The sequence below is a fragment of the Cornus florida genome, unplaced genomic scaffold (genome assembly GCF_030987335.1).
Source record: "Cornus florida cultivar Cherokee Brave unplaced genomic scaffold, ASM3098733v1 CherokeeBrave_3.0.0_Hap2_Chr11, whole genome shotgun sequence".
NCBI classification, from domain to species: Eukaryota; Viridiplantae; Streptophyta; class Magnoliopsida; order Cornales; family Cornaceae; genus Cornus; species Cornus florida.
In genome coordinates, this window is record NW_026775581.1 from 83105400 (window position 1) to 83171195 (window position 65796).

The 65796-nt window shown below is 34.1% G+C and overlaps 2 protein-coding genes across 4 annotated transcripts; one reads left to right on the forward strand and one right to left on the reverse strand.

Annotated features, from left to right (window-relative positions):
• Window positions 1–13111: 13111 nt before the first annotated feature.
• LOC132284259 (tryptophan--tRNA ligase, chloroplastic/mitochondrial) lies at window positions 13112–36093 on the forward strand. Of its 2 annotated transcripts, XR_009472229.1 has the most exons (16): window positions 13112–13320; window positions 13464–13616; window positions 18462–18549; window positions 19881–19922; window positions 21397–21486; window positions 21570–21692; window positions 25341–25412; window positions 25708–25820; window positions 25959–25980; window positions 26083–26148; window positions 28785–28841; window positions 29137–29183; window positions 29362–29443; window positions 32482–32571; window positions 34173–34445; window positions 35614–36093. XR_009472229.1 is itself a non-coding variant. In XM_059786347.1 (15 exons), the coding sequence occupies exons 1-15, from the start codon at window positions 13253–13255 to the stop codon at window positions 34305–34307; spliced, it is 1248 nt and encodes a 415-aa protein (XP_059642330.1). In that variant the 5' UTR covers window positions 13112–13252; the 3' UTR covers window positions 34308–34819. The 2 variants fall into 2 exon arrangements, 1 of the variants encoding a protein (XP_059642330.1); XM_059786347.1 differs by lacking the exon at window positions 35614–36093 and having other exon boundaries at window positions 34173–34819.
• Window positions 36094–36677: 584 nt separating this feature from the next.
• Window positions 36678–45744, reverse strand: LOC132284261 (cell division control protein 2 homolog A-like). Of its 2 annotated transcripts, XM_059786348.1 has the most exons (9): window positions 45541–45744; window positions 44206–44258; window positions 43934–44118; window positions 40993–41113; window positions 40323–40496; window positions 39145–39308; window positions 37788–37875; window positions 37630–37683; window positions 36678–37093 (listed from the first exon to the last, which is right to left on the reverse strand). In XM_059786348.1, the coding sequence occupies exons 2-9, from the start codon at window positions 44212–44214 to the stop codon at window positions 37001–37003; spliced, it is 888 nt and encodes a 295-aa protein (XP_059642331.1). In that variant the 5' UTR covers window positions 44215–44258; window positions 45541–45744; the 3' UTR covers window positions 36678–37000. The 2 variants fall into 2 exon arrangements, with proteins under 2 accessions (XP_059642331.1, XP_059642332.1); XM_059786349.1 differs by lacking the exon at window positions 44206–44258 and having other exon boundaries at window positions 45541–45741.
• Window positions 45745–65796: the final 20052 nt, after the last annotated feature.

Consider the following 65796-nt stretch of genomic DNA (forward strand, 5'->3'; position numbering starts at 1 on the left):
TATCAAGCACACATGTGCAAGACTACCCCATATGTGCATGTGTTTCAAAATAAGATTTAGTAAAAAACACAGCTCAAAATATATTATCGAGACAGACTAAAATGGAATGCAATTCACAATGTGCATCGATATCGTTTAGGCTAAACTCTAAAATGAAAGAGACAATGAAGTATAATTGATTATAGATCTAACCATGTTAAACATAATTCTGTTATTCCTATTTACACCTCAATTCATTGAGCGTCAATTGCGGAAAAATAGGTACACAACACCCTCATTGACCATGTAGTCTTTGTACTATCCCAAGAAATACTCATATCCACGATCAGATCGAAATGTTTTGATAAGTTTACCTAATCTGTGTTCCACGTCAATATTGACACTTTCGAAATACACCAAAAGTTTAAGACTTGTGTCGCATCGGGTAAATTTATCCAAAACAAGAGTAATCTTGTTTGGATGTTTAAAAAACTACGCGACTCTGTGTGTACCAACTCTAATTGTTCTTTATGTCTATTTCATTTGGCTGATTAAAATCCTTAGAGTTATCTATCATTCAATACAAGATTCACAAGTTAGTTTAGGCTCCCCTGCCTCTCTAGGTAATAAACCTTATTTAACCAATCTTTGAATCTCATTTTGGCTGATTATAACCCAATAATAGACACTAAAAATACAATGAGTCAGGAGTAACAAATATTCTCTTAACATTCAATCCAGAAAATGCAACATTAGTTTTTACATCATGCAAATATTAAGAGCTTGTGGTTATAGTATATTAACCATCTTCAATGCACTAGAAGCAATCACACATCTATTCAATTTTATAAAAGCAGTTTTACCAAAAGTAACAGTACAATTTTTATGAACCAAAAGTGAAACAAAAATGTAATACTCTAACAAAAATGTAACATCTGTTACCAAAAGTAACAGATGTTAGATTACATCTAGCATCTGTGCATAAAGATGGTTCTTTAATACTAATATCCTTACACTCTCTAATATCAGATGTAATACTCTCACTGACTTAGCTACAACCTTGGCATCAGATAAAAAGATAAATATATATCCATATTATTGAGGCTACTGGATTCCTGAAATCCTTGTAATGAATTACAAACATGTTTAGTGGCTCCAGAATCTATCAATCAGGAATTAATAGATACAACCACATAACATGACTCAATGATTAAATATATATTTTCCTATGCCACGTCGTTGCTTAGACAGTTCGTCCTTTAGTGTCTTAGTTAGCCACAAAAGAAACAATTTCCTTCGCCCTCAACTTACATTGCCTTACTTCCTTTAACCTTTTGGATACACAGGTTTTGTGCTAGCCTAGTCCTATTATCATTATTCTCCTTTCATCTGCCTTTCCACTTGGGCCTAGAAGAAGATGGTATAGACTAGATTAGATTGATAGGAACGCTCATACTTTTGATTATCCCTTCATATGTTACCAATTCTATAAGAATATCAGTGAATGTGAACTCAAACTGGTTCCTTATTTAGTTCACTCTAAAAGAGTCGAACGAGTTTGGTAACAAGGCAATAATCATGTTAACTTGAAACTTACCACACAAGTCAGCCCTATTGACCTCCAGTTAATTTTTAAATAATAAACAATCATTTTCAAAATATGATCTCATACTGGAGTTCCTTAGGCTATCTCAATGGTATTCAAGTCTGACATAGTACTTAGGCATACATTCTATCTAATCTCACCAAAGCATCTCATTGAGATATAACATGGTACTTAAAATAAATAAAATAATACAAATGTTAGCTTTGGAGCGTATTCGAGATAAACTCTAGAATGTTGCACCGAGCTATATCATTTATCTTATTCCACTTATTAAAAGCATTAATGTTATCTTGAGTATCTTAAAGTAAAAGGATTAGATTTATGTAATACCCCTAATTCTTAAAAGGATAATCCTGGTATTTATTTAATTGTTTAATTGCATTTTTATTGGTTTAATTGTTTATTTGCTTATTTTTTGAATTAATTAAATTTTTATTTGTTTAATTGAATATAATTGCTTGGTTATTTGAATTATTTGCATTAATTAAATTTATGGGTTTAAATTGTTTATTATGTGTCTTTAATTGATTTATTATACTTGTTTAATTATGTAAATAAGTTAATGGGATTAATTAGGGTTTTCTTTTGTTTTTCTTCACGTTGTAACCGACTTAGTTCTCCGTCTCATTTTACACTTCGGCTTAGGTTTAAGTGTGGCCTATAAATATAAGTATTAAGTTCTGTCTAGGGTTTTAGAACTCTATTTACGACTGTGGAGGCAGAGAGAGAACAGAGGAGGGTTTACAGTAATTGGTTTTCGCCGGAGAATCTAAGAAGACGGCTTAGAGATTTTAATTAAAAATCTCGCAGGCAAGTTTTATTCCTAACTCTCTCCCTTTGACTCGCGTTCTTTACATGCCTAAAGCAATTCCAGGAGTATATAAACGTAAAATTAATCTTACATGCATGTGAAATTTTATATAATATAGTATGTGTTTACATGTTCTAGTTTTGCTTGATTTTACGTTTGTTTGCATAAATACTTGTTTGAATTGATTTAAATGGAGGCATATGGAATTTTATAATCCCTGGAACACACTGAGACATAGAATTGACCAGTAGAAACCCTAACAATGGAGGACAGAAAGAACGGAAGTCGCCGGAGGTGAAACGGGTGAAGGAAACGAGCAAAGTTGGTCACTCGGGGCAAAGAGGCGGCTCCCCACAAGGGGGAGCCGGCTCCATAGGGTGTGGAGGCGGCTCCACTCAAGGGGGAGGCGGCTCTTCCCCCTTTCTCTTGATTTTTGATGATTTGTTGATTCTGGGCTGGGTTTTTTTTTACATTCCAAAGATAGTTAGGGGCTGTGGATGGGAAGTTAAATGATGTCTAAGGACATTTTAGAGTTTCAGAGGGTTGGATAATACATAATAAATAATATAGAGAATTAGTATATAGAACCGTATGAAGTTCGTAAGTAAACTGGCATATTGATCTTGGATGCGGATGATTCCATTTGTTTATCTCTAAGTTAGCAATTGAATTTATGGCTGTTACAGTTTAAATCATGCCACAGTGATATAAATAAATAAATAAGCATGTGAAGTTATATATTCTATTATGTTTATTTGGAATTAATTGGTTTGCTGCTTCTGGATGAAAAGGATTTTAAATTGCTTAATCTTAGGATAACAATTCTCATGAATGAATTTTCAGTTAATCATGTTCAAGTGTTATAAAATAAGCATGTGAAGATATATATTCTGTTATGCTTACTTAGAATTAATTGGTTTACGTGTATGATCTGTATTATCAATCAATGGACTCTGCGGAGTAGCATCAAATAAGGCTGTTAATTTACAAAATTTTATCATGCTTAATATGGAACAATTGATGTTTATATTTAATATTTTAGTTATCAATTGTTATATGTTGGATTAGTTGATATTTACTTTCATTATCTGTATTATCAACTATTGGATGGATGGATTGTATGCACCGGTATGGGACGGTGGCATACTAGAGACGGATTAGTTTCAAAATACTAAATCCTACATTTACGGAATAAGGGAATGGATTATAAAATAAATCCTATTTATATTTAAGTCAGATCAGTTGAAACAAAGTTGAATGACTAACTGGATTACTTGCAATGGATATGTAAGTCAGTGCATGTAATACCCCCGGATTTCCGGATGCGGGTTGGCCAGGCCCACGCCCGACTACCCGAGGATATCAAACAAATTAGTAATAATCGAACACAGAATAATTATATCAAAAGAGATAAATAAAATTTGCTGAACTGAAAACTAAAAGAGTAATCCAATATTTGAAAACCTCAGAATAAATAACTCCATTGATAAATAAGATATTTCAGATACAACTGATTCACCACGAAGACATATCATTCTCCAACTTATACAACTTGGGAATCCATCCAGTGGACCCCTAAAATAACCCACTGAACTCAAAAGACTGGAAACAAAACCCAAGTCTAAACATAAAATATATTCCAATGTCATCGGTGGAGTGAACAACTATATCTGCTCAGCACGATTAAGCTCTGCAGCCTGGAACTGACGAACACCTGTAAAGAATAATAGAAGAGTGGGTCAGGCCCACGAGCAAGTTCTAATCTAGCTGCAATCCATACAGTGACCCGATACGCAGATACACCGTAGATATCTCACAATATCTATCTAGTCCATACATATATATATCCACACTATGGGACATTCACTGAACTACAATAGGGGTCTCAACCTGAATAGAAGGCAACATGCGAAAACGCACTTAAAGGTGGGCATGAGTACCTAGACCTAACAGGGTACACCTCAACTTACTATAGCTAGCTACGCATCCACTGCATATACGCGTCCTAACTAACGAGTCTGAGACTCAAGCTCATCTCGTGGTACCATAACCACATATTTAAAGTCCATTCAAATCCATCCGTAGGAACTCCAATAAATCGTTCAGCTTATTCAGCTGCACAGACTTATATAAAGGATCCAATAAGTCGTTCAGTTTATTCAACTGCACAGACTTAAATATAAGGAGAATTATGTTTTTATAATTCGTACCCTTCTTCCCAAAATAGGTAGGACTGAGTATTTTGAATCAGTCTGTCCCCAGTATGCCACCGTCCCATACCGGTGCATACAATCCACAAAATCCATATAATTGATAGAACATGTAAAATTGTTCACCAATTTAAAATCCATAAGGCAAGAATTAGCATTTTAAGTTAAACCATACCTAGTATGCTACCGTCCCATACCGGTGCATACAATCCTCCATATCCAGGTAAATTACAAGGCATAAATAATAAGCGCATAATTTATAGTCCAAAACCAACCATCCACATCGTTGTAGAATAGTATTTAGTATTTCAACAACTTAAAACCAAAACCATGTAAATTACAGACTATGAATGATAGTACAACAACTTAAAATCCAAAACCAATATCCAATTAATTACAGAAGATTTTTAAATGTTTCAGCAATTTAAATCCAAACAATTAACCATATAGTTGCAGGAGATGATTTAATAAATCAACAACTAAAATCCAGAGCCTGCATAGATCACATCTAACACATCAATGACCCTATAATATATTTAAAACCATTTTATAAATATATTAAATCCCACTGGAAAGCCTAAAAATAAGCTTAAGTATTTAAAACTTCATCTATCCACTAACCGTATACAATGCACATAAGTGTTATACAGTTTGATCCGTTAATTTAGAATTAACCTTAAATCAATTTAGGGTCTTAATAACACCCAAAAAATTAACTATTTAATCCCTCCGTGAAGTCTCATTAAATTTCTAAAATTTAATCAAGCCATTTAGTTCATTTCTTTTGTTAGTAGCATACACCGTTGTATATTTTTACACTGCTACATCCTTTGTCTTAGAGACTTAAACTATGCAACAATAAGTTTAATAACACTTAGAATTAACTACTTAGATCCTCTGTTAAGTCCCTACAGTTCATTAGAATCACTCAAAAGCTCAAACAGTGCTCAAAACACCAAACAGAGCCCTAGAAAACACTTTCTGGACGTAAAACAAATTGGAGCCGGCTCCAATTCCCTAGGAGCCGGCTCTTGCTGAAGGGGAGCTGGCTCTTGACTTTCTAGAGCCGGCTCTCTCCCTCTTGAGAGCCTCCAGTTCATCTCTGCTCCGTTTCCGTCAATCTGCTCCTTCTCCGATCAATTCCTACCCCTCAGCTTGTTTCTTAAACTGATCTAAAGGATCTAACACCCTCCTGATAGCATCCCTAAGGTTTGATTATAGCAATTTAAATCAATTAAAAGAAGTAAACTTGTGCAAAAACTAAAACCTCATGCATGGATTACAACGAAGCAAAATGCAACAGAGATCTAAAACAGAAATAGCAACCTTCCTATGAGATTTACATAACTCCCGTAGTCTTTCCATACTTAGTTTACAGTAGTTGCAATAAAAAAACAGAGACAAAAACTACGACAAAAGCCCTCATGCTTAAAGGACATAAAACTGAACCAACTTGCATGCACTGTAACAGATATTGCAGAAATCATCACAGAAATAATTCAAAGCATACATATGATTAATTTGATGTATAACATACATGAATGATTTAGTTGTTAATTTCCTTAAAACCCTAGAGCATATCTAGGTGCACAGAACACGGCTCAAAGGGAAAGAGGAAGATAGAACTTGTCTGAATAGGTTTGCAAACAAACCCTTGTTGCCGTTGGTCTCAGTTTTTTCGACATTCACTGAAACTTGTCTAACCTCCTAGAACCTCTGCTCCTTCCTTCTCCATGGTTAAACCTTGGAACCCCAGTCGAAATTCTCACAAACTGCTCTGTTCTCACCAAAACTCCCTCTGTAACTCTCTCTATTTGGCAGACTTTTCCGTGTAAAAGCTACGACAATATGTAACCCTAGGTTTAACATATATTGAGGTATTTATAATTGCAAGATTAAAACCCTAATCCATAGAGCCCTAACTTTGTCGGCCCACAAAGTAACCCAGTTTAGTTACATATCAGATGCTTATGAGACGGCTCCAAAAACCCTAACTAAAACGTATCTAAAACCCCAGTTAATGGGAATTACATAATTACCCTGTTCAAAAATTAAATACTTAATAAATAATTAATTTAATAAATCCCATTAATTAAATCAAATAAGCAAGCAACGAATCACTTAAAACACATAAAATAAATAAAATAATTAATTAAAATAAACAAACAAATAAAGAATTACACCCTTGATTAAAATAAACAAACAATTAAAAAAAATAACAAAATGAATTAAAATAAATAAACAATTGGACACATAAGCATATAGATACAAAATCAATTTAAAATGCACAAAAATAAAATTTAAATTCCATTTTTATCCCTTTTGAAATTAGGGGTATTACAGTGCAGCTGAAAAAGCTAGACGACTTACTGAATTTTTTATGGATTAATAGGATAGGACTTTAAATATATTTTTATGGTACCGCGATATGAGCTTGAGTTTCAGAGTCGACGGTTAGGGAGCGTATATGCAGTAGGATGCGTAGCTGGCTATGTGGGTTGAGGTATACCATGTTACGCTTAGTTAGTCATGCCCACTCAGATGCGTTTTGCATGTTGCCTTCTATTCAGGTTGAGACCCTTTGTATAGTCCAGTGAGAGTCCTGTAGTGTGGATATATACATATGTATGGACTATATAGCTATTGTTGAGTTGGTTATGATGTATATGCGTATCGAGTCTCTGCTTTGATTGTTGTAGGATAGAACTTGTTCGTAGGCCTAACCCATTTCTATTTTTCAGGTGTTCATCAATTCTAGGCGTAGAGGTTGTTCGTGCTGAGCAGAGACAGTCACTCATTCTTTCGACGACGTATGATCTCTTTTCATAATTTAGTTATGGATTTCTTTTAGTTTTACAGTTCAGTTGGGATTTTGTTATTAGGGGTTCACTTAATGGATTCCTGAGTTGTTAAACTATTGGAGGTTTTGGATTTCAAGTATTTAATTTTTAAAGGATTATATTTAGATTTCTTTCAGCTTTTAATTATTTATTTCTTAATTCATTTTGTAATCTGTGTTCGTTTAAATATTAATTGTTTGATATTTTCCTCGGGTTTGGGCTTGGGCCTGATCAACCCATGACTTGGATCCGAGGGGTATCACAGTTTAAGAGTAGTAAAAACATTTTGTACCATTACGTTGTGAATAAAATATCTAAGTTCATTTTCCAGTTAATATAAATGATGTCCAAATACATTGAATATATTAGCAAGCAGATTAAATAGATTAGACATAAAATCTGAAGATAAATGCATTCATATAATAAACAAGGTAAATTATTAATACTATCATGCATGTTTAAAATTAAAATGAGTTTGTCAACCACGTAGTATAATAAGTCTTATATGAATATGAGTTCATTATCACTATTGGTGAATCATTCATTTTAATTAATGTAGGTCCCTCAACTTCGTAGTATAATAAATCACACAATCAATACGTCAATAACTTATCTTGACGGAGGAGTTCATTATTACTATTGTTGAGATTCATTTGCTATTAGGTGAGCACTTTCATTAAAATAATATATGAGTCCCTTAACCACTGCATGAATAATCGGATAACCAATACGCCAATAACTTATTCGGTTGGCGAAATTAATTATTGCTATTGACAGGAAAATCCCATTATTTCCATATCTCTTAAGACAATGCCTTGTCTATATATGAAATGATTCCCGATTATGTTTAACTTTTCTAAAATCACCTAATATAGACCACTCCGTTGGGGGCTAACACTATTAATTTTAAATTGAGTGTATAATGTTATTAATGCTCTAACGAAAAATAAAACATTAAATATCTTGTCATTATAATTTAGACTCTTTAAATCATGCGTAGAGCCTTATTTTTAAATATCTAATTACAATAGACATTTAATATTTTTATTTTTATGAGATAACCATTCATGTAATTTTTAAACTCTTCAAATCATACGTAGGGCCTTATTTTTTAAAATCTAATTACAATGGTTATAATAACGAAGGCCATGGGTATAAAAATCCCCGCTCTCATTCAATTTTTAATTATTTATAATTAGGATTTTCAATTCATGATTTAATACATGCAAAACGTCTTGATTTTAATCCAATTAAATTTAGAAAATATTTGGACTTTTAAATGATTCACTAATATTTAATTTGAGGCACACTTTAAAAATAATTTACAAAATAATTTTTTTTTCCCAATAAGTGCACTATAATTAATTGGTAATTAAATCCAATTAATTTTCATAATTTAATTAATACAAATCAAGTCATTTAGATAAAAATCATGGATCAAATGTATGAAAAATAATAATTAGCAATTAATTATTTCATGCATCACATAAATAATTAAATAATAGACAAAAACAAATAAAATGACCAATGGATTTAGCTTTTAACATTTAATTGCTTTAATAATTTCGCAAGGGTCCATTATAGACTTGTGTACACCTGCAGAAGGTTGTAAGCCGACCCCACGCGCCACCAGACACAATTGGATGCCTCAAAACACATCTGACGCGCCTGCACGCGCTGGTGGGGCCTTGCAACGCGTGTCACGGGCGTCTAGAAATGGCCGGCAAGTTTTACACGCCAGCATGCACCTTTTGGTTCCAGTTGCATCAGCATGTAAGTAGCACACGCCAATTGATTATGTGCGCCCAAGGCGCACTGTAGGCGCGCTGCACTGGATCTAATCTTTAGCCGCCATCTTTATCCAACGGTTAACGATCCGGGAGCACCGTATACAGGTTCACCGTGCCGCACCGGATCGGCCGGCCAAACTCCGGCGCCTCCTTCGCCGCCTGCGGTACTCCGGTCACAGGAAAATTGCCGAAAAAATTACAGAAAAATAATAAAAATTCCTAGAAAATATTATTTGGCCCAAAAAATTCCAGAAAAATTCTAAATAATTCCAGAAAATTCCTGAAGCCAAAATAAACCTTTTGGATCTTCTAGAAACTTCAGAGCATCCTTTAATGAAGATTACATGGCTTTAAATAAATTTTACAATTTGAAATACAATGAAAAAAAATTAAATTACATCATTGAACTTTCTAATGGCTAAATCAAATCCTTAATTACATTCATCAAAAGATAAAATTACATTAAACCTATAAGCTTCATACATGGCCCATAAAAACATCATCATCCATTCACAATTATGCATACATTATCATCATGTATCAATATATATCAACATATTAAATCATACATCAACATACATCAATAAATATATATATATATATATATATATATATATATATATATGCATATATAATTTGGATCCATGAATGATGATTTTTATAAAAACATGATCTCCAGTAATGAATTAAACCATACTCTGATACCACTATTTGGAAATGTGCAAGTTTTAAAAACTTTTTAAGGGATTTTTATACATAGATCTTGATTCATCACATAGAGACAAGTTTTATGCAAAAATAAAATATGATGTATCATTCAATTAATAGATTGAATACTTACATCAAGGTTTGAGTAAATCTTTGATCTCTCATCTAAAGTGAATGTTCTCACTTATTGTATATCTCTTTGCTAAATGTTTTTTCTTTGGATCTCTATCTTCTTGATAATGGTCTTGCCTTTAGGAATTACTCATAAGCCTCCATGAACGACCTTAGAAAAATAGGCTTGTGGGAGCCTCCATTAGATGAGAACATTAACTCTAAAATTATAGAGAGAGAAAAATATATTCATTTTTCTTCCAAAAATCACCCACAAAATATACATGGACCATGTATATATAGGCACATAAAGATAAGGAAATAAAACAATAAATCCTTCTCAATTTCTAATTCACATATCTCAAATCTAATATGATTCCAATATCAAGTTGGGCTGTGAGTGAGAATCCTTTGGGTTTATTATTTTCTTGGTTATAATGAATTAATAATTAGCTCGATCCATGGACCCAATTCAATTAATTCATAAATTAATTTCTACTCCACTAAAAAAAATTAATTGAACTCCAATTAAATAATAAATAATCTCTAAGTTGATGTTGCACTTTGACCCCTCTATGCATAATTAGTTATCGGATAAATAAAGCCATCAATTCGACTACTTAATTAATATATTCATCTTGGTACCTTTGATTATCTCCGGCTTGATCACAATAAAATATTTATTTGACAAAAATAATAATTTAAATAAATAAATATATAATAAATCATTTTGTCTAAAAACACGTGAAGGCCTTCGAATTTACTTTGTGATCAACCATGATCATTACAAAATAAATACAAGTAGCAATGATGCAAATATTGAAAATATAACCTTCTGACTATTAATTACATAATTACCCAAAGTGCCGGTCTAAGGATTCCGAAGATTCCGCTGAATAAATCAAAGTAATTACTAATTAATAAAAGAGTCTATACTTCTCTCATATTTAAGAGTCAAATGCCATGACGGTGATAGGGAACAATTGCATACGACGGCTCTCGCAATTTATTTTAACTTAACGCGGATCCAGTTCAAGTCTCAGTTAATAATTAGTCCATCCATAATTACCGACTATGAACTATTTATGATTACTATTTATATTCATGTATTGATCGCCATCACATATATATATAAATATCTCTTGTAATCAAGTGGACACTATCAATTCCACAACGAATTGAAACATAATATATTGAATTCATCAATTGTATAAAGTATAAATATTTCAGATTTCTTAGGAACATATGTCACTTTAATTCAATTAAAAATTTGCTATGCCAGGGCATATAAATCCCAACAGTTTGATTCAAATGGAAAAAAAAAAAAAAGAAAAAAAAAGGGGGCTTATAGAAAGAAATGGTTATAAAATCTTCTAATGATTTAGCTTTTCTCTTTGTATTCCAACTTTGTAATACCATTTTTTATTGGTTTAGATTATAAAGAGTGTATCATGTAAAAAAGACTTTGAAAATGAAATATATGTGTTCCATATTAAATTAATGTACACTTTAAGTAACCTCCAAAATAAAACAAAACTATTGATGTAGAAAAGTGATAAAAAAAAATAATAAATAATAATAAATTACGTTTAAGAATATCATGGAAAGTACATTTGCCCCAAATCCATACTATTATGTCACTATTGATTGAAAATTAAATGCTTCCTTGATCATAAGTTTTTGGAATAATTTATTTATTTATTTTATTTTATTTTTTTAAATTTTAAGGCACAGAATTGTACCCAACCAGCGTTGACCTACAGCTTACCTGCTAAAAATATTAAGTGTACCAAAAATTAATCCTTCAATATTCTCCCACGCCTTGTGACCAAATTCTACACATCCTACACATCCTACGCATTATTTTTATTTTATTTTTACAAAGAAGGGAGAGGATGACTCGAACATGAGTAAACTGAGCTGGATGTTTTACTAATTAAGTCATTAGATAATGCCCTAATTTATTGCATTTTCATGAAATATTATTTTTAAAGTTTCCTTCCTAATTATTTCATATTTTAACTTAAAAAATGATTATTTTCCAACTAGAAACAAATTTTGCCTTCCCAAATTAACATTCACAACTTAAATTGTGATGTATATTATCATCATCATTCATACTTTATCCCATATAAATGAATTGAGCCACGCGATTATCTTATTTCTTATATTTACTCGTATCAAATATCATAACATCCACATTTTTGCTACTATGGAAAGGGATGGTGATACTAGATATGCGGTTCAATTCCATTAGAGGCAATGTGTCGTATGAGTGAATTTTTGCAGAAAAATAAAATAAAAAAATAAATAATCTACTACATGAATGAATTGTATTTGTATCTTTTCAAGGCTCAATGTCCCACTCCAAACAATATTACTGGCTACTAATCGTTTTATATAAAATTTCTTTTAATTTATTTAGCATTTTACTGTTTATTTATCACAAACCATATTTATAGTTTGCTTCCATTTTGTCCCAATTCTTCTTACCACCATCATAAATTGTTATTTTGAGTTGACGTTTGGAAAGCCAGGAGCATATATGTACATGACTCGAGACAATTGTTAGCTACCTGTTTTTTATTTGATCACTTGGAATCCTATAAATTTATGATGATTTTTTATTTTTATTTTATCATAGCACGAAACTCAAGAGAACAAATGTTCTAAAGGTTGGTAGCTAATTTTACTGTTAAATAAATAATTAATTTTATAAAACTATAAGTTTCAACCAAAAAAGAAGAAAGAAAGAAAGCATATTAACATTTGTAGAGACTAAATTAAATTTTTTTTTAGACAAAATTGACTGTAGATATTCTATAAAATTAAAATTAATGGCAAAGTTAAATGTTCAAGAGATTTAGAACTAATATTAAAACATTTATTAAAAATGTAGGACTCAATTATGAAAATTGATAGGACTTATAAAATTGTGAGAAAAGAGAAGATAGGACTTATAAATATTTATTTATTTTTAAATTTTCTCATGGATTAAAAAAAAATATATTTATTTTTAAATTTTCTCATAGATTAAAAAAAAAAAAAACAAATACTTTGAAAAACCTAATCAAATCAAACGGCCACAAATACAATTCCGTATTTCAGTGACGCGCAAGTAAAATACCACTTCGTCGCTCACTTCAGCATAATATCCGTTCTGAAGCCCTGTGAAGGCCGAAAAGAGAAAAACAAGAATGGGCCGCTCGGTTCTCTCTCACTTCCTCATCCTCTCCAATACTTCCCCACGCTTCACCTCTTCAATGTACTCTATCTATCACTTTCTCTCTCTATATATACATATACTTATATATATGTGTGTGTGTATATATATATATGTATAGTTTATTACTTCTTGTAAACCACAAGCTATGTATTATGTTGATGTTTTAGTATGAATTCAAGCAGGTCATATGGAATTCCGAGTAAATTCTTGAAAAGGCATGCATCGATTTGTCGTCCCCAACTTCCCAGTAGTCTCAGCATTGCAGGTTTCCGATGCAATTGCAGCGTCTCAGTCTCGCAGCCGGCCGCGCCGGAGACTTCTTCAAGCTCCTTAAAGTAATCCACGCCATCAATTGATCACTATTTCACATTTTCTTTCAGTTGTTTATTGGTTAAATTATGCTTTAAAAAGAAAGCTATTATTTTGATTCTAGATTATTTAATTTTGTTGGCTTATTTATGTTATTCTTATTTCGACTTAATTGAAATTTAACGTCTTGGAGCAGGACACTTTTTAACTTTTGTTTAATTTTTAAAATCATTTCTTAAAAGCTCATTTAGTTGGCCAGTTTCTTGCTATGAAGCACAAATAATTCTAGGGGACGTACTTGTATGTGTTTATGTCTCTTCCAATGCTTTTTAAACATACCCATAATTTTAAAATAATATTTTTTTCATTTTTGACATTTATCTGACACCTTTTCCAATATCATAATATAATTGTTAAGAAATATTTAGAATTTCTTCAAAAAAATGTATTGAGATACATATCATGAGTAATTTTAGTCCAAAATTTATTCATACTGTTTTTCATATTTTTTATAAATAAATAATTATTTTGGTAATTGAATAATTGTTAGTAACAACATTATACCATAAAGAGGAGAATTTATTGTCTGGGGTGCTTTCTAAATTGTTTTTTCCTTCTTCTCAATTATTTAAATTTATCCATAGATACATACACATATTAATTTTTATGTGTATCGACATTAGTATTATTATATAATATATTGATGTGTCCTTGTTGTATCTATACCTAGTTGTTCAAGAATTTGCTGAATCGCCGTGTTCTTATCTCATATCCTTGTCCATGCTTCATAGGTTTCTTCATTCTCATACTGTTAATATGATGCTATTATCAGGAGTAATGTCTGTCTTCATCCCTCCCCCCCACCCAGAAATTGTGTACACGGTGTTAACATAGCTATAGAAAATTCATCAACATGTATCTATAAACTAAAAAACTAAAAATAAAAAATCTTCATATGGTTTTTAATACAGAATATCTATATAATAAAATACTTAAGAGATCTAACATGGAAGGTTTAAAAAATGTAAAGAAGATAAAAGACACGTATGACGAAAATGCGACTATAGTTAGAACCACTGTGGGGGAAACAAGTGAATTTCCAATTACTATAGACTTGGTCAACATTAAGCCTAGGCTTTTTTGCTTTTTTGCTTTAGGGATTGATGACCTAACAAGATGACATTCCATGGTGTATATTATTTGTTGATGATATTGTTTTAACTGATGAAACTAGAGAAGATTAAGTGCTAAATTAGAGGTTTGAAGGGCATTTCTAGATTTAGAAGGGTTTAAGATAAGTGGGAATAAAATAAATATATAAAGTGTCATATTAGTAAATCTAGATGTACAAATAGGGATGTAGTGAAAACTAAGGATGAATAGAGGCTAAAAAGTGAATATTTTCGTTCTCTAGGTCTAGTCATTCACGATGAAGGAAAAATTGGAGATAAGTTAAACGGAGGTGTGTGTTTAGCATATTATGTGATCGTAATATCCCTCAAAGATTGAAATTTTTATTTTACTATTGGGCTGACATTCTTTATGCGACAAACTGTTGGGCAACTTAGAAACATCATATGCATAAAGTGAGTGTGGCAGAAGCCAAGTGCTGAGATGAATGTGTGGTAAGATAAGAAAGGATAAAATTAGAAATGAACACATTCATGATATGTTGAAGTAGCGCCAATTTAAAATAAATCGTGAGAAAATAGATTAAGATGCTTTGAACATGTGCAAAGAAGACCATTAAATGAACCAATTAGGAAGGACGGCATGGTCCACATTGCAGGTAATGCTAGTGGAAAGGAAAGAACAAAATTAACATGTTTAGAGTTAATGAAAAAATATATTATGACATGTGGTTTGATTGATGTTATGCCTTAGATAAGCATAATGGGGAAAAAAAGAAAAAAGAAAAAAAAAGGGTTCATATATCTGACCAAAGTAGTTGGAGAAAAAGCTTTGTTGAGGGGGGTTAAGTTTTATATATGTAAGACCATGTTTACAACTTTACATCCTACACAATATTTAAAAACTAATCGGTATTTATTAAGAAAAAATAGTAGTAGCCTCTACGCATTTTAATGAGAAGCCTGTCCTAGAATTTCTCATGGTTAGCTTTCAACAACAACAGTAACCAAGTGTTGGGATGTCTTTTAAGGATTGAGACCACAGTACTTAAAAAAAAAAAAGAGACAAGATTGAGACCATAGTACTTATAAAAAGAAAAGAGAAAATGATTGAGACCATAGTCAAAACAGTCATCTTAAGATCAAGTTGGCATAAAATTCTATCAGAAGTAATAATGACTGGAAGTCATAATTCTATTTTCATAGCCTTTGGCATTCAGGAAGAGATTATTAGAATTGAAAATTTTCAAGGACCATGCCTATTATATGAAGGGATGTAGAAATGTTAATAAATTAGTTATAGGTGATGCCATGGCACTATGAACTTGGTAGGATTAGTAGTTAGGAGGCACAAAAACTTAATTATGTAACTTTTACAGTCAGATGAACTTAAGGGCCATTAGGTTTTCTTTTTTGAGTCTCATCTGGATTCTATTATGATATAAAAATTATTATAATTTTCAATGCAAGGGGCGAGCTAGAATATTTACTAGTAGTACATTTTATATCTGTTATATGAACACGTTTCAGGTTTTAAGATAAGATGTGAAAAGAGAAGTGTGCACTATACTGAGGTACCCTGATCCCTTTGGACTCCAAAGATGGGTTTTTTTATGGATTGTATCAACCTCCAATTTGGTTCCAACAGTTGGTCTAAAGCTTTTAAGAGTCGTTTTTTTTGAGAAAAGTGAAAAAGATTATATCCAGTGAGTTAAAAAAATAAACTACCCATCAATCTTACCACATTGTTTTGTCCATTCACGTGGACTGTGTAACACATACTTGCTATAAGTTTGCAAGTCTGTTGCCTTGCATGTATGTTTGCTTGATCCTAAGTCTTAACTTAGATTATGGATATTTTCAGGATCTCTGACAATGACACTGCAATCCTTTCGGTTGGGCCATATACCCTATGGAATTAAATATTGTTGCATCGCGACGTTGAAAGATTCTTTATGCATAGTGGTTATTGCAAACATCAATGTGTATACTGGTAGAAATATGAGTCGTGTTGGCAAATGTGAACTGGTAGTTACTGAAAGCATAAATGTGAACTGTTTACCTGCAAACTAATTGTCTATGAATGGAAACTGGTAGGAATATGAGTCGTGTAAGCAATTTTTTTTTAATTTTTTTAAATTTTTATGAGTAATGATTTGTAAAAAAAGCGTTCAAAAGGGAAACGCATCCCTCAAAAGGCATGTGTAGGCAATTTCCTACACAAAATGGGGTTGTAGTGTGTGTCAAAGTGTCACTAGTCACGAGTCATTCATCTACAATCACGGAAGATAATGGAGATGAAGATCAATGAAGAACACATTGCAAATCTCTCAAGCTCAATCAAATATATAGGTTAAGGTAACTTGAGATTATAGAGACCAATTATGACATAGATTTGATCTTTAAAAGGTTCAAAATTATGTTTTAATCATGTTTAACAAAATTGGAGTTTTTGATAAAATAATTTCAAAACAGGATTTTTATAAAACAGTAAGCGTCCATCATTTGAGAAGTTTGAAAGAAAAATGGTTCAAAATTCAAAATGTCTCGATCAATGTGTCAAGTGATTGAATTTGTCTAGTGGTGCTCAATTGAAGGGTTGACCAATCTAACCTTATGGACACACTTTTATGAAACTCTTTCAAATCTGAATTCTATAAGGATTTTAGTTACCATATAGCATGGGTCACCTATACTGGCTATAAATATGGGGTTATAGTCAATTTAGTGTATCTTTCATAGGAGCTTTTAAATCTCTAAATATAATTGAGAGAATTTATATATTTAGAGAGAGAGAGCTTTGAGAATCAATCTATAAGGTTTCTTCATAGACTACTATACTATATGTGATTGAGAGAACCAAAGCAAGTAGTAGAATTGAAATTATCCATTAGAGCATCAACTGGGTGGTTTACAAAGAACAAGTTGATCGGGTGTCAGTAGTTGTGTTTGAGTCCATGAAGTAGCAGATTGCGTGAGGAGCGAGTCTGTCGATGGATCAATGGCCACAGGATGTGGAGAAATCTTACATGAGTTTTAGTCGGGAGGGACTTGGTGATTCTTGGGTCAGGGTAACTTAGCACGGAACCTTTTTCTCATGTAGTAAATTTTGATCTGCCTAGACTAGGTCCCGTCATTTTTTCTTGTTTAGGGTTTTCCATGTAAAATTAATATTTCGTCTCTGCTTTATTTTATTTATTACTTTATGCGTTTGTGTGGTTGCAATTGAGACATTTGACTGACTAATTAATTGAAATTCAAAAATTAACGGTAATTTTAAAAGTTAGTGAATTGTGAAATAATATTCATATGATCTATACTGTCCCCTCTAGGTCTAATTGAATTCGCACACTCTGATGTATTAGAGTCTCGGGGAATGGTCCCTACAATCTAACAATCAGAGCATATCGATTGTTGAATTAACAATAACCATTCTTAATACATATTTTGCATTTGTCTTGTCTATGTTATAGTTGGAAGGAGAGTCTTTGTTTTACCCACTAATTCACAAACATGGAAAAGATATTTATGGTGATCAGCTTACTTTATCACTCATTTCTAACTTATAATTTTAAGTTGACAATAGTCAGATGTAGGGATGAGTTCATTGTCATCCAATTTTCTTTAGGTTAAAAGGTTGACACTTTACAGTTACTCTTTCCTTTTCAATTTCAAAGGGAACTGTTCTTCCTTTACTCCATGATGCTTGTTCTTTCATCTTTTTTAGTTTTTAATTTACAGGAAGAGGATAGTGTCTGGAGTTCAGCCAACAGGATCTTTACACCTTGGGAATTATCTTGGTGCGATAAAGAATTGGATCTCACTGCAGGTTGGGTATTTTTTTATGCCAAACACGAAGCAATTTTTGCTATGAACATCGATTCTGTTTTCTATATATGTAATGATTATATTTTATTTTATTTCATTTTTTATTTTTTATGTCAATGTTTTTTTGTCTCCCTTTTAAAACATTAATGTTTTTGTATCCCTTTAAAATATTATTTGGACCATCCTTTTTTGAATATATTTTACAATCTGTGAACACACTTTTGTTCTGGCTTGCCCCAAGTTATGAATTATTACATTATTGTACTTGAGGACTGCGGTAGGGGCTATTTCTTGGTGTAGTGGTAAGAGTCGCTTGACAAGTGCGAAGGCGTGAGTTTGAGTTTGAGAGCAAGGATTATTTGCAAAAATAATGCCAAATATTAGGTTTGTCTTCATTCTTTCCTTCCTAATAGGTGCGGCCAGTACGGGCTAATGACATTTATTTGTTCCAACTTGACGAGTACACTTGTTGTTTGAGTGGTGGTTAGTCACTACCTTGAAACAGTGTTTTAATGACCCTTCTGAATTGATTGGTTTCATTGGCTGGATGATCAGCTAGACTTCTAAATGAATTTCTGATTTAAATCAGTGTCAGTTAGAGACTCATTTGACCCATGTGCCCTAAATTATTCTGGTAGTTACTTATATATTTTTAAAGTTCATATTTTATGCTCTAGTAGTGAGCTGGCAGTTAAATCGGCTTGTACAAGCCCATTGCTTTTCAGTGTTCGTTCTCTGGTCAGGTTTTTTTACAAGATTGTGGTTTCAATTTGCAAACTTCAGTGTATATTTTTTTTCAGCTTCTGCTCCATCTGACCATTTGGGTTTCCATTTTTTTTATCTCAAGGATAACTGGTTATACAAGATGCCTTGGGTTAAAATATCTGTTTGGAGTTGATTAGAAATTTCACTTACATGTGTTCAATCAATGGCATATGGTTTCTTCTGAGGTGCCACATTGTGAAATTGGCTCACATAGTTTTTTTTTTTTTTTTTGTCTCTCCTAATATGAAAAGGTCAACTGATCTCATTCACATGTATGAGATCAGCTTATTGTAAGACATAGCAGTACATCAAATGGACAAGTCTAGCATACATGGACAAAGAAATTTCCAGTTCAGGAATATTAGCTTTGTTTCATAATCCAGTGGAATTCATCTGTCACACTTTGTTTCAAAGGAATTGCAGGTTCAGGAATATTAACTTTAGCAGCCTTGTAAATCCACGGGGAAAACATATCATTTTTTTATTTTATTTTCTTATGTAGCATAGATTCTGGCTTTCAATATTTATATCCGATTTGGTCTTTCATGCTCTGGTTTCTCCTTGCAGAATACATATGATACTCTCTTCTTCATTGTGGACCTACATGCGGTATGTCCAAAATACCCTTTGAATTTCAAATTAAGTTTTTTCGAGTAATTTTCTCTTGCTACATGTGATGTCACTTGGCAGAGTACATATAGAACTGTTTATCACTTTATCACATATATAATACATGAAAAATGTCATCCACTTTGGTGCTTTGGCTTCCTCTCAACTTGTGGGACATTATCGAATCAATTTCCAGATCCATATGTCCTTTGTCTATCTCTTCATTGTTTTGATGTCTTTTTTTCTCTAAAATATTACACTTTTGAAAACATTGCTAGCTGTGTCTTATTGATATATTTAGAACATTTTATCACTGTCTTAAATTTAATGGTACAATTACAACATGCTGTTTATTTTCCACATGGCATCATAATGATCGGTTCTCGGGAGGTATACCATTAGTTTGATATTAATTTAGCATCAGGTGTGATGTGAATGAGGTTGAGAAGTGAAAGATAAGAAGGGAGATAAGGCAAAGGTGTTCTAGCCTTCAAGTAGAGAGTTAAGTGAAGGCCCCTAGTATGGAGGGTTTGATTTTCCTGACATCTATTGACACTGTCCTAAACCCTTATAGTAGAAAAGTTTAATGGTTACTTGTTAGGATGATGCCTCAATTCCTTTTTGTACCTAAACATATTCTTTATAAAATCTATGTAACTAGGCCGCTGTAGGATACTGGAAGAACTTAAGAAAGAAAATTTTCTCCAGCCTGTTGAAAATCAGCTAAAATCTGAAGGTTCATTTTTAAGGTAATGTAAAAGAATGTGGAATTATTTGTATACGTATCTTAATAAGAATACCATATAAGAAGTGGTATCGCGATTTGCCATCAATAATATTTGGCTAATAACTTCAAAACATATCAGCATTGAACTATCAATGAGTAAGGTAATACTTTATTAGCAAAGTTCTTACAGTATTACGATCGAGGTAGGCCAACTATTGATAAAGAATATTGGGTAAAACATTGTAAAAACATATTTATACATGTGATTTAATTTGAATGGTATTTCCTATCATTAATTGGTAAATGGTAATTCACCCATTAACTAAATTACAGTAGGACAGAGGAGCTATTATTACAACTATAAAAAGCTTTTGTTTGGGGTTGGTTTTGGGGGGTGGGAGGGGGCAGGGCCCCTCTTACCAGTTTCGTCCCTGTTTAATTGTATGGAACACAAGGTAAATCAAAGATGTACGGGTAAGGAAAGAGAACTTAAATCCTCTTCTCACCTCCCACAAAACCCAACAATACACATGAAAGCTGGTAAATGAGAATCTCCTCATGTGAGAGAAATCTATCTTTCATCCTGTTTCCTTTTTCTTTGAATAATTTCTTCTTTGGTGAAAATAGTATCAGTCGAGAAAGTTTTTTATTTTAGTTTCACTCCAACATGATACTTTATTGCAGGTTATTATTATTTTTTTCATTTTTGTTCAAGTTTTTTAACCACTTCTGTTTTGTCACTCACAGATAACTCTACCATATGACACGCGGCAACTATCTAGAGCAACAAAAGATACAGCAGCCATCTACTTGGCATGTGGTGTGGACACATCCAAGGTCTGGCTCATCTGTTTGAATTTATGCTAATCATTTTGTTGCTTATTGCAAGTGATGGAACTAACTTCGGCTTTTGTGCATAGGCTTCTGTGTTTGTTCAATCTCATGTGCGTGCTCATGTAGAATTGATGTGGTTGCTGAGTTCTGCCACCCCTATTGGTTGGCTGAACAGAATGATTCAATTTAAAGAGAAATCTCGCAAAGAGGTGTGCTTTTCTCTGTTTAAGGTTTTATATCCATATTTATCTTTAGCTAATATCTTGACAGTTTAAAATTTTAATTCCTCCTCCTACTACTAAAGATTTATAATGTCAGTTACATTGGAACCAAAGGGGCCATTGCTTGGTTTAGTGGTTAAGATTTGGGTTGTCAAGTGTGAAAATGCGGGTTTGAGTCTGATGGTAGCCCTATTTTGCAAATAATAATGAAGGTTAGCTCTGTACCCAATCTACCCCTTCCAGACAACAAGGACTACTTTGGTCAATGGGCCTAATGGACTGTTATGGAACATTGTGCAAAAGGGTAAAACCATCATTTTTATGGTCTGGTTCTTTGATTCTTCAATCTATGCTGTTGGAAGAATTTGACTGATTGGCTTCTTTGTCTTGGGAACTTAAATAGCTAATAGGGATTCGTGCGCGTGTCGGAGTATTGGACGCGTGTCTGACACTCTGTAGGCGCGCCCCCTTTTTTTATTTTTATTTTCATTGGTCGGACACGGCCTTTGGATTTTTTTTTTGAAAAAAAAAAGGGGAAAGAATTAAGATATATATATGTGTGTGTGTATTCATTCAAATTTCAAAGTAAGACATATGAAGTGAGACAGAGATCAATAGATGTCAAGAATGAAAAATCGATTGAGGGAGAGAGAGAGGTTGAGAGATGGAGGTTGAGAAGTTCAGCTGGAGGAGAACTTCTATCTGCAACTGTAGAAAAACCAGTGGTGAATGAACTACCTAAGGAGGAGCGAGGAGATAAGATTTCTCCTCTGTTTGGTTACCTTTGGATATTTGGGCCTATGACTTAGTTAATTTTTTGGATTCTTTGGGTCCTTAGACCCCGGTTCCACTCTTGTTTATGGGATGTGTTCCCCTTTTGAACGCTTCTTAATTGATTATTATTTATCAAAAAAAAAAAATGGAGTGGTTTCAAATATAACTATTCTACCTTCGGATATTTGAGCCTATGGAATATTTTTTAAGAGAAGTATAGACTATTTGGGGGGCCTAGAGGTTAGGTTTATGAATATAGATTATAAATTGAGTAAAAATTTAAAATTTATATATAGTAAAAATATAATATTATTTTATTGTTGTATCCCCGCCGTATCTGTGTCCTAATTTTTTTGAAATTTGTTGTATCGTTGTGTCCATGTCGTATCATACCCGTGTCCCGTGTTCGTATCCGTGCTTCATAGGCTCGAATGCTTGGGTATTATTCAAATTTGGACGGGTAATTCTGGACATAGGCATCACCACTTGCACGTCACTACAAAGCACAATTTTGGAATTAGAGAGATCAAGTTTATGCCATATATGTTGCTAAATTTTCTTTTAATTCCTTCCCCTTCCTGCTGATTAGACATGCTTCAGCACTCAAGTTCTTGGATGTGAAGATTAGTGAACAAAAGAACTAAAAAATATACATTTATTTAGATTTTTGATTGACCAAAAGTAGGGGATGAAATGGAGGAAATCTGGAGTAGATGCATGTGAATCCAAGTCCAGACCCATATTTTAATGTCACGATCCATATCCAGATCCAAATTCTAATGGGATCACGTGGGCATTAAAATCTAATCCATATAATACAAACATGATTCAAATAAAAAAAATATGCTTGAATTGGGTTGGTTCTCACATAACCATGATCCTTTAACTTATTCATATCCATATTCTACTTGAACCTTCAACTTATCTTTCAAGGAAGGTCAATCTCCGGCATATATATAATTGTTTATAAATCTGGATTCAAAAGTAAAATCCAAACCTGTTATAATTGAGTTTGGATCAAATTGGATCTCGGGTCAAACACACTCCATTTCAAGCCTTAGTCAAAGGTGAGACAGAACATGCTCTGCTGATTGAGCACACTATTAACAGGTTGAACAGTCTGAAAGACAAGCAATTGGACGGAGGCTCGATTGATCAAGGATGCTCCAAAGTGTGTGGATCTAACAAATTAAGGTTACAGAACGATTAGACTTACTTAGATTTTGTAATAGTGTACTAATATCCTATTTCGGATTGATTTTACTTTTTTACCGGAACTTGATCAAAGGTGTTCCAATGTCTATATGTACAAATGAAAACATTATTCTAAATATATATAAGCATGACATAGAATTTTAAGCCAACTAGAGATCCTTCCGGAGGAAATTATACAGTGTGTCGGTTTGTTGTGAAGAACGAATAGCCACAATTTCTACCATCATTCCTCTTGATTGAAGTCATACCCTCTATTTTTTCCTTTCACTGCTTGATACCAACACACTTCACTGTTTGTCCTGCTATGTACGCTCATACTTCACTTCTTTTGTTTAACACACATTTAAAGGGAGTTTTTTACTGCTTTAGCCTACAGTGCATTAAATGCACTGTAGATACAATTCGCCAATAATACATTTTCTTTTTCACTCAATGCATGCAAACTCCAATTTTACCGCCACAAATTCATTCACCTCTCACATACCATCTACCTCTTGCAGTGGCACGGGTTCGAATCCTGGAATCAGCATTTCTAGAATTATGGGTTAGGCTACCTACCATGTACCTTTCACAGACCTTGCTTAATGCAGGACCCTTGTGCACTAGGTACAACCTTATAGTTGATGTGGTAGCATCGAGGTTCCTTGGTTGTTTCTGTTTGGGCTTTTAATGTAAAAATAGTGTCTCTCTTTGTTGCTTGCTTGATTGATTGGTGACTAATTAATCAGCTTCATACAGTTGTGAACAAAATTGTGATTGGAATTTTGAATACCACTGGATGGAAGAGACATATTCAGCCCCCTCTAGCTTTGTCGTTCCATATATTTTTTGAGAACTTTCTAACTATTTACCAAAGCTTTCTCAATGTTTTATCCAGTATTAATCATCTTCATTCTGCTTTGCTCATATAATCTTCATGTGACTTTTCTGTGAAGAAAAAGAAAAGAAAGCCATCATAAGTATCGTCTGAGAGTGTTACTCTCACTATTATGGATCTAAAGTTTACTGAAAGTTTTTGCAACTTTAATTTGGATTGTACTACCTATTTCGATTTAAAAAAATTCAGGTGAAAACAATATGGCTTCTGCCAAGACTGAAAAATTTTGGACGTGGAATTTAGTTTAAAACTGCCATTTCAATGAAAAGGCTATTGCTTATGTTGGTACTGCTACCATTGCAATTGTTGACAGACCTAAACAGAGTATTAGGATTTTTTCACATACAGTGGTTGCTCTCTACCTTTTAACTAGCATTCTTGTACTTATTAGTGCTAGCTTGTACTACTGCATCAAATAATGAGCCCAAAAGGGTCATTTATCTGCCCTTTACTATTTTGAGTTGAAATTGGGCTGATTTTGCAGAATTTGGTAAAATCCCGCCAGATATTTCAAAAGACAAAATAGATTGTTTGCCAATTTTGGTCAACTAATTGGAGCATTCAGAAGATATTGATGTGTTGAACTTCCAAGTTGACTAAAAATTGCCGAGTTCAAAACCTTGCTCATGACAGACACTCTGTTATGCATTTTATTTAATTTAGTTCTCTCTTGCATTTTGCTATTCATCCTAGTTCTTCCTGTACACAATGCATCTTTTATTACTCTTAACTTATAATTTGACTTCGATTATTTTTCTTTTTGTTTGTAGGGGGATGAAAATGTTGGGGTTGCCCTTCTGACTTATCCTGTTTTGATGGCTTCTGATATTCTTTTATATCAGGTGGGTTTCAGTCTCCGCGGCACAGAATATTGGGTCATGCTCAAAATTCTTATCTTTATGGATATGCTGTTTCATCTGGATTGTGTTCTTGCATTTTATTTTTAGACTTTGAAAAGAAAAATTAGTCCTCCGTTTTGAATTATTGAAATATTGGTTCATCATGATTGTTATGACAGTACACATAACAGATTGAATGGCAAACGGGTAGCACTTTTATGTGTGCTTTCTTGACTTCACATGTTGATGATTACCCTGAATATGCATGTATCTTATTAATTGCAGCATTCCTCTGCAGTCTGACTTTGTCCCAGTTGGCGAGGATCAGAAGCAACATCTAGAGCTGACTCGAGAGCTGGCTGAGCGTGTTAATTATATGTATGGTGGAAGGAAGTGGAAGAAATTGGGAGGGTGAGAAACATGTGAATTCAAATTCCCATGTAAAAATGCATGTATTCCTGCATAATTCATTCTGCATATGGGATTCACATATTACTATTTTTGTTCATTTCTTTAGGGAGTTGACTGTTTATTTTGTTTTGTGCACAGACGAGGTGGTGCAATTTTTAAGGTGGATATTGTTCTTTAAAACCTGTTTGAGACCCTTCACTTCAGCTCGCTAAAATACTGTAATTAGTTGGAACAAGTCTTACCAATGGGTTTACTGGTGTAGGTTCCTGAGCCCCTTATTCCTCCTGCTGGAGCCCGGGTGATGTCCCTCACTGATGGTCTTTCCAAGGTTTCTGGTTTTAGAAGTGCTATTTTTTATTTATTTATTATTGCCATTCTCTTTGAATGGTTTTTCATTGTTATTTTTTTCAGCATCATATAGATCATCAACAGAAAAGAAGTATATTTAAGATCATAGAAATATACCTGCATCAAGCGTGAGAACAGGTTCAAATACTGTGAGCAGTCAGTTTGAGCTAATAATGCTAAAGGTTAAGTCTGTATTTAAGTGCTTCTCCCAGCACCATCAATTAACAGAGACTGCATAGGGTAATGACCTTTTCTTTTTAGAAATATAGACACGTCAAACTTCACCTATTCTTTTCATTCTTAACCTATTTTTAGAGATGTCATTATTTAACTTGCATCTGATAGAATTTTGAATTGAGTATTAAGAAGATAGATTGTATAGATTAGAAATAGATATAGATTAGAAGTAGAAAATGGTGGTGTTCATGTAGATAAATATACGCTCAAAAGGAAAACAATTTTAACCGCTAAAATAAAGAGTGTGACAAAAGTATAAGCTCAGCTGAAGTGCTGAAACTACTCCAATCAATTTTCATTGAAATCCACATCCAGCCACTCTCCTTACCTGTCTTCATCCTCCAAGGTTTTACCGTTAGAGTGGATTCTAGAGGGATTGTAAGTTCTTTTTTCGAACATTTTCATCCAATCCATTAGAACCAATCCGTTTTTTTTTTTTTTTGGAGGGGGGGGGGGCATTTCATTCATGTAGGACATGAATCTATTACGCATTGCTTGAAATTTTGAAGAAAACTAGTTGGGGACTTTCATTTCTTTCTGTAAAGTTATACATCATTGATATCACTGCCTTTCTAATTAGGCATCGAAGAATCAAAATCCTATACAACAAGAATTGGCCAAACAACAAAAGCTAAGATGAACAATTTTCCTACAATGAGTCTTAAATCATGTAATGATCCCACCAAAGATTTTTCTTTACATGAAATAATTCTTGTGTGATGTGGACATTGAGAATGCTCCTACTTTTCAAAATAAAATACGTTGTTCTCGTTTCCTGTTATGCAACTTCGTCTTGTCAGTATATTTATTATTAGCATCACCAATTGGACTTGGAACAACTTCTCACCATTTTCTCTCAAGACCTGTTAACCTACAATTCCCTGGAGCAAGTGCTAACCTTTTTTTTTTTATAAGTAAAATTTATAAAAAGCGCTCAAAAGGGGAGCGAGTCCCAAAGATACAAAAAGACCAAAAAACGCCTCAAGCCTTCAAAGAGGCTAAAAAGAAAACAATCTCCTCAATAGATCGATAATCTCTCCCTGAAACAATAATGGAGAACTTAAGCATAGAAATAGGCTTCTCCTTTCTATTAAAATATCTCCTATTTCTCTCGAGCCAAATGCACCACCAAATACGGAGAGGCGTAGCCCTCTAAGCATCCTGAATGAGAGCTCCAACTGAGAAACCTCTCCAAGCCTCAATCAATCCTCTAGAGGAACAAGGCATAACCCAAAGAACCCCAAACAAACCAAGCATCAAATCCCAACAAGCTCTAGCCATGCTGCAATGTAACAGAAGGTGATCAACTGTCTCCTCATCGCAAAAGCATATGTAACAATGATTGACCATCACCTGATTCCTCCTCCTCAGATTATCCTGGGTTAAAATCCTACCCAAGACAAAAGTCCAAGCAAAGAAGGCCACCTTAAGAGGAGCCTTGGAACGCCAAATAGACTTCCAAGGGAAAGGACCACCATCACCATCCGTAAGACACCTGAAAAAGGACCTCACCTCGAACCGACCCTGAGAATTAGGATTCCAAAGCCAACAATCAGAATCCCCATGAGATATCACCTGGCGATACAGTAACTCCAAAAAACGAGTGACCTCTTCAATCTCCCAATCCTGAAAGTGTCTCCTAAACTGAACATCGCATGAGATATCACCTGGAGCAGGTGATAACCTTAATGACTTGTCATAAATTTTTTTTTTTTTTTTTTTCCTGAAAAAAATAAAACAGCAAAAGGGATATCCTAAATGACAGAGTTCAGGAGACCAAATGGTCCACAATCAAGCCACTCATTCACAAATATTGAATCCTTTGGACACTTTGCACTTACTAACTTAAAGATGGGAAGCATAATAAGTATCAGAGTTTTTTACTGCATCCTTTATCCCATAATCCTTTAAGTAAAAATCACGCATTCGAACTTTATACCTGTTCATGATAAACTAACGTCTTGTAATAAATCTGAGTTCTATTTCATGAATCTTCACTACCAATTGTTCAGGAGAAATTTCTATATCACCCTGGTGGTCTCATTACTGGGTTCCTGTTTTTTTATGTTGGCAAAATGTCTTCACCTAGGCAAAGTTAAACCTTTACCTTTCTCCTTCACAATTGCAAAGAGATTTGTCTACCTGTGGTGAAGCTTTAAATATAGACCTATAACATGTACGGAGGACAGTAAGAACATATCACTATCTGTTTTCCCTGAAAAAATTAGTTTCTTCTTCAGACTCCAATAAAATAACATACCCGTGTTTCTTTCACTGGATTCCAATTCCATTGGTGTTGGTTTTCTTTTGATATGTTACTTAATTTTTGAAGTTGGCATCTCTAATTTAACCTGATACTTTTTTTGGTTTTGTTTCTAGATGTCCAAGTCTGCACCTTCTGATCAGTCTCGAATTAATTTGCTCGACCCCAAAGATGTGAGTAGGGCACTTTACCCATTTTCAACAATATTTGAAGTGTTAACTTTTTTTAGTTAAATGTAACCAGTAATGTTTTACTAGGGTTGAATATCATGCAGTACTGATGTATCATTTAATGTTGTTTGGTTATTATAGGACAGTACTATGTGCTTAGGTTACTTGGTCAGAAAATAGAACTTCCTAAATTGCATGAATGCTATTACAGCCCTTGGTATCATCCAATTTCCTTTTGTTCTACCATAATGTTCTCTTCTCACTTGATCTGAGTTTCCTTTTTTTTTTTTTTTGCTAGGTAATAGCAAACAAGATTAAACGTTGCAAGACTGACTCATTTCCTGGGTTAATACTCCCTCTTCTATTTGTGATCTTTCATTTTGTTGTCTTTTCAATGTTCTCTATGTTGAGATTTCCTGTCCAGAAACTCTATTGCTATAGTTGTTTACCATTTGGCCAAAAACTTATTTCCATAAGGTGTCATTAAATCTTCTATTTTTTTTCCTTATGGTAAATTGTATAGCTTGGAGTTTGACAATCCCGACAGACCTGAATGCAACAACCTCCTTTCGATATATCAGCTCATGACAGGCAGGACAAAACAGGTAACAAGATTCACATTTCATGATTTCCCTGATAGCGGCCGTGGGGTCTGCAGGCATACATACATGTATATGGTTGATCTTTTGCTTGTCAGAATCTTCTAATGGTTTCTGAATATTGATATGGGAAACAACTAATCATTTAGTTGAGAAAGAGTTCTTTCTTTCTTTCATTCTTTTATTTATTTATGTAAATTTATGTGCATATAACAATAAGGGGGTCTTTGTAATAGCTAATAATAAAAGAATGGAAAAAGAGAATACATGTCGCCATCCCCATTTGAGTTATGTTCTATATGTACTAGAGTTGCTCTGATGCTCTGATATATTATTAGCATTTTTTAAACCACCAGAAACTAACCACAGAAGGGTGCTGGTCAGGCTGCTTCTTTTTTTGGAGTTTTTTCCGATGCATTTTAATTTATTGATCTATGTTTGGCATCTAAATTGTGCACTCTAGTTTTCTTTTTTCCTTTGTTCTTCTTCATCCATTGCTTATTTTCATAGAGTGTTGGAAATCTGTTTCTCCGGATCTTTGCATCTTTCTCTGTCTGTGAACAGCAAGAGCTGCTGGACAGTTCTCTCTCTCTGTCTCATGTTTCTGTGGACCTATTCAGTATAGTATGAGCATATTAAAAACTCTGAATTCAAATTTTTTCCTTGATTGTATGTCAGTGGACCAGAAAGACTAGGCATCCATGGGCCTGGTGATAGAGTAATTGTATTTCATGACTTTAGACTGTTTCGATTATGAAAAAAAAAAAAATGTTTTGATTTGTTAGAGGCAATAGTACCTTCCTTGTCTGTTAAGGAAGTTTCTTGGTTTCCTCTTGCATGCTTAGGTTCTTTCTATAATAGGAATTTTTTTTTATTTCTATTTGTTGATAAAAATAATTAAAATAAGATTAAAGAGAGTATTAAGAATGAACCAACACAAGGATATACATGGTTTGGCCACTACGGCCTACATCCACGGCACACAAATCTCAAAGTTCTGCATCACTTTTATTATATTCTCTCTACTTTTGTTTACAATGACCACATCTATTTATAGGTGAAAAAATACAAATCATGGAAAATTCATTGATGGAGGATTCCTGAAATCAATCCCATAAATCACTCCTATCAATATTCTATCAAGGCTTAAATCATGATATTCTCCAACACTGTTCATTTTAAGGTTTCCTCACGCTTGCTTATATTCCTATAAGAAAGCTTTTTGCTCCCTACATTGAAAAGAAACATACATGATTGAAACTGGTATACCTGGAGTTTGACAAGGCTTATTAAGATGTTTAGAGCTCGAAATTAAGGTATTTAAGGAAAGGATGGAAGGATAGGTGAGGATTGCTTGTTCAAGTCTGAGGCCAGCCCCATTTTCCAAATAATGTCAAATGTTAGGTCTGTACCTAATTCGTCCCTCTCACAAGACCATTGACTATTAGGAAATTTTGGTTTGAGCAACTGAGATTTACTAATAGTGAAATCATTCTATGGTTACTTTGTAGGTTCTGGTGGTGGGATTTCCTCTGAAAATCATCTAAAATTTTGTAATTCCGTTTAAAGTGGCTTTCTGTCTTTGGTTACCAACACTTACAAGATCCTCTGGTGGATAATTACTGCCAAGAAATCAGATTATTCCCAATTTTCTCCCTACAAATTAGATGGTGACTGGGTCAACACTTTGGTCATATCTGACCTTTCTCGTCAATTATTTGGTTTTGTTTTCACATCTGTGGTGTGACTGGTGTATTGGTGTACGCTTACTTGCTTTCAAAGATGAGGATTAACTGATTTGTAACTTGAAAGGACTGTGTTAGAAAGGGTAAATCTTGCGGAAATTGTCCTGGTTTGCGATCTTTTGGTCTCTTTATAAAGAAAGGAATAGGAAGACTCTCTGGTTATTGGAGGTGGCTGTGGGTATGATCAAAAAATGGATTACAGATATCAGGTGACTTTTGACTTTCCTGCATAGGATAATTTAGAGGAGTCGGGTTGTTGCAGATGTTCTAGAGCCTTGACAGTTTGACATCCTTATTGCTAGTTCTTTCTGTTTTCTGATGGGGTATAGGAATCTAATTTATGTAGTCCCTAAATATGTATAGGGTTGCATGTAGTCTTATAAAATGTTATGATCTTGGAGAATCCTATACTATCTCATATATCTTGTGGGAAAGTTCAAGTCAAGCTTTAGATTTAATCATGGCCTTGCTTATGGAGATGAATAATATATAAGCGAGGGTCGTTTATCTGAATTAACTACCAGCTCCTCACTTGTTAGTCTTCTACATTCTGTGTAAAAGTATTATTATTTTCCTTGAGAATCCGGTGCTTTAATTTGCAATTTTTCGAGCCCAAGTGAGTGTCAGAGTGTACAATCCTAATTCCTAAGCGAGCGAGCAAGCTGGCAAGAGCTTAATCTGATTTTATTATCAAAGGTCTAAAAACGTTAGGAAATATTAATTTACATATTTGTGGCAAAGTTGGAATACCAATTACTAGGGCATTTTTTTTTTTTCTCTTTATAAGGAGGGTAGAATATAAAAATTAATAAAAAATAGAAAAGATATTTAAAATACATGTACAAAATTTAAATAAAAAATAAATATTAGCCTCAAGACTTTTTGTGAGCACGTAGCAAAAACGTGGGTTTAGGTCTGGGCTAATATAAATTAGAGCTCTGAAACGAGTGAGATGGTAATTGATGATAATTAGGGTTGTTCATTAGGTTTCTATATAGAACTATGCTATCACCAAACAGCAAGTACCAGTGAATTTCTTCTTGTATTTGTTTCGTTGTTTGAATACATTTGGGTTTATATTTGATCTTCGTTGTAATCCTATTTTTGTTTGAAAAACATTAGTCTCGTGTGTTGATTCTGGTAAGTTATTTGAATTTAAAATTTTATCTGGTTAAATGGGCCACTTCTGTGTTAGTCAATGTGGGATTAGAAAGTGACAATTCATCTGGTAATTCTGACCATTCCAATTAGCTTTATCATCGTCCAAGCGTGTGTGTTTTAAACAATTCTCTATTGCAGGAAGTTGCACAAGAATGCCAAGATATGAATTGGGGCACATTCAAACCCCTTCTTACAGATGCTTTGATTGATCATCTACATCCCATCCAGGTTTTCACTTCTATATATGATACCTTTTTTTATAGTATTTGTAGGGAGAGTGCTAATATACCTGCAATTTGTTTCTATAAGTTGCCAACTGTTACCATGTGATTCTGAAGTATTTAAGGTGCATTGGTTGTTGTGACTGAGTACTAGATTTAAAACTTTGGCTTTCCGGAAGTCATTGCTTAGTATATTCATAATTGGCTACTTGGTGCATTATTTCAGGATTGCTTGCTAAAATCAAGTCAAAAGTTGTAATTTTCCCACCATGTTTATAGCTGATGGCTTGTGCTAAATGGTCTTGGGTCGTTATGCTAAAAGTTAACAAGTATTGCAGTCATTGAGATGCACACATGCAAAGGCCCCAGACCCGGTGTTGGTTCATTTTTTTAGTTCTAAATAAAGTTCATATGCAGCTCTAAGCTGCATTCTTTAAGTAAGGAGTTGGGAGTTGCTTATGTTGTTGAAACTAACGAAAACAAAATGTTACTACTAATAATATTATGTAAGTTGTCAGAAACTTCTTTTGCGTACTCAATCAAGGAATTGTGCTCCATTCACACTTCTGATTAAATCATGCTACTGGTGGCAATGTTAAACTCGATATCCACTTGCAATGTTCTCTGGTCTGAAGTAAACAATATAACCAAGGAATTGGGTTCTGCTACACATTTTGATTAAATCAAACAAGTGGTGGCCGTGTTAAAGTTGGTTTGCAGGTGCAATCTTCTCTGCACTGAAGTGAACAATATAGCCATGACTTTGGTGGGAAACTTGGTGAAGTTTCAGCCTTAACAAGCTTAAAGTTCTGTCTTACTCCAAAATGTTGATATAAAACTTAAATAGGTTATTTGGTTCACATTAGAACTTGAAATTGAGTCAATACAGCTGTTTTTTTTTTTATTAAGATACCAAACTTGATAGCACATGTTGTTGCATCCATTTATAGATTGTAGTTGCTTTGTTATGCGTGCAGTTGCAAAGGCACAACTGTGTTGTATTTATTTTTGTAGTTGCATGTTGATTGTATATAATTGTGCAATTGGGTATCAATTTACTTTGTCTTTTGTTCATAATTATGTATACAACAACAACAACAACCAAGCCTTTTCCCAATTACTTGGGGTTGGTTACATGAATCCAATGTTCCATTTCGCTCTATTTAAGGCCATAGCTTCAATCAGTCCACATGCTATCATATGTTTGCAGAGTTTGTTCATAATTATGTATATTGTACATATATGTGGATAATTATTGAGCTTCTTATGTTCATGTTATTGTATGGCTCTTTGAAAAATATGGAAAACTCCACACATTTCATTGATTGGAACCACTGTAGCCACTCTAGATTTCTCCTGTCAGAAATTTCCCCAAGCCTCCAACTGATAATAATTAGATGGACTTGAACTGTGTAAAGATTCGGCAAGTTTCAGTGTATTATTTAAAATGGGAACAGGTCAAAAGAGTTAGATATCTTAATTTCAAATCGATGAGGTATTGACATGGCCTTAAGCTTTCATGAGTTTTACCCAGCCTAGTCATCTGAATGCTAATTGCTGATATCCAATTGAATGCTAGTTTCATCGTTGCATTATCTACTTTTGCAGATTCGCTATGAGGAAATAATATCTGATGCAGCTTATTTGGATGAAGTTTTGGCAGACGGTGCCAGAAAAGCTGCAGATATAGCTGATGTTACTCTCAGTAATGTTTACGAGGCAATGGGATTCTTGCGGAGATGAGCTGAATCATTGCTATTAGAAGAACTTGTGTACGGTTCAGAAGAAAACAACCTTAAACTTACTTTTGGATCACTAACATCAGCCATGAGTTTTGGGACCATGCCAAGGAATTCATTCTTGACAGGAAACTAAACAAAGGTAATTTATCAGAAAAGCCCACATTCTTGTGATGCATTCACGCCGACCCTCCTGTTCCAGATAGGTGCACTTTCACATACCTTTAAGTTTGTTGGATCTGGTCGTCTCAGTTCATGTCTTCCCATTTTATCAGAATAGGTCATAAGTTATTTTTGCTTCTATGTTTGTTGGTAGTTCCAATACTATTTCAACTGGCCTGCCTATCATTACACAGCCATTTTAGGTTTTCTCCAGTGCCACATGATTGTGAAACTGGCTTCAAATGCAAGTCTTTTAGCTGAATGATAGCTGTCTTGGCAGCCCTCATTTTTCCAATGTTGTTGAACTCTTGATTAATTATATATGTTGATTTAGCGCATAATCGAGTTTGCTCATTTTCTTGTTTTTTCGTTCCTTCATGTATGCTCAAATATGTCCAAGTTATTGTGAGTGTTGACAGCTTCTAGGTTAAGGTTGGGTCTGGATTCTCATCAACCTCCTAGCTTTCTTGATCTGGAATAAGGATTCCTTTGACTATCTATACATTTACTGAAACACTACTAGAGCACATGGCAGTTTTTTTTTAAAGTATTACATGGTTGAGAGCATAACATATATAAATTTGAATAAGTTCCCGAAACTTTCTAAATGTATTACCAGTCAGTAACAACACGTGTTTCTTATTTGGAAGTGTTGAGCATCCAAAAATATGAGTCACTAGCAGGTAAGGGTTCAAGCCTCTGCCTTTTCAGGATTCATTAATTTTATTGAGAAGTTTCTAATAAGATAACTCAAATCTGCATTAGAAGGGTCAAATCAATGGTTTGATCGACTCAAAATTTGTGGATTTCGTGGATTTTGCTCTAACCTGTTCAATCTGTGTGGCTTAAAGGATGAATTAGATATCCTAGTTCCTACATTGCTCCAATTAGATGCTAAATCCCTCACTATCTGTAAGACTTTTTGCCAAATGAAATATGATGATCATCAGGTTGAATTATATGAATTCTGCTAGATCAAAAAGTCATGATTGTGGTACATTTCTTTTATGAGAATTTTTCTGATAAGAGCATTGACAACACGCTATAATGAGCTGACCGGTGGAAATAAAATACAAGTTTGTGGTGAAAAACTTCTTGATTAGGCTCTAGCTCTGAACCTCTTCTTTTTCCTTCTCAATGTGTTTCAGGAAAGGAGTCTTTAATTCAATATTGAAACGAAGAAGAAAAAACTAGATCATTTTTCATCGTATGCTGGGACTTCCAAAGTAAGATGTAGGGAGCACTGTTTTTGTATTTCACTTTTGTTTTGCAACCTGAACCTAGCATTACTACTGAGGTTTATTGTGTCTGTTGTGGATTTCTTATCAACAAAAGAGATAGTGACGGGGAAAAGAAGGAATATCAATCTGTCCACTGACCAGAAAAAAACATGGAATCGTTGTTTGATCCTATTCCACCCATCCACACCACAGCTTTTTTTTTCTTTTACATAGGAGGGTGCGGAACCTTTTGGCGAGATAGTGAGAGGTCAATGGTACTGCAAGTTCTCTCTCTCTCAACATTTTTGTTGAATTGCTGAGAGATGGACAGAGGAACATGATGAGGACCACAATCAACCATTTCAATCTTTGTCGATATTTTACACTCTAGTTTTGCTCTTTTGGTTACTTCAGGATTCTTATCTCTGCTTGATACCTCCCGTTACTGTTATCCTTTCACGCGAAACCCTTTTCAAAATGACCACGGTCTTAAAAGAGAAACACACATTGGCATTCCACCATGAAACTAAACTTAAACCTGGTTTTCTGTTGATATAATCCACCGTTTCATTAAGAACCAAGAACCACAATATTGGAGGAGCATTGCACCAATTGATACAAGTACTAAACGAAGCGAGAGAGTGCCATGAACTCGCGCCCTTAACGCGTTGAATCAAGATCTTAATATCACAGCGCTTTCAATCCAGTGTGAATGAGGTGGTGAATTCAATTAGAGCACCAATTATACTGTGTCACAATCTAGAGAATCTGCATTCACCAAATTCTTGTTATTTTGTCGCAAGAACATATACGTATATATATAAATTTACCAGCATGTTTGTTCCTGCAGCAAAATGTACTAATATTGATGTAAAATGAATTGCTTCTTGCATTCATAGCCAAACACAAAATAAATCATGGACATTTCATCATTTTACATCCAGTTAATGAAACTGAAAAGAAAAAGAAATGACCTGAAAGCACATATGATATAACAAGCAAAACAAGGTTTCACATTTAAGGGGATCAAAGTCATCATCATGTCTTTCAAAGAGCACAACGTTACAAAAATTTTTTTAAAAATGTCACTCATATATAGTGATATATATCTTTCGGACACGGAAAGGAAGGTAACTTGACGAGCAAACACTAGGCATATTACATGGTGGCTGTGCTAAAAGCCACTTAATTGAATTTGAATTTGAAGCTCAAAAAATTGCAGCAAAAAACCACACATTTCTCACAGAATATGAAAACCCATAGAATGTTACAAATCGATGTACAGTTTTGCAGACAGGAAGGTAGGTGCAGTGAATCAAGGTACCAACCCGACGTTATCCCTGAAATATTCATGCTGAAGAGCACTCCTGGCCGTGATTCTTTTGCTCGGATCCAGGCTCAGCATTTTCTAGAAAAGGAACAGAAAAGAGTTAGCAATAGGAATATCAAGATCGTGACAAATGTTCTTTAAATCGGTTCGTAAACATTTATTCATTTGCGATTGTCCAAAAAGGAGAGATGAGATCAAGGCCATAAAAACTTGCTAAATGATGAACGGTGGTTAATATTTGAAAAGAGTAGTGTGTCAAAAGGAATAATTAAGAACTTCAACATTTTAATTTATACTGATTCCACTTATTGACAAGTTTTCACACTGGTTTGCGTTTGGGCTTTTATCCAAACAACATTCTAAACAAATAGAAAAGTAGCTAATTTTTCAGTAGACAAGATACCATAGCAAGCGGTGATCAGTGATATTGCAGCCAAATAAAGAAGTCATAGAAGATCTTTTACAAAAAGGTGGTCGAAGCCGCAATGTCAAAAATAGCCTTCTTACGACAAGGCACTAAATGACAAGTTCTATAACACGTATGGATGCTTTGTCATTATCAACTTGGCCCTATACAGATGCAAATTTAAAAATGTATCAAATTCTAAACTTACACTAAGAAGATCGACACCAGTTGCATCAAGATTTGGGACCTCGGTTGCAAGGTTCTGCAAAGTAGAGTGTACTGTTTAAATCTTTCTGTTATATATATTCTGAAAATTTAATAAATAAGAAGATCTAGGAAATAACACATCATGCTAAATCCAGTCACCTTGGAAGACCACTTTGGAAAGGTAGTTTTAAAATCAGGCAAAGACTGCACTCCGGGCCATGTTTCCTCCTTGGGAGTACCCAAGATTCTTCACGGGAAAACAATTCATAAATAAAATGGAATCAATTGCACAACACAGAGAGATAACTAGCTTCATTAAAGCAAGGTTACACTATATTCAATCATAAATTTCACTTAAATTTTTTTAAAACAATCGTATAATTGGCAAAAGGTTATTCTTTTAAGTTTTTCAGCATGTCTAATGTGAACAATTAGAATAGAAAGAACATCTACATGTCAAAAAAATCCGACAGGTGTAAGTTTCCCTACTATCCCCCCTCTTTTCTCTGATTGAAAGGTTTTTTTTCTTTTTCTTTTTCTTTTTCTTTTCTTTGCAAGAGAACAAGAACTTAACAAATTAAGAGCTGCGGCCAATTCAAATGACACTCTTGAGGTACAAACAATTCCAGTTTCTCCAAACATCATAAAAAAATTAACGGATATAAGATGAAACCAATCAGACAGGCTTTCTCTCCACTGAAAACTCTGTGCATAGGGTTCTATGAAAACTTGTAAATAGAAAATGAAAATGGAACTCTAAAGATATTTTGAACCTACCAAGAGCCTTTTAGCCCAGAGGTACCTAGGTGGTTTTATTATCAAGGTGGGAGGTTCAGCCCCAACATGTTGGCCCCTTAAGTTATCCTGTGATAATGTTATCAGAGATTGTCACCCAAAGAGGAGGGAGCCAAAAAAGAAATCTTGAACCTTTTGGCAACTGTTTTCACGATTCAGTTCCTGATAATTCTGATTTGATGGCATTGTTTCATTCCAATATTTAGCAGCATTAAAACTTAAAGATATTCTAAAAAATGTATAGTCACTTGTGTAATGACTCGAATAAATTCAGGTGAGCTTGAGAGATTGACTCGAATGACCAGGCTCAAAGTCAAATAACAGGAGATGTGTAATCTCAGGTCTTAACTACTTATTCCAAAACAATAAGCTCTAGATGAGCACATTTGGTTGCTGGTCACTTGAAAATGTTAAAATTTTGGGGAGAAATTTTATTCATTCAGTCACTCGTCTATTTAATTTTACTATGCAAAGACAATTTAGATGGGAAGTACTGAGCCCAAGCTCTATCAGAGTTGTCATTCGATGGTTTTCCCTATTTCCATGTCAATTATTAACTTAATCCCTTCTAATGCAGACTTGTAATGGGGTGCATTTTAGTAAAAATAAACAGAATTTAATGATTTTGAGCCTACTGAAAACTTAAAAAGGGCATCCTTTGCCAATTTCCCGATGAAGAGCTGCAAAAAACAAAAGAAATTTGTCATAAGAGCTATAAAACCTGAAAATCTTGAATAGTTGATCAATTTCAGAGTCCCCAGGAAACAATGGCCTCTGGTTCACCATCTCAGCAAATATACAACCCACTGACCACACATCAACAGGAGTAGAATAGTGACGGGATCCAAGGAGTATTTCTGGTGCCCTGTACCATAGAGTCACTACCTGGGGAAAACACCAATGAGCAACAGAGATGGAAATTATAAATCGACTGAAAAGGCTAATTTGCTTGTTGATACATGAATATACTGAGATACTGGAAAAGTGTACAGTTGAGTGCAATGAGCATTTTTTTCTTGAAAAGCTGAGGTTTAACAAGAAATTTCAGTGTTTTATTTCCCCAGAAAACATTATGAGCTTTACAACTGAGAGTGCACAAAAAACTGTTGAAAGCAGTAAACCACACCAAACCAAATCGAACCAAACCAAACGGTCTGATCCAGTTCTATGATGGAATAGTTCAGTTCCGGTTCTACAAATTAAAGAACTGTTAATACACTTGTACAAACTTGATTGGTAGAAAATATAGTGTATCATAGACAAGAATACATATGATGATGATCATCATATATATATATATAAATATATATTGCTATGTATAGTACATAAATATACCATAGAACCAAATCGATCACCTACAATTCGGTTCAGTTCCAATATTTTTGGAACCGTTAAAACTGGTTTGGTCCTGGTTCATTCCTAAACCAGACCAAACTGAACCGTTTGCCCCCTATTTAAAACCATGACTCACATGTAGGTGAGGATATATTAGGGCATTTAGGCCCTGAAGAAGAATGCTACTTTATCAGAATCACAGTCAACACACTGCCATTACAAGCACCTTAGAGTTGTTCGCAGTTTGTTTTTACCTGTGACTTGCAGACTTGAAGAGAAATGACCTGAATTGCCTCATCACTCGTGTTGATTTTACTTTTTTGTATGAAATGTATGAAATTTTGATTATTTTATTCACTCTTCATAGTTTGAGGCTTAACGTTTTTGTCTAAATACATATTTATATATATGTGTACATATATACATATATGTTGAATACTATAATTTGAGAACATTCACATGAACACAGAAAGCCTGGTGTGAGGTGGTGTTGTGGTGATAGTACTCAATATGGAAACAAAATATAAACATCCAGGGAAAGCTCAACCTGATGCACACTAATACCTCGTGCGTAAACGTCCTGACAGGAATACCAAATGCTCTAGCCAATCCGAAGTCTGCAAGCTTTACTGAATTTTTACCACAATCTATCAGCAAGTTCTGAGGTTTCAAATCTCGATGAAGAACTCTATGAGAATGACAATATGCGATGCCACGAAGAATTTGATACAGAAAATTCTGAAAAATGAAGACAACCAAATAATGTTTATAGTTCTTTAAATCAGAAGCCAAATAATGAAAGAACTGCTAAAGGAACATTGCATTTTATCTTTTTGATCACTATAGAATTCATCATAAATAATAGCAAAATGTATTTAAGTGTGGGGGTCACCTGCACTACCTGATAATTCTTCAGTTTTGGTTTTTGCTTTGCTAACTCTCGGTTGTAGACACAAAGTTATGATGATTTGCTAAGAGAATAACTGTAATTACTTGAAATTTGTATATTATTACTAAATGAACTAAAATTATTTCAGTAGCAAGAAACTCTACAAAGGATGAACTTGAACTCCAGGGCTATTCATCTATAAAGGAAAAGTCAAAATGTTTTTGTATACATTGCTGATTTAATGGAACCAAAGATGATCATTTATGTATCCACCCAGTTTGGGACAAGCCTCATATTAAAGCACAGTATGCACAAACCTCTAAGGGGCAGGAAGGTATCACTCACTTTTATAAGACGTAGATCCTTTGAGAACTCAGGACATGAATCCATGTGCTTCTTCAGATCCAAGTCCAAATACTCAAAAACCAGATACAGACGCTTCTCACTGTGCACTACATCTTGTAACCTGTCAAACAAATATATATGAAACATTTTTAGTACAGAGCTCTGTACAAGTATTAAAGAAGAACAGTTAAACAATGTACACATTTCCAGCAATCAAAAGCGAACAACTTCATACCAAGAATGATATTTTCCAGACTTTACTGGGGGAATAAGTACAAAATAAATCACATTTCTCAGGAAAATGTAGCAGTTTTTTCTATCTGCCACCAAAAAAAAAAAAAAACAAGGATAAAAAAGAAGAAGAAGAAAAAGAACAAGAACTGTTCTTTGGAAGGTGCACCAATTATAGTTTTTAGTACAGGTGAAGATGCACACGGCACATGCAGATACTAAATGTTCTTTGAAAGTCCAATAAGGAATTGGAAATGCACAGCACTAAATCTTGCTACTACTCCTGCACCAAGCTTTTGGTACCAAGACTGGTACTATCTTTGTGATATCCTAAGTTTGTATTAGGACCGTAATCTGTGCTTAATGACTTTAATTGAGCTTAGTGACTTTTAATTATACTTAGCGACTTAATTTTTCTTTCCATTATCTAATTGCTCTGTTATGACTTTGTGGTATATGTGTTTTATATGGGATATGGGAACTTTGACATGGGAAAATTTTCATAACTTTGCATTAGTGGTAGAGGGTTATGAAATAAAGAAGAGTTGGAGGACTATATGCTAATTTTACCAACTTTGGGGGCATGTGTTTTCAGTCTTCACCATGTAAAAGGTGTAAACAACCATATGGTCCGCACGAGTCATCTCTTACATATATGCGCTGGAAAGGATAAAAGAAAAGAAAAGAAAAAAAAAGAGAGAGAGTTGGCCGAGAGTTAGAGAGGGAAAGAGACAGAAAGAGAAGAAGAGAAAGAAGGAGAAGAAGAAAAGAGGGGAAGCTGTAGGACTTTAATCACTTCATCCATTTTGGTAGGGATTTTCTAGCTTTAGCATGTTTGAGTGGTTTTCTTCTAAAGCTTTTATTGACTGCTGGTCTATTTGTTTTTAAGTTACCATAAAAGCACATATCCTCAAAGGTCATTTTTGGTGACTTGACGCAAACTGAAGTTTTTACTTGTTTTGATTAGTCTAATTGTTTCAAAGATAAACTGTAGCTATGGACTGCTAGTATGGTGGATATTTTGAGAAATGGTGAAACTGATTTATTCATGCTATGTACTTGGGCTGAGTGACAAAAACGATATGAACAGTTGTCTGAACCGAATTGAAAATTCGAAAGGGGTGAAATAATTGGGACAGGGTCTGAGACACGTGGAAGACCCTTGTTTGGGTATGGAGAGCTGAGACCACACTGATTGGAAGGGGAAGCGACGGTGGGGGACACTCTCGGTGCACACAAACTGTTCGGATTGCTATGATTGGGAATGAAACGAAAAGGAAGAAGGGAAAGAACTGTGAATTGCAGTGGGTTTAGTAGCAATTATTTTTGTGAAGTACTTTATTTGGCAAAACTCATTGTTGGTCTATTCCTACTTCAATAAAAATATCATAAGCATTCTAAACCTCATATATGCCATTATTAGATTTTGCCTATTGGGCGTCGTCTCATTCCTTAATATTTCAGGTGCTGATAATCTGGACGGTGTGAAACGGGGTGCTAGCCATGGGCTATAAACTGTTTAGTGTTGGATTACTTTTGTGTAACTTCTAGTGTACTCACTATACTGAAATGATGTTTTAGAAGTGACAGTTGAAGGAATACTTGTTGTGCTTGGGTTCGTAACTATGTATAGCATGTGTAAAGTGTGAAATCCTGTAAAATACCAACTTTGTCCTTTGGTGTGTGCAAAGGCTGTTTCTTATCTCCTATATGTTGAGACTTACTCAGTAAGTTTGTTGTTGGTCTTGATGTGGTGATCTATTACCACTTAGATAGTGTCTTTGTGCATGGTTCTTAATCATGCATATGGTATGATATGTTGTAAATAAGGCTGAATTAGAACAGGTTTCGGTTGAGTTCATGAATGTGAAACTTCAAAGCAGGGAAACATATTCACACAAAGAGAACAGGGGACTGCACGGTCGACTGTGCAAGACTCCGGACCCCATATAACAGTTGAATGTCCTCAGGGTAGAGTCGACTCGTGGGTGTGGTCTAGTGTTTTTGGGTTCAGTTGGAACAGTCAACTGTAGCATCTGCATTCTGTTATGTAACCTTGTTTTGTTGTAGCAGGCTCTTGTTGATCTCACCTTAAACCAGCTACTTAATTCTAAGGGCGATGAACCCTTTTGACCTGAATAACTTTTTGGGTTGAGCTCATAAAAAGAAACGAGTGATTTTGAGGCTAGTTAAACAATAAAGCTTGTTTTTGTTTCCTTTAAACCTCCATTAGTCACACCTACATTTTGGGTCGTGACAATCTTAGTCCAGTATTGATATTCTAATAATAATAATGAACGTCTGATTTTCCATTTAACTAAGATGCAAAGAACAAACATTCAGTTGGTAAGAGTAGATTGCCTCATGAAGTCCTATATATATATATATATATCTTTAGTTTGCTCGTCTTCAAAATATGCAAACAAAATATAACAATTATAGGATGATGATAAAATCCAAGAAACAAAGATGAAAAGCTTAATTTGATATCATCAATGTGCTGTACAAATCAGCAGATCTAAGTTGGATCTCCCAAGACAAGGATGCAATGCAATTTTCTTCTGCATCAAGTGTACTAACAACATGAGTTCGTGTCTGACATGTACATACATTCAGGACATGGATATCAATAAGTAAAGCCAATCATTCGTCTGTGATCTTAGTTGACACATTCTCAAAATAACAAGAGAAACATATCTTTGCTATATACCTGACAATGTTTTCATGCTGCATCTCTTTCAATAGAGAAATTTCTCTGATGGCTGTGCTTGGTACACCCTCATCTTCCTGCTCCAAGCGGATTTTCTTCAAAGCTATTGTTTCATTTGTTGCAAGGTTACGGGCCTTGTAGACCACACCATAGGTTCCCTCACCAATCTTTTCAACCTTTTCATACTGCAAAATACACAAAGATCACAATCAGTTCAACACAAACATAACTGGTAAATGAAATTTTTCCAAGAAGAAATTAAACTCCTTTACCTGCTCCATCTGGTACAGGTTAAAGACTAACTGATCAGTGAAAAACTCTAAAGCTGAGCAGAAAGGCAACAAAGAAACAACAGTTTCAGAAAAGTACACGAATACCAAATCTACATGTGTGTGCAGTTGACTGTACACAGGCAACCAAACAAATAGCAAGAGAATTGATATGTGAAATGGAAACAGGAAATGCCACAAAGTAGTAGACAACAATAATTCACCAATAATAGAGTAACATGTGGTTTAATCAATATATAAACAGTAAGGAGTAACTAAACTAGTCCTGAATTATTGACAGCCAACAGAAATGGATCAATTCCATAAACCATTCTCATTGCCAGATTAACATCCACTAAAAGCTCTCTCCCTCTCCTGCTAACTTTCCCCTTCACAAAAGAAATGCACAATTTTGGTTGTTTTACTCTTACAGTACTACAATTGGCATTTTGGTAGTTAAAAGTTTTCGTCCAACAGCCAATAACATGTGTCACTAGATTAGATTGATTGCATTAGCTTTTACAAAAATTATAACAAAATTTTCCACTTCTGTTTATAACAGTAAAAGCAAAAATGCAGGAATATCTTTTACTACATTATAGTCAATTCAACAAAATTGATACAATGAACACTAGATTTGCATTAAAAAAAACTATAAAAAGAACTCACGTCGCTACTAATAATGCCAACACAGGAAACAAAGTGCTTGATTGGATATCAGTATAGTACTGATTATATCCACTACATTAAATTGACTGCATTTGCTTTTACACAAATGACAGTAAATTGTTCTACTTCTATTTATAACAGTAAAAGCAAAAATGCAGGAATATCATTTAATACATTATAATCAATTCAACATAATTGATATGATGAACACCTGACTTGCATATAAAACTATACAAAGGACTCATGTCACTACCAACTATGCCAAGAAATGCAATAAAGTGCTTGATTTGAAGATCAGTATAATGCTGATGATAAATTAAGCCATTCAACACCTTATATCTCTTCAGTTCTGATCTCCAAAAGGATGGCGTGCAATGACGCAGAGTCAAAATTCATTATCAGTATCAAATTATCAATGAACAACACTCCCTCTTCAAGCAGAGTTCTAGCATTCAGATTAGTACCAGTATCAAATTATCAATGAACAACACACACGTTTCAAAGAGATTTGTAACATTCAAATTGGGTATTCAACTATAAATTGAACACACATTACACCTACATAAACGTGTGTGTGTGTGTATAGAGAGAGAGTATTGTTATATACGAAAGCAATTTAATGAACATATTTGGTGAGAGAGAGAGAGAAACGAGTATGAAGATGCTTACATTGAAGACGATTACAGAGTGAATGGAATCGAGTGATTTCGATGATGAATGAGAGACAGCTTTTGCATCTAGCGATCACTCTCAAAACCCTAGCCCTAACCCTAACCACTCAACCACATTTCTTCTCCCAGTCAACCATCGGTCACTAGCAGTTCAGTTGTAGTGGAACATTTTACTGACCTTTAACATTTTCCAATGACATTTATAGGCTTTTGGTGGGAGGAAGAAAAAGTGGAGGGAAGGGAAGGGAAGGGAAGGGAAGAGTGATGGAGAAGGGAATGTCTGATTCCCTCCTTTTTGTTTGGTTAAAGTAATGTTGCATTTGAGATCATTGAGTTTGAAATAATTTAATTTAATTTAGTGTTAAACTAAATTTATTTCATATTAAAATATTATTTTTACTATTATAATTTCCTTGATGATTATTAATTTTTTTTAGCATATTTGAGATTTAGAGAGAAACAATTTGATGGACATGTTAACATTAAAATTGTCTAGTCACTTATAAAGTTTCGAGTATTTATCTATTAACTCATTGTAATACATAATGCAAAATGCAAAGTTTATTGTAAGGGCTCTTATTATGACATTGCAACGAATTCTATTGTGTAATTTGTTATCAATCAAACAACTAAAAATATAAATCCACGCAAAATTACTCTCAGTATAGCTTCTTCCTTTTAAGAATTAATTGATATAATTACTCCTCACGTAGGTACAATTGTCCCTAAAAATATTCTTACATAATTTTGTCATATTTTTATATATTTATTTTTGTGAAAAAAGAAAAAAAAGTTCTTAAAGGAGTGGGGGAATATATATAAAAGTAAAGTGCAAATATTGCATTCATTCCCACTTTATATACTAATAAATGCAGGTATTTGTGTGTGTATATCTTGTTTGGTTAAAAATGTAAAATGGTTAAGTGATGTGTCCTACTCCGTAATTCTTAAAGGCACTTGAACTAAAGCATTTTGATTTTGATTGTTGTTGGATTTTTTATTTTTTTTTAGTATTCCACTAAAAATATATTAAAACACCTCTAATCACTATATTTGTATTGTTATTTTATGCAAAAGAAAGTTACTGTCATACATCAAAGTGGGTTTAAAACATCCACAACATATAAAAATCCTTGTCCTGTATATTTGTCTATGTGTGTGATGTGTGGGTGTTTGTGTATGTGTGTGTATATTTTCAATAAATTTCACGTACAATTCATTGGTGAGAGGGCACTCAATTGAACTGGAAGTGTGTTTTTATTGGTAACTCAAAATTGACAGTATGAGTTGTACAAAGACAACGCGTTGTGGTTGGCTTCAGTGACGCAATCGAAGGAAGAGACAATACTCTGTTGCTCAATTGTTTCGAATGGTCAGGGTTTTGGTTCTCATGAATGCTAGGTTGGTTTCCAGTTCTCGTTGTCAAAAAGAGTAGATTGGCAATATAAATTTGTTATTTTTTGTTACTTCAGTCATGTTTAGAATTATTAGATTGACATTATGTATTAATAAACTTATTAGTTTTTTTTATTTGTTATTTTTTGTTACTTCAGTCATGTTTAGAATTATTAGATTGACATTATGTATTAATAAACTTATTAGTTTTTTTATAAAAAAAAAAAACTAAAATGGAATATCTACAAAGCCAAGTCTTTGATTTTTGTTACATTTGCTTTGAGGAATGGAAAAATTGATGAAAAGGAGAGGGGAAGGGATGAACAAGGCATTTGTAAGGAAGGGAATGTGTCTCTCTTATTTTTCATTTGGTTGGATGGAATGGAAAGCAAAAATGATGGATGTGGTGGCTCATTTTTTTTTTCTTGGTTAGAAGGAGTGAGAGATAATTTTATAGTATTATTTTTACTAATATACTCTCATTTTATAAAATTACAAATATATATATATATCCATTCCAAATTATGCAACAAGAAGGTTAAAAATGAAATTTTAAAACGTGTTTGATATTATCTTATTTTCTCTTTCCTCTTCCCCCAATTTTGGGTGGATAGAAAATTACAAATAAATAAGGGATGAAGCATCCCTCCCTGCTTCCTCTCTATTTTTCCTTCTCTTCAACCAAATACAAAAAAACTTCTTTAATTCCTTCTCTCATTCATCCCCCTCAATCTATCCCTCTAACCAAACATAACATTTGGGTTGACAATTTGGCTTGAATCGTTTTTAGAAAATAGTATGCTCCTAGACGAAGTAGAGGCAAATATGGTGTAATAAATTATAACTCAGTTTATGTGGATAATGCTATGTTTGGTTGGAGGGAAGGATTGAGGAGGGATGGATGAATGTTTTCGTGTTTAGTTAAAGAAAGGGGAAAAGAGGAAGGAAACGAGGATTCCTCCTTTCTTTATGATTTTTTATCGGCCCAGTTTTTTTTAAGGAAGAGAGGAGAGAGAATGATAAATCTAATTTTCAATTTTAACCTTTAAAAAAAAAAATAGATATATACCTTTTATAATTTTATACAATGAGACTATTATCAGTAAAAAGAATATAAAAATTATTTTTCCTTTCCTTTTAACCAAACAAAAAAAATGTCAAACTTCTAAATAAACTTTGAAACATTGCTAACCATTTTACTTTATATATCATCGTCTCATTTTCTCATTTGCTAACCATAGCTTCACATTTTTCTTCCAATCAAAAAACACTTTAAAATCGTTGACCCAAAATCAATGCCCACTTCTTAAACGTGTTGAAGATGACCAGTAAACTTGAAAATGACCCAAATTTTTTATGATTTTGAGACGTTTATTCATATTAATTTCGTTTATGTAAATATGAAAAGTTTGGTGTAAGAAACAACGTCTTAAGAATGGCTTCAACAATTACGTGTTCAATAGAGGGATACAAAAAATATGAAGATGAAAGGACTGTAATTTAAGCCAAATAAAAATGCATTAAATGACTTGTATGAAAAATTAGGAACAAAACAGGGTGAAACTACAATTTACAAATTATCAAAAAATGGAGAGAGGTTGACTAGAGATATGAATTGAGTTTGGTGTATTAAAGGATATAGATAAAAAAATATTTGTTAAAGAAGTATTATTTGTACCCACTCGATTGAGTTTGGTATCGAATTTTGTAACAAGGATATAACAAAATTTGAATTTCTGTAATTAGCGATTAAATTTTATGATAAAGATGTGTGGATAGGAAGAAAGAGGGAACAAAATAAGGATATTGAAATTATTCTAGAATTTGTTGTAATGTTTCCGTTTTTCGTCATTTCCCATTTTTGGAAGTTTTCGTTTTTGGCAAGGGCATTTTTGTCTTTTCACGTTTTGTGTACCGAACACCGTGTGAGTTAGGGATGAGGATATCTCGAAGACAGTGTTCCGTACACGATATGGACATTATGAGTTCCTTTTATGCCTTTTGGCTTGACTAATGCGCCAGCGGCATTCATGGACTTAATGAACCGTGTCTTTCACGATTACATTGACCAGTTTGTGGTAGTTTTCGTGGATGACATCCTTGTGTATTCACGATCTCAAGAGGAGCACGAGATCCATTTGAGCATTGTATTGCAGATTTTACGGGAGCACCCATTGTATGCCAAATATGAGAAGTGTGAATTTTGGCTACAGGAGGTGAAGTTCTTGGGATATATTGTTTCGAAAGGCGGAGTGCCGGTGGATCCATCAAAGATAGAAGTAGTTTTGAATTGGAAACATCCCAATAATATGTTTAAGATTCGAAGTTTTCTTGGCTTAGCGGGATATTATCGGAGATTTGTGAAGGATTTTTCCCATTTGGCAGCACCTATGACTTGCTTGACCCGGAAAAGGGATCAAGTTTACGTGGAATGAAGCATGCGAGTCTTCTTTTCAGGAGTTGAAGATAAGGTTGACTATGGCTCCAGTGTTGGTGATACCTGAGCGTGACTTGGGTTATGTAATTTATTATGACACTTCACGTGATAGTTTGGGTTGTGTGCTGATGCAGGGTGGTAGAGTAGTAGCTTATGGGTCTCGACAGTTGAAGATTCACGAGCTTAACTACCCTACTCATGACTTGGAGTTGGCGGCAGTTATGTTTGCTTTGAAGTGCTGGAGACACTACTTGTATGGTGAGCGATTCGAGGTGTTCTCAGATCACAAAAGTCTCAAGTACCTTTTCTCCCAGTAGGACTTGAACAACAGATATAGGTAATGGGTTGAGTTCTTCGAAGATTACAACTTTGACTTGCAGTATCATCCGGGCAAGGCAAATGTGGTAGTTGATGCCTTAAGCTGAAAATCTTGTGGGACATTAGCTGGCTTAGCTATTCGGAAGTGGAAGATACTTAAGGACTTAGCAGAGATGGGATTGTAGTGTTTTGATGATGACGTTTGTAGTGAGTCGGCATTCTTGTTTAGTCTTGTGGCTCAGCCTACTCTTGTCGGACGAGTAATTGAGACATAGAGACAAGATTCGGATTCGGATGTCATTCACACATTGATCTCCAGTGGTGAGACAGTGAAAGATTGGACCTTACATGCAGATAGAGGTCTACGGTTCAAGGGTTTGTTGGTCATTTCCATATGTTGTCTTAAGGACGTTCTACGAGAGCTTCACACTTCCCACTTTGCAGTTCATCCAGGTGGTACTAAAATGTATCACAATTTGAGACGTCAGTATTGGTGGAACGGAATGAAGAAAGATGTTGCACAGTTTGTGGCTAAGTACTTTACCTGTCAGCAGGTGAAGCCCGAAGATCAGAGACCAGCCGATTTATTGCAGTCATTGCCTGTAGCGCAATGGAAATGGGAGCAGATTGCTATGGATTTTATGACAGGTCTTCCTAGATCATGGAAAAGAAATGAAGTCGTATGGGTCATTATTGATAGATTGACCAAGACGCCTCACTTTTTGCCTATTAAGGAAACAGATGACGCAGAGGCACTTGGTGTTCTTTATGTGAAAGAGATTGTGAGGTTGCACGGAGTTCCAGTGGCTATTGTTTCAGATAGGGATGCCAAGTTCATTTCGAAGTTTTGGGAAAGACTTCAAGCAGCGTTCGGTTTATCGTTGCATCTTAGTACGGCATTCCATTGTCAGATGGACAGCCAGTCGGAGCGTACCATCTAGATTTTGGAGGATATGCTTCGAGCTTGTGTACTTGATTTGGGAGGTAATTTGGAGGATCACCTTCCACTTATTGAATTTGCCTACAACAACAGTTATTAGACGAGCATTGAGATGGCTCCATTTAAGGCGTTGTATGGTAGACCTTGTAGATCTCCAGTCTGTTGGACTGAGATAGGCGAGACAGCCGCCTTAGGACCTGACATTGTACTCGAGACTACCGAGAAGATTAAGCTAATCAGACAGAGGTTGCTCACAGCTCAGATCATACAGAAGAGCTATGCGGATAAGCGGAGATGACTGCTATCCTTTGAGGCGGGAGATCATGTATTTCTACGGGTTTCTCCACAGAAGGGTTTGATGAGGTTCGGGAAAAGTAGCAAGTTGTCGCCACGATTCATTGGACCTTTTGAGATTTGGATCGTGAAGGAGAGGTGGCCTACAGACTTGCATTGCCACCACAGTTACACAGGGTCCACAAAGCTTTTCATGTGTTGATGCTACGGAAGTATGAACCAGATCTGTCTCACATCTTAAGTTGGGTTGATATGGATATCGATGAGGATGTCTCCTACAAAGAGGGACCTGTTCAGATCCTTGACACACAACAGAAGGTGTTAAGGGACAAGATGATACCGTTGGTAAAGGTTCTTTGGAGGCATCACGGAGTTGATGAGGCTACTTGGGAGTTTGAACAGGAGGTTAGCTCCAAGTATCCAACATTGTTTTCTCCCACAGGTATGATTTCGGGTACGAAATCCTTTTTAAGTTGCGGAGATTGTACTATTTTCGTTTTTCGTCATTTTCCATTTTTGGAATTTTCCCTTTTTGGCAAGGGTATTTTCGTCTTTTCACGTTTTGTGTACTGGACACCATGGGGTGTGCCGAGTGTGTCAGAAAGTTGGTTGGGGCATTCCATTGAGTTCAGGACTCTTAGAAATGCAAAGGTTGCCATTTCAGCATTTTTCCGTTCTTTAGGCCGGAAAGTCCCGTGTGGGACCCGCCACGGGCATTGTCGTGTGCGGGAGTCTTGGTGGGGTTCATTTGCATTTCATTTATTTTATTTAAAGTGCTTTATGTGGCATTTGTGTAGTTTACATGTATATGTGTGTATGTGTGATAGAAAAGAAAAGAAGAAAAGTCAAAAATGGGATTTTTTTTAGTAGTGGACACCACTAGTGTTTATCATGGCCAAGTGACCACATTTGGTCTCCAATTCTCTTTCTCCCCAGCAGCTCTCTCTTTTCCTCTCTTTGATTTCATTTTTCTTTTCTTTTTCATTCAAAGCTTCAAATCTTGATTAATGTTCAACCGTTGGGAGTTTTTGGGTGCCGTTTGCGGCAAATCGAAGAGCTCAGCGAGATCTTCGAGTTGATCTAAACAATTTCAGCTTTGGTACTCCATAGGGATTTCGAATTGTAGGGCATAAATTGGGGGTTTTCATCATTTAGGGGTGTTTAATTCACAATTTCTTGATATTTTGTGAATTTTCTTATGTATATTGTGCTCTAGCATGCTTATCTTGTATGAATTCTTGCTAAAACTTGTTTAATGATGTGTATGAAATTGTGTAAGTGTATGTCAAATGAAATGCTGTGATAATTCTTGTTCTGCTTGAATTGTTGTTAAATGAAAATATGATATCTTGAATTGCATGTGAAACATGCTAGGTAGCTAGACTTGAATGACATATATGATTTTGAGTATTTTGCATGACATGAAGTGGCATAAGGCATTCATGCATAACATTGGAAACGAAATGGGGAAAAAGGTTTGAAAGAAGTGAAGATGGGATTTTGGGGAAGAAAAGTTTTTGAATAAGGTTTTTATGAAAAACCTGGTCGCCCAGGGGTTACCGAAGGGCCATGGTGTTAGTGAGGCCTAGAAGGGACTAGGAAAATTTCTTTAGTGCGGTTGAGCTATCTGGGCCCCAAATGATGCCACGGGGTAACCATGGGTCAGGGACAGTAGCCAATCCTTCTCTCGTGCTGCCAAGGGGTCACTGTGGGACGGGTTTCACTAACGTTTTGGAAATGACAATGGAAATGGTTTTGGAAACAGGGAGCGACATTGCATGACATTACATCCCATTTCACGGCATTTGTACTAATGATTTGAATTTGTTGGTTTTACTATGTGGTTATATTCTTCCCAGACGTAGCATGATCCCAATTCCGTTTTCTATTCATTGTATAGATTCACGGGGATTCAAGAGGTGGGCCTTAAGCACTTCCTACTGAGCAATTTGCTCACCTCTTATATTTAACAATTTTCAGGTTATGGAAAAAAAGTAGCGGACGACATTCCACCACAACCTTAGCTTGGATTCAAAGACCATTCTGACTACCTTTTTAATTAGATCCCATTTTGCAAAGCTTTGTATAACAAGTGTAATTTTTATAGCTTGTGGTTGTATTTGTAATTTCATGATAGCTAATGTTGTAGAATATTTTTAAATCAAATTGGGATCATGTGTTGGACATGTAAAAACTGTATTTTAATTGAATGGTATGTGGAAAGTTATTTTATAACTTGTTAGAGCATATTTAAACCATTTTTCGGGTTTCTATCATGACAAATTTTTATTTCTTCAAGTGCAACAACGCAACATCAGGTCCAGGGCTCATCAGGGCCATTTCGGTCAACTGAAACGGCACTTCAGTCGACCTATTCTTTGCTCACTCTAGGGACTTTTGGAGTTCGGTCGACCGGTTGGCCATTTCGGTTGACCGAAATAGGGAGCTCACTTTGGCCGATCGAAGCTCGACATCGGTCGACTGAAATGGAGCTATTGTGTACTCTTATTTTCTCCTTTGCTTTTAAACTACCCTAAGCTTCGGAAAATTGTTTAGGACCCTCTTGAAGTCTATTTATGATGCAAGTACAATGTGTTGACCTTAGACATGATGTGGATTAACTTATATGACCTCGGGTTTGGGTAAGGATCTGGTTAACGGTTTGGACCTACTGGTTCAGGTCGTTACATTTGTAGCCCAGTGTTTGTTATTGTGATACACCTCGGATCCGAGACACGAATTGATCAGGCCCAAGCCCAAACCCGAGGGAATATCAAACAATTAATATTTAATCTGAACATAGTTGACAAAATGAAATAAGAAATAGAATTTAAGCTGAAGGAAAATCTAAAGTAAAAACCTTTAAAATTAAATACTTAAAATCCTCTAATAATAAAGATTAAATAATCCAAACTCCAAAACCTTCAATTAATTAATAACTCGGGAATCCATCTAGTGGCCCCTAATAACAGTCCCAACTGTAAAGTAAAACATAGCTAAAATCAATATCCAAAACGAATAAGATAGTAGTCCTACGTAGTCGGTGGAATAGAAGTCTGTATCTGCTCTACACGACCAAGCTCTAACCCTGGAACTGACGAGCACCTGAAAAATAAGAGAGTGGGTTAAGCCCACATGCAAGTCCTGATCTACTACGATCCAAACCGGAATCCAATACGCAAATACAACTTAGATAGACTCAACAATATCTAGAGTAGTCCATATATGTATATATTACACACTATAGGACGCTCATTAGTCCAATAGGTTTGTCTCAGCCTGAGTAGAGATACCATGCAAATCGCACATTACGTGGTCATGTGTACCTAGACCTACTAGGGAACAACACCTCTGTCCAGCTATCCATCCTAGGCGATATACGCACCTTAACCATGGTCATGAGACTCAAGCTCATACCATGGCATCATAACATAAATATATAAAGTCTGTGTCCTCCTAATACAAAATATCATCCATCTAATATAGTGGCTTGATATCTGTATAACCATTCATCCTAGAAATTCAATTATGTTATTTAGTTATTTCCTGACTAGACACTAACAGAAGTCGGACTTAACTTTTATTGTTAATCCGAACCTCAATCTAGATTAGGTAGGCTTAGTGATTGAACTAATCCATACCTAGTATGCCACCGTCCCATACCGGTGCACAATATCCTCCAGTTAACATAGTTGACGAAAATAATATAATTATCTATCAACCACATTCCAAAATAAGCGTAAGTATAGTTTAACATGTGTGCAACTAAATTAGGCATCCCAGAAAGGATTTAGAATCCTAATTATAGTCCATTAAATTGGTAAAGTAAAACCATGCACTTAACTCTTCCGAACAGTGCCTCAACCGATGCATTCTATAGCAAATTTAAACCATCAGTTAATTCCATCCAAGCATACACATTTTTATACTACTATATGCTTATACCACAACTGGAAACATAATTTGCAATTTAAGATCTTTCGAAGAAATCAAAATTTAAAAAAAAAAAACATTAAGTGTTGTCGGTTTCCTTGATGGAGTCGCCGCAACCAACAAAGCTTGAGAGTTGTGTGTGTTTAGGAGGTGGCCAAGTTTTACATTTATAAAAAGCCACTATTACCTTTCTCTATATAAAATATAGATAGGGCGAGTAGGGATCGTCCCAAGGGATTTGATGGTGTATCGAATTGTGAACTATGGTAATTAGGGTTAGTAGGTCGAGTGATCACACAATTGGTTGGTTGGTTGATTAAGCTAAATTGAATTCAACTAAATAAAATAATATGAGGTAAACAAGAGAGAGAGAGGTCTTGGGGTGTAGAGATCACCACCAAGCAATACTTTTCTATACTACTAACAAGTGATCAATTGAGGGTAATGGATGTGTTGCAATATGATAAGGGTGTGTGTGCATTAGGTTGATTCAATTGGCAAGGATGACAAATCAAGCAAGTATTGTCTAAACATCATGTGAAGAGCACAATATATCTAAGCAATAGAGCATATATTGTCTAGACAACATGGGGATAGCACAATAGATCAAAACAAGTCATTAATCCTTCATTAAACTCACAATCCACATGCAACACAATATTAGAGGAATATGCCATTTGGACTCACAAGTATGGAACATCAAACATCAAGAGTAGATTGTCCTCCCATCTAACATTATACTACCACTACACTAAATCTACACTACTAGCATGAAAATAAAGCTATCTAGACTAGGGGAGAGGCACAAACCATCAAGAATAGGCATAAACCATCAAATGAACCAAAATAGCATTCATTAAGCACATCATCTTGATAATCTCTAGATCTATAGCATCAATACACATAGACATGCATCAAAAACACTAAATCTAGAGATAAGCACATGAATATCCTACTTTAGCATACATAGACATATGGGTAGCATAGAATAGTCAATTGGAAGCATTAAACCATACAAACCATTAAATAATCAAGATTTATATATACATGAATATCAAGATGTATCATACAACACTAATCCCTCAATAATACACAAGATTAGAGTATAGAAAGCATGCTTGGGGCTAACTCTAGCCCCAAGAAGATGTCTAGCCACTCATGGTAGTGATGATCCAACCCTCAAGGGCTAACTCCATGGTTGCTCCTTGTTGGTGAAGATCTCCTCCAATGGTTGCTCTAGATTCCTCCCTTCTTCCTCTCCAAGAATAGCCTCCAGGATGATTTTCAATGTGTGACAAGAGACTCTAGACTCCTCTCCAAAAAGTGTATCATATTCCTTATATAGGTAGGTCAAATACACCCTATGATGAGCTCTGGTCATGCAAGGCATATTCTCCAATGATTGGGTAAAGGACGGAATAAATGAGCTGGACTTTAACTTTTTCTCGCTGGAGGAAGTTCGATCGATCGAACCTTAACTTGGATCGATCGAAGATGGGTTCGACCGATCGAATTGCATCTTGGATCGATCGAAGTGGTCTGACTCCTCCGGATAAGGACAAGGCTGAGATATTTCGAAGATATTTATGGGGAAAAGGACAAAAGTGGTTGGTAGGCGTACAGCTGTGGATAAGATCAATCATTTGAATAGGACAAAATAGGGTTCGATCGATCGAAGGTGATGTTGGATCGATCGAACTTGGAATTTCAGCAAAGGCTAAGGTTGGATCTATCGAGAAGTACTGTGATCGATCATAGATGTTCGATCGATCGAACTCTAAGTTGGATCGATCGAACTTTTCAGCTGCACAACTTTGATTCCTTTTTGCTCCTTGCTTTCTCCACTTTGCTCCCTCCTTTGGTTTATCTCAGGATTGCTTCAATTAAGCTCTTATTTGGCTGAGTTAGCTCAATTTTGGGATTAGTGCCTGAAAATATAAATAACACGTAATAACTCTAAAACGGCAAAGTAAGATAAATAAAGGTACTAGAATGCTTAAGCTTAACGGGTTTAAATGCGCATTTTTCAGTACTCATCATTAAGCAACGTAAGTTAATTCTCCACTCATCCACTTAGGAATTCTCTGTTTAAACTTAGATTAATTCTATCTCCAATATCTGAATGTGAGCTTGCTTCTCAACATTTTTATAAGTCTTAAGTAGTGAATTACATTATATAGTAGCACATAGATAGCCTTTGAAAAATCCAATTTAGCCAAAAAAACCTCAAACATCAGTTTTACGCTTCAAACAAGAGAAAGAGAAGGCTCTGAAACAAAAGAGCCTTCTCCACTTCAAGGAGAGCCTTCTCCATCTCAAGAAGAGCCGGAGCTGTTCTGCATGTGTCTTCTCCGACTCCGGTGGTTATCAGTCTTTGAAATCAGTTTTATTACAGGTTTTAAAGTCCCATCCTCATCCCAGATTGATCACAAGACGGAGTTATACAATTAAAAATTTGATTACTCATCAATGTTTAAAGCAAACAACCACCACATACAACCCGAACTTGTAACAACAGAACAACAGATTTAATTCAATGATGCTAGAAACTGATTTAACATGTAAAAGCAATGTAATTAAGACTTAGTTTAATTCCTGGAGCCTAACTAAGCATGCACAGAACACAGATTCATGGGAAAGAGAAGAATAGAGACTTGCCTTTGAGTTTCAGATTTGAAACTCTAATTCCGCAGTTCTGTATGATACGTTTGTATCCTAAATTGCAAATCTGCACCTCCAGTACTTTGGTTCAACCCAGAAACACCTCGCCAATTATCCTTAAACCTCCCTTTTTAGTTTTCACTCTCTGTTTCTTTCTGTCTCATAGTATAAGTGAATAGGATTTTGTGTGTAACCCTAAACAACCGTATAATGAATATATATATAGGCACCGCTAGACTTTAACCAAATTCTAATTCCTTTAGGAACAGGAAACATAACCCTAGAATCCATTCTCTAACCAAGTCGGCGACATCTGTGTAAAATAAAACCCTAATACTATTAAAACAGTTAACGTAAACAGTTTAAATTACGTAATATTAAAGCACTTAATTTAATTAATTCAAATATCACAAATAAATAATATAATTAATTTAATAAGACAAGTAATTCAAATAAAACAAATAAAACAAATAAACAAATAATTCAAATTAAACAAATAATTCAAATTAAATAATAATCACTTAAAGCACCACAATATAAAACACACATGATCCAATAAAAAAAATATGCAATTAAATACCTGGAATACCCTTTTAAAATCAGGGGTATTACAGTTATAGGGTTGCAAAAGGTGCTGAATTCAAATCAATCAATAGTCACCACTCACGGGTTAAGTGCAAACAACCCCCATCTACTATTGATATTGTGCATATCGGTCCCTGTGTGGTAAAAAAAGCCCCCTATACTATCAATTTGGCGCAAATAGGTCCCTGTGTGGTGTAAAATGAGGATAATACCCACATTTCAGTTTAATAAATTTATGATTATAAATACCGGCCATGTAAAATGACCATTTTGTCTAAATTTGTATAAAATTGTGTTTGTTTGGCAGAAGGATAAAATAAACCTCAAATTGTATAAAATAGGGATAACATAAGCCTGAATATAATTAAAACTAAAACCAAACATTCTCCCACTATATAAAGCATACTTAACCATTTTCAACCCTAAGTCAACATTGTATATGATTGAGGCCGACTCTAAGCAAATTCGGCTGAAAGTATATGAACGAGGGCGGCTAACAGTGCCTTCAAATGAGGCTGGATTGAACTTACCGGCAAACCGAATGGCGACGAGGCTATGACGATGCATGCAAGGAATCCGGCAATTGGGCTTCGGAAAGGGACACCCAAATTCCACAGGAGTTGCAGAAGGCAAGGGCAGGGGCAATAATATACTAGCAAAGGACCAGATACCACTTAAGGGGTGGAAAGATGATTGGTAATGTAGGTGTAGAGATTGTAGCCAGACCCACGTATCCAGAAGCCGCAAACAAATTTGGTATCTTATCTTTCAAAAATACTTCATCTCTTTTCCTTTTCTCCAATAGTAATTTGGAAGCCTCACTATTTGTGCAAAAGCAGATCCAGGAACAATTAAATCCCAATTAAAGGTCAGGATTTGTCATATAAAGACAGTACAGAACACATATCTCTGTAGAATGTTGTTTTAATTGATTCATAGTGATAGAAATATCGAAGAGCAAAGTAACATAAAGTAAAATATGACGCTATCAATGATTAACTGCTGATAAACAAGTGTGGCAAGGCTGACCCTAATTTGCGCATGAGATGTATTATATAATCAAATAACACCAGTAGTCCCCTTACAGGTCCAATGAGTTGAGAGATTTGATGACTATTACTTAAATAGGATTTTTAAAAATTAAACAGATCGATATAAAATTGAACCGCCATTGCCATTGGAATATGAATAAATTGGGAAATCTTTAACGGAGTTACATCCCTCAAGAGGTTTATAACCAGAGCTGCCATAAATAACCCATAACATATGGCCAAGCAATGCTTCGGAAGCTTAGAGAAGCCCTCAATTCCCAATAAATATTACATGCATAAGAAATATATATATATATATATATATATATATATATATATATGATAAGAACTTAACCAATTTCTAACCCTAGAGAGAAAGAGATAAAGGGAGGAGAGAGAAGGGCGAGGAAATGGTATAGGGGATTATATGCACATATGGGTGAGGGGCAAAATAGGAATCAAAAGGGTAAAATAGGGTTTTCATATTTCGTTTTTGTCAAAAATGATCAGAGGGGCTTATTTGCACATTTTTTGAATTTTATGAACTGACATGCACATTTTCAAAAAATAAGGACTAGTTTTGCACAAACCCTATATATTAGGGGTTTTTTTTTACACTTAACCCCACCACTCACCAAATGCGACCAATAATAAAGTTACCAGGTGTGACTCTCACTCATACTTGCAACTTTTGAGTGTACAAACTACCATATGAATAGTTGCATGATTATGTGTATTTATATACTATATTACAGTGTAATATATTCAATAAATTAAAATATTTAACATAATTTATTTAAACTTAATAATTCAATAATATAATAAATAGAATATGAATTATAATCGATTCATCCATAATCTATCCCACGTAATGATACTTTCACCTAACATGATATAATTTTTTAATTTTTTTATTTTTTATATACAAATAACAGAAGCACCCAACACTTATTATGATACCCCAAATCTCCGAGCTTGGGTTGATCAGGTCCACACCCAAAAATATAGGGATATCAAAAACAATTTGGTAATATGCAAGTACGGAATACAAACTGATAATAATAAAAGAAAATAAAAACGGAAATGAATTCTAATAAATAAATAAAGTCCAGGTACACAAATCATTAACTTTACAACTCCTTTAATACTCCAACTAATACAACTCGGGAATCCTTTAATATGAGAACCCCTAAACCAAAATCATAATAACTCTAAAGTCGGAAAAATAATCCGAAAGAATGGAAGATGAATGAAACCTTTAATCCGCTATATCCTCGTTACTGAAGTTGAAACTAACAAAGACCTGAAATATAACAACAGAGAGTGGATTAAACCCACAAGTAAGTTATCTCTTCTACAACCCAGCAGAGAATCGATAAACAAATCATCTTCAATCAAAACCATAACTATATCTAATATCCTTAAAAAAAGGTCAAATCAGATAAAACAACCATATAGTTACACAAATCTATATATATGATTATAGACAACTCCTCCTCATACTTTAAAATAACATATTTATGTATATGTATATAATCAACTCATCATAACTTGAAAGTAATATAATAAATAGATGTGATACCCCCTAATTTTGGAACACGGATTGATCAAGTCCGCGCACAAAATCAAGGGATATCAAAACAATTTAAGTATTTAACAAGCACAGAATACAAAGATGAATAATAAAGAATAAATAAACCGCTGAAGAAAACTAATAAATAAATATTACTTAATGATTCTCCAACAATTACAATTCGGAAATCCCATAACTCAAGGACCCCTTAAAACATTATCCAATAATCCAATACTATTTAAAAGTACACAAGATGAATAGACGAATGACAGTCTCCCAGCTGCGGATCCTCAACCTTGAGACTGGAACCTCTAATAACCTGAAAAATAAATCGTGGGTTAAACCCTACGAGCAAGTTCACTCTACCAGGCCTCTGAAAACCAATAAGCAGATCATCTCTGATCAAAACCAAACCTAATAAAGTTTTAACTTTAATAAAGCACGATATACATGTCTATATATAATTATATATACTATACTAATCACATCCATTAATAGGTTTATTAAATTTCCATACCTATTAAATAATTATTAAAATAATATTCATACCTAGACCAATCTACCATTTCATTTTATAAAAACTCCTTTGACCTTAATCCCATCCTAGTCAGTTGTCTAATCATTTAAACAACAAATTATAATAAAAGAAATACTCTATTTAATCCCAACCCGATAATGATTTTAATTGTTTAAATCACATATCCAAAATTCAAGTTTTGACAAATCATCCACGTCTTCCCCAATATTATTTTATTAATGTAAAATAATACACTAACCAGTAAGTACTAAACTATTCTTATTTAAGAATATCTAACCTTAATCCAATCCACACATACAACAACCATAGATGATATTTTAATCATCTAACACATAACAACGTAATTATGCTTTGGCAAATCAACCATGCCATTGTAAATATTTTTATTTATATATTGGCAATTCAACCATGCCTCCATAAGTATATTTATTTATACATTGGCAATTCAACCATGCCTCCGTGTATGTACATTTATACATTGACAATTCAACCATGCCTCCACAGGTATATTTATTCATACATTTAATTAGCAATTCATCCATGCTTTCCATATATGTATTCTATTCATACAAATATTTAGGTAATATATTTAATCATTTGACAATTCATCCATGCCCACACTTTAACCATGAATTAACTTTAAAATTAACAATACGCTAAATCATACATAGCCATCACATGCATATTATACGCATATCATTAATTTAACAACCAGCCTATTAAGATATGCCAAATAAGAATGATAATATTAATCATCTTAAATGATTTATATATATATATACCTACACATATGTTATTTAATGTATATATGTGTTTAACACCTTCTTTAATAATCCTTGATTATTTAAAATCAATATACATACATACATACATATATATATATATTCATCCTTCCATACAACTCATAGACAAATTATATATACCCATATATAAATAATTATATATATATATATATATACACTTCCTTCCATAACAAATTATTAATTTATTATATTTACACAAATTAGTACAACTAAATATGTCAGAAATAGTTTCCTTTAAATACTCCATACCGGTTTAAATAGTTTTCCGACACCGTCTCACTAAAACGTAAATATCTCTTATTAGGATAAGAATCTGATAATGAAATTGGTACCATTGGAAAGAGGACGAAAAATCCTTGAATTTGAGCTCAAGAATGGCCCAGTTTCGATTTAAAATGACTAAGTTATGACCGTTTTAATTTTTATGTCACAAACAGGCAAAATAATTGGCTGAGCTCAAACACTACTGTGAGCGCGCCCACACTTAATTAGCTCACTTGAGCTCACACAAACGCACCCACACCAGATTAGCTCACTTGAGCTCACATGTATGCACCCACACCAGATCAATCTTCTGTTGACCAAACTTAATCCATGGTCCAGATTCACATGTGCACTCTTTTGTGTACACCGCAATGCACCGAATCATTCCACTTATATCTAAACTATTCTAATGGCCCAGATTAGTGGTGTAACCTCTTACCATGCACCGTCCTACACCAGATTACTACCCTATTGTTGCGCCCACCTTACAAACGCCGCCTCCAGTGTTGTATATATATATATATATATATATATATATATATATATATATATTATAAATTATCTATATAATTTTGCCAAATTAAGATAGAAAATAATTCTTGAATAATTCCAAAAAATATAAAACACATTCTAAAATTAATCTAAAAATTCCAGAAAATTCTCATAAATGCTAGAAACACTAATTAACCCTCTTGGGTCTAGATCCAGCCTATCGATTGATGTAAACAAAATATACAACACATATATAAAACAATAAAAATCTAAAATTCCAAAAATAAAATATAATAATTCATATTTTTAAGATTCCGTTCTAACCATCATTTAATCAATAAATTTAATCTTAAATTTTGATACTCAAGGTGAAATCCTTATGAGTTCTAAGAGAAAGTTAGAGAAGAACTCGCCTGAAGGTTTCAAAACGAAACCGACGCTTTAAGCTTTAATTATCTCTTCCAATTCCGACGTCCTCCTTTTCAGATCCGACCTCCTCCTTGTCAGCCCTTCTTCTTCCTCTCTCTCTGTCTGTTTTATTTTTCTAACGTGTAAAACCTTTAACCCTAAAGCCTTATATGTATTTTTATACACCTTAAATTCCAAATCCTATTCCAACTAGTATTATGAATTAAAATAATAATCTTTAAATAATTTATATCTATAAACATATATATATATAAATATATATTCCTTCCATAATTAACTCATTAGTTAATTAAATCATATATACTTATAAATATCAATAAATATATATCTATATATATATCTTTCCATAACAATTATTAATTAATTATATTTATATATAATTATATATATATATATATATATATATATATATATATAATTGATACAAAAGTGATCATTTAAATAATTAAATAACCACGGACCTTCATTAATTAACCCAATAAGGTTTCATACAAACCCAAGACCACATCTTTTGGTCCAACTTTCCTTAAGCCCAATCCAATTAATTTAAATAAATAAGATAATTAATTAAATACAGAAATTAAAATACTAATTACATGAAGCACATAAACAAACAAGAATTTACAACTAAGTCATATAATACCAATAAAATCAACACACCAATAATTCAATCAATAATCAACCACACAAACAATCAATCATCATACATAATCACGAAATATAACTTAATTAAAATAAGATAATTAATCTAGCACTCAATAAAATAAAATAAATCATTGAAAAATAAAATAAAATAATTAATCCTAATTAATAAATCTTTTAAAATTATCGGGGTATTACATTCTTCCCCCCTAACAAACGGAATTCCGTCCTCGGAATTCACAAATCCATGAAATAAAAACTTTGATTATTTAATTTTAAATTTCATTATTCCTTTTATCCGTGTGGAAATTAACCCATCCACACATATTCATTATTAGCAGACACATCACGTAATTAGCTAATTCCATATTTATATAATTGATAAATATAAGTACACACTAGATACTCTCACTGGACTAAAGCAGTTTCAACCGAATAGTGGGTATCTCATGTAAAACGCACACAAAGGTGGTTACGAGTCCTCCTTCTACCAGAGCCCACACATCCTTAAACCCAGCTACCCATCTCAATCGGCAATATACGCCTCCATCCTAACCACTGATCCTGAGACTCAAGCTTATATCATGGCCCATATATGTGTGTGTGTATGTATATATATATATATATATATATATATATATATATATATATAATCCATTATATCCACATAAAAATAAACTATCCAACCATATTATTTCAATGGCATACCATCCAACTATTCCGTTGACCTGACACGAATAAGTAGGACTTAACGCTATGGTTAATCCGTTCCCTTATAAATATATAGGTAGGACTTAACTTCTTTGGTTAATCCGTCCCTGAAATGCCACCGTCCCATACCGTTGTATTAAACCATACCATTCATAAATAAATAGGTAGGACTTAACTATTCCGTTAATCCGTCCCTAAAATACCTCCATATTATTTTATTGGTGCATAAATCCATAAAACCCATACTTCAAAATTAGGGGAAGACTCAACGATTTACCAATACCTTCTAAATCGATGTCTTACCATTTTCCTAATAAGACTCAATGATTTACCATTAGGACACACTAACGGACCGAATATAGAATACAATGAATCCTAAACTTAAGCTCTAAGTAAAAGAGTACACAACGCGGAAGTCACACAACGAAAGACACCCTAGGGACACTTGAACCTGGAGTGCTCTGATACCAACTGTGATACCCCCTAATTTTGGAACACGGATTGATCAAGTCCGCGCACAAAATCAAGGGATATCAAAACAATTTAAGTATTTAACAAGCACAGAATACAAAGATGAATAATAAAGAATAAATAAACCGCTGAAGAAAACTAATAAATAAATATTACTTAATGATTCTCCAACAATTACAATTCGGAAATCCCATAACTCAAGGACCCCTTAAAACATTATCCAATAATTCAATACTATTTAAAAGTACACAAGATGAATAGACGAATGACAGTCTCCCAGCTGCGGATCCTCAACTTCGAGACTGGAACCTCTAATAACCTGAAAAATAAATCGTGGGTTAAACCCTACGAGCAAGTTCACTCTACCAGGCCTCTGAAAACCAATAAGCAGATCATCTCTGATCAAAACCAAACCTAATAAAGTTTTAACTTTAATAAAGCACGATATACATGTCTATATATAATTATATATACTATACTAATCACATCCATTAATAGGTTTATTAAATTTCCATACCTATTAAATAATTATTAAAATAATATTCATACCTAGACCAATCTACCATTTCATTTTATAAAAACTCCTTTGACCTTAATCCCATCCTAGTCAGTTGTCTAATCATTTAAACAACAAATTATAATAAAAGAAATACTCTATTTAATCCCAACCCGATAATGATTTTAATTGTTTAAATCACATATCCAAAATTCAAGTTTTGACAAATCATCCACGTCTT

Coding starts and splice junctions, on each gene's coding strand:
- LOC132284259 (XM_059786347.1), top strand. CDS start 13,253: ATGGGCCGCTCGGTTCTCTCTCACTTCCTCATCCTCTCCAATACTTCC. Junction 13,617..18,461: donor ACTTCTTCAAGCTCCTTAAA/GTAATCCACGCC, acceptor TTTAATTTACAG/GAAGAGGATAGTGTCTGGAG. Junction 32,572..34,172: donor ATCATCTACATCCCATCCAG/GTTTTCACTTCT, acceptor CTACTTTTGCAG/ATTCGCTATGAGGAAATAAT.
- LOC132284261 (XM_059786348.1), bottom strand. Junction 39,309..40,322: donor TCAGGACGTTTACGCACGAG/GTATTAGTGTGC, acceptor TGTTTTCCCCAG/GTAGTGACTCTATGGTACAG. Junction 37,684..37,787: donor TTCCAAAGTGGTCTTCCAAG/GTGACTGGATTT, acceptor TCTACTTTGCAG/AACCTTGCAACCGAGGTCCC.